Below are 67,566 nucleotides of genomic sequence, written 5' to 3' on the forward strand. Positions count from 1 at the left end.
CAAAAAGTTGTGTTGTGTCCAAACCCGATGCATATTCAGCCGTACAATCTGTATGGCTGAATTCTCATCGCACAGACATCGCATGTGATTTGCAGAGCAGTGCGCTCCGAATCAGATGCAATGTCTGTCATCGCACATATGTGAACCGGCGCTAAGTAGACTGTTTACTACAGGCAGTGGTTACATTAACCACTTAAGGGCTGCCCCCCACTGATTTACTGCAGCAGGCTGGCCCTCCTGCGCAAACCGTCGTAGCTCTACGTCGGTCTCACGCTTGCCTCCGGGGCCAGTGGCTCTTATTGCCGCTGGGCACACGAGATTGTTCCCCGCTGAGAGAAGGATGGGCAGCTGTTGTAAACACAGCTGTCCGTTCTTCTCCCTGGAATGATCACAGAGCGCCGGTGATCCTTCTTTATAGGATCACAGGTCTCTATGATCATTTCAACAGCCCAACCCCCATACAATTAGAATCACTCCCCTAGGCTTACATTTAACCCCTTGATCACCCACTGTGTTAACCCCTTCCCTGCCAGTGTCATTATTGCAGTAACAGTGCGTATTTTTAGCACTGATTACTGTAGTAATGTCACTGGTCCCCCCAAAAATGTCAGTTAGGGGTCCGATCTGTCCGCCGCAATGTCGCAGTCCCTGCTAAAAATCGCAGATCGCCGCCATTACTAGTAAAAAAAAAAGACAAAAATCTTTCCCGTAGTTCAGGGGTGTCAAACTCCCATTTCATCGTGGGCCACATCAGCATTATGGTTGCCGTCAAAGGGCCGGTTATATCTGTAGGATTAGATGTCCAGAGCACCCCATGTCCTGGGGGAGGGCAAAGAGAAGCCTTTCTACAGCTGCACAGAGGAGTGCAGGATCTGGCAAAGGAGTTCATTCCTCTCTGCTGTAGACTACAGAGACAAGGTGGGGGCAGAGACAAGTGGGGTGCCGCAGCTGCAGGAGAGGTGCGAGGACCACATGAAATGACCTGGGGGACCGCATTCGGCCCGCGGGCCTTGTGTTTGACACCTGTGCCGTAGTTAGTAGATGCCATAACTTTTGCGCAAACCAATCAAAATAAGCTTATTGCGATTTTTTTTTTTTTTTTTTAACAAAAATATGTAGCAGAAAACAAATTGGCCTAAAATGTTAAAAAATTTTGATTTTAAATTTTTTTGGGGGGGAATGTTCTAAAACAGAATGTGAAAAAATAGTTTTTTTTTTTTTTTTTCAGAATTGTCGCTATTTTTTTGTTTATAGCACAAAATAAAAATCGCAGAGGTGATCAAATACCACCAAAAGAAAGCCCTGTTTGTGGGGGGGGGGAAACTCTATTTTCTTTAGGTACAGCATCGCAAGACCGTGCAATTGTCCGTTAAAGTAACGTAGTGCCGAATTGCAAAATATGGCCTGGTCATTAAGGGGGCTAATCCTTCCGGTCCAGAAGTGGTTAATAAAATCATGCAGGAAAAATACTAAATATGCAACTGAAATGATGGAGGACACAGCTAAATCATGTGTGAGGAATTTGTAGAACATTTCCAGAAGGAAGCATTATTCAAAATCAGAAACTGTGGTTGAGGAAATGGCAAAAAGGGTTTCTATTGCTAACAGATGAGGAAGGGTTATTGCTGTGGACAGTGGAACGGTGTGCACATGAAGGAGAGGTCATGGTGTAAAAGGTTTGGATAAAGAGTACTGAGGAAAGGGCAGGCCTGCAATGTGATCCTTCTCTGTGTTTACAATGGTGGAGAGGAAGTCAATGCATGCTGAATGTGAGGGAGGGAGGGGGTGTCTGTGTGAGAGCAGACTGGAGAGGAGGGGTTGTATTAGATGAGCATGGCTGACTCTGGGAAAGGAGGGGTTGTATTAGATGAGCATGGCTGACACAGACTGTGTGTATGGCTGTGTGCACTCAACCACTGCTCCTACTCTCAATATTCAGGAGTTGTGGGAGGACATGCCCAGTGAGGTCTGGGAGAATTTATACCTTCCAACAACAACTCTTACATCTGTAACCACCGGAAACCACACTGTCGCCTATTATTTCTTGCCAATACTTTAGACAGAAAACACCATCTTTAATTCTGGCAAACAGTCGGCTATAGGGCAGGTTCACGTCTGCCATCTTGTTTTCAAAGTGAGGCTACGATCAACTTCCTTTCAGTGTAATCCTGACTCAATGTACAGTCTCTCTCTTTGTATTGTGTACAGACACTTTAGTTTTGGGTCACATTTGCACACCTGGGTGCCGCAAAGTCTATACATGGAGTCCGAGTGCGAAAATGAGATCTGCGACCAAGCGCCAGCAGAAAGCGACACGGTCCTGTCTAGCAATGATCCTAAGAGCAGCTGTCATCTGATACAGGTAACAGTGCTACAATGAACTGACTGTACACATGTCATCTTGCTACACCTCCACAGACACTGACTGTATACATCATCTGATACAGGTAACAGTGCTACACCGCCGCAGACACTGACTGTATACATCATCTGATACAGGTAACAGTGCTACACCTCCACAGACACTGACTGTATACATCATCTGATACAGGTAACAGTGCTACACCGCCACAGACACTGACTGTATACATCATCTGATACAGGTAACAGTGCTACACCTCCACAGACACTGACTGTATACATCATCTGATACAGGTAACAGTTCTACACCTCCGCAGACACTGACTGTATACATCATCTGATACAGGTAACAGTGCTACACCTCCGCAGACACTGACTGTATACATCATCTGATACAGGTAACAGTGCTACACCTCCGCAGACACTGACTGTATACATCATCTGATACAGGTAACAGTGCTACACCTCCACAGACACTGACTGTATACATCATCTGATACAGGTAACAGTGCTACACCTCCACAGACACTGACTGTATACATCATCTGATACAGGTAACAGTGCTACACCTCCACAGACACTGACTGTATACATCATCTGATACAGGTAACAGTGCTACACCGCCACAGACACTGACTGTATACATCATCTGATACAGGTAACAGTGCTACACCTCCACAGACACTGACTGTATACATCATCTGATACAGGTAACAGTGCTACACCTCCACAGACACTGACTGTATACATCATCTGATACAGGTAACAGTGCTACACCTCCACAGACACTGACTGTATACATTATCTGATACAGGTAACAGTGCTACACAGACACTGATTGTATACATCATCTGACACAGGTAACAGTGCTACACAGACACTGATTGTATACATCATCTGATACAGGTAACAGTGCTACACCTCCACAGACACTGACTGTACACATGTCATCTGATACAGGTAACAGTGCTACAATGAACTGACTGTACACATGTCATCTTGCTACACCTCCACAGACACTGACTGTATACATCATTTGATACAGGTAACAGTGCTACACCTCCACAGACACTGACTGTATACATCATCTGATACAGGTAACAGTGCTACACCGCCACAGACACTGACTGTATACATCATCTGATACAGGTAACAGTGCTACACCTCCACAGACACTGACTGTATACATCATCTGATACAGGTAACAGTGCTACACCTCCACAGACACTGACTGTATACATTATCTGATACAGGTAACAGTGCTACACAGACACTGATTGTATACATCATCTGACACAGGTAACAGTGCTACACCTCCGCAGACACTGACTGTATACATCATCTGATACAGGTAACAGTGCTACACCTCCACAGACACTGACTGTACACATGTCATCTGATACAGGTAACAGTGCTACAATGAACTGACTGTACACATGTCATCTTGCTACACCTCCACAGACACTGACTGTATACATCATCTGATACAGGTAACAGTGCTACACCTCCACAGACACTGACTGTATACATCATCTGATACAGGTAACAGTGCTACACCGCCACAGACACTGACTGTATACATCATCTGATACAGGTAACAGTGCTACACCTCCACAGACACTGACTGTATACATCATCTGATACAGGTAACAGTGCTACACCACCACGGACACTGACTGTATACATCATCTGATACAGGTAACAGTGCTACAATTATACTGACTGTATACATCATCTGATACAAGTAACAATGCTACACCTCCACTGACATTGAATGTTCACATGTCATCGGTTACAGGTAATGGTGCTACACCTTCAGTGACTTTGACTGTTCACATGTCATCTGTTCAATAGCAATGCTACAGCTCCACTGACACTATCTATCTAACAGTGCTACCCATCCACCGACACTGACTATATGCATGTCATCTGATTCAAGTAACAGTGCTACCCATCCACCGACACTGACTATGCATGTCATCTGATTCCAGTAACAGTGCTACCCATCCACCGACACTGACTATGCATGTCATCTGATTCCAGTAACAGTGCTACCCATCCACTGACACTGACTATATGCATGTCATCTGATTCAAGTAACAGTGCTACCCATCCACCGACACTGACTATGCATGTCATCTGATTCCAGTAACAGTGCTACCCATCCACCAACACTGACTATATGCATGTCATCTGATTCAAGTAACAGTGCTACCCATCCACCGACACTGACTATGCATGTCATCTGATTCCAGTAACAGTGCTACCCATCCACCAACACTGACTATGCATGTCATCTGATTCCAGTAACAGTGCTACCCATCCACCAACACTGACTATGCATGTCATCTGATTCAAGTAACAGTGCTACCCATCCACCAACACTGACTACATGCCTGTCATCTGATTCCAGTAACAGTGCTACCCATCCACCAACACTGACTATGCATGTCATCTGATTCCAGTAACAGTGCTACCCATCCACCGACACTGACTATGCATGTCATCTGATTCAAGTAACGCCCTTTCACATGAAGCAGAGCAGATCTTCTATTGATTGGAGTTGAGTGGGACAAATGTCTGTGCCTGCTCAGTTGTGGCTCAGTCATCTGAGCCCCTGATGATGTCCCATAGGAAGAAACATGCATAGGGTAGAAAATGGAGCTTACTGTTGAGACATGCTGCTGTCCAGTCAGGCAACAGTGGCTTGTAAGTGCTTTTAGCTATTTGATTTGGTTGCTGTTTGTATATACTTTTTAATAAAGCTTTTTAGCTAGCTTTTTCAGGCTATCTTTGAACCGCTCCACCAGCCGTTTTATTACATATTTTTCTTTTTTTTTTATTAGACCTGGATACCAGTCCAAAGGGCTCCATGGACCTTCCAATCAGGTCTGCCAGAAAAACTGACTAGTGGACCTGAGCGGAATGCCTGTGTGAAATAGGCCTAACAGTGCTGCCCATCCACCAACACTGGCTATACACACAATCTGTTTCTAGTAACAGTGGGGGCCATCCACTGGAAACTGACTGATACAGATAACAAGGCTACAACTCCACTGACACTGACTGTCCACGTGTCATGTGATACAGGTAACAGTGCTGTCCATCCTCACTGACTGTCCACATGTCATATAATATAGGTAACAGTGCTGCCCATCCACCAACACTGGCTATACACACAATCTGTTTCTAGTAACAGTGGGGGCCATCCACTGGAAACTGACTGATACAGATAACAAGGCTACAACTCCACTGACACTGACTGTAGACATGTCATATGATACAGGTAACAGTGCTGTCCATCCTCACTGACTGTACGCATGTCACTTCACACACTGAACTTCCATTAAAGTGATTGTAAAGCTACTTTTTGTTTTTTTGTTTTTTTTAATTAACAAACTTGTCATACTTACCCTCTCTATGCAATGGTTTTGCACAGAGCAGCCCTGATCTTCTTTTTCTGGGGTCCCTTGTCAGCACTCCTGGCACCTCCTCTTTGGCCAGTACCCCCAAAGAAAAGGCGCTTTCTATGGGGACACTCATGTAGGCTTGCTCATGAACCACCCTGTCTCTGTCTATAGACACAGACAGTGAGGCTCAGCTCCGCCCCTTGCTTCCTCATCACAGTGAGGAGGGAGAGAGACGCTGCTCTTGTGCACAGCGCTGGATCAAGATCGGGCTCAGGCAAGTATGGGGGGGGGGGGGGGGACTAATGCATTCAGGTAAAAAACCTTAAGGCTTCAGAACCACTTTACAGTAATGCTGAAAGGCCAGGCATCCATTGTAAGAGGGAAGCATGAAGTGCTCTAGAATTTCCTGGTAGAGGGCTGCGCTGATTTTGGACTTGATAAAACACAGTGGACCAACACCAGCAGATGACACGGATCCCCAAATCATCACTGCCTGGGGAAACTTCACACTGGACTTCATGCAACTTGGATTCTGTGCTTCTCCACTCTTCCTCCAGACTCTGGGATCTTCATTTCCAAATGAAATGCAAAATTGTCCACAGTCATTGATGATTTGAGGAGCCATGTCATTTGCTGGTGTTGGTCCACTTTGTTTTATGAAGTCCAAAGTCAGCGCAGCCCTCTACCAGGAAATTCTAGAGCACTTCATGCTTCCCTCTGCTGACCAGCATTATGGAGATGCTGATTTCATTTTCCAGCAGGACTTGGCACCTGCCCACACTGCCAAAAGTACCAATACCTGGTTTAATGATCATGGTATCACTGTGCTTGATTGGCCAGCAAACTTGCCTGACCTAAACCCTGTAGAGAATCTGTGGGGTATTGTCAAGAGGAAGATGAGACACCAGGCCCAACAATGCAGATGAGCTGAAAGCCACTAAGAAACCTGGGCTTCCATAACACCTCAGCAGTGCCACAGGCTGATCCCCTCCATGCCATGCCACATTGATGCAGTAATTCATACAAAAAGAGCCCCGACCAAGTATTGAGTGCAAACTATACTGTATATGGACATACTATTTAGTAAGCCAAGATTTCTGTATTAAAAACCCTTTTTTTTAATTGATCTTATGTAATATTCAAAATTTCTGAGATACCGAATTTTGAGTTTTCACTAGCTGTAAGCCATAATCATCAACATTAAAAGGAAAAAATATTTGAAATGTATCACTCTATATATCTTACAGCTTACCCGCTCTTGGATGTGGTGATTACTTTCATTAGATTTCTTTCGGCTTTTTTCTCTTTACTTTAACCTGGTCAGTAACACGCTTTCTGTCTTATGCCCTGTACACACGTTCCGATAATCGTACGATAAAGCTTGCCTTCGACCTGATCGCACAATAATCTGATCGTTCGTACACAGCTTTCAACAGCCGATCATGACAGTTCATCCAACAAAATCCGAAGGGACAAACAGGAAAACTTCTGTTGTACGACAGCCTCGCGAACGACAATCGTTTCATCAGTACACTATGCGTCTGCTAAAAATCGATCGACAAAGACCGCGCATGATCAAACACTAGAATAGCATGGAAAAAGCCTGGCTGCCATTGTTTTTTGTTTTGCACCATCTGATACGTAGCAACCAGGAAGCTTTTCCCAAATCGTATGACAAAAATCATACGGTTTGTACGCATTGTTGAATTCGATGTTAGTTTCATGCAACAAAATGCGAACGATAAGTCGTCCGATTATCTGAACGTGTGTACGGGGCTTTAAACTGGCCATATGCATAGATTTTTTTTCCTCTGTTCAGTCTGCAGGCTGAATAGAAAACATCTAACAGATTCCTCTATCTTTGCTATTTGACAAATTAACAAATTTCCCCCTGCGGCTATTGTAGTTTTACAGCAGTACCCACCCGCTGTCAAAATACTGAACAGCAGCTGCATCTGATTGGATACAGGCACTGTTCAGCCAATAATTTGCTGCCCGGCTCCTTCAATTTTTTTATTCAAAGGATATTAGGCAGGAGGCGGCCAAGAGGACCACACACTGGGCAAATTTCTGCCAGTTCCTCAGGAACCAGACAAAATTAACCACTTTACGACCGCCCGCTGCAGTTATACTGCGGCAGGCAGCCGCTCCTGCATAAACTGCCGTAGGTATACGTCGGTCTGGCACAGGCAGCTAGGGGCGAGCGTGCGTCGCCGGCGGCGCACTCCCTCCCCTGCTTGTTAGCGGGGAAGCCGATGCATGGGGCAGGCGGCTCCGAATGCTGCCTGACACCCGCGATCGTTCCCCGCTGAGAGAGAAGAACGGCCAGCTGTTTCCTATAAGTAGACGCGATAACTTTTGCGCAAACCAATCAAAATACGCTTATAGCGATTTTCTTTGTTTTTTTTTTACCAAAAATATGTAGCAGAAAATAAATTGGCCTAAAATGTTAAAAAATTTATTTTTATTTATTTATTTTCTGTTGGGAATGTTGTATAGCAGAATTTGAAAAATATTGTTTTTTTTTTTCAGAATTGTCGCACTTTTTTGTGTATAGCGCAAAAAATAAAAATCACACAGGTGATCAAATACCACCAAAAGAAAGCTCTATTTATGGGGAAAAAAAGGACATCCATTTTATTTAGGTACAGCATCGCACGACCGTGCAATTGTCCTATAATTGTGGTGCATATATAATAATATCACAAACACGATATACTACAACGCACTAGCAGCGCTAAATACATAAAAGGGTAAAAGTGCAGTCCACTGGGATAAAGTCCATGTGCTCATATGATCATGCAATGTGCCCAGGATGTATCCAAATCCAAAATCGTGAGTATGTTGTTAAATACACCGGACCCTCCACCGCACCAGTGTGCTCCCCCAAATCAGAAACACTCACCAGAAATCTGGTCAAAAAAACGCCTGTAACATCAGCCTATCACAGCCTAAGAAACGATCTCCACAGGAATTAACCAGGACCGCCAGCACTTGAACCGTCTCAATCGGATCAGTTCTTGTGGTAAACCCACAGGAGGTTCCAATCAAGCAGGGGTGGTACATGTGGAAATAATAACTCACACAGGGCAATATTGCATGGCTAAAACACCGCTTTATTATCCAAAGATATACCCCCAGTAGCTAATGCACTTACAAAGTAACAAAACAAAGCAAGCTTGTCATAAAAGGATGAGGCATAACCTGCGTACAGAGGCCGGTCCCCGTTGTAGCAACTCGCCGCTGGTACCAAGCGATAGCGAGCCTCGGGTTCAGCATCGGACGCCGGTCCTGCCTCGTGACCGCGTGACCACGCACTGACGCGTTTTGTTAGCAAGTAACTTCAACAGAGGGCGTGGTCACGCGTGTACGGTCACCGCTATTTGACTGTACCGAAGGGGCGGTTGCACCAATCAGCCGGATGACGCAGGCTCCTCCAGCCCGTCGTCACTTCCGCCCACACAGGAAGTCATATCATACAACGCTGGCTTCCGCCCTTACAGAGCGTCACTGCCATCTCCGATCAAGGCTGTCCAATCTACACAACACCCCTAGAGACGAACGGAACAAGCACTCGTCAGGTCATGAGCAAATCATATAGCCCATATATACGTTTATAAACATATACAGTACAATAGCGACTTATTGCAAATATAATTATAATAAATACAATAAAAAATGTGATTACTATTCAGTAAACCTAACGATAATCACTCTTTTTAAAAACATATACAATGTTAAAAATGGATAAAATATCCTAAGACAATTCATAAAAAGAATCATTACAAATTTAAAATTAAACCATATTAGACTGCAAAAAACAGGAAAAGATAAAAGGTAAAAGACTAAATCCTAAAGTTCAAAAAGATCACACACAAAAGGGGAAACACGATGTTAATAATCACTTATGAAACAGTTGATATCTAAATCAACGTTTAGCCCTTTGGGGTGCAGAGAGTTGGTCAAAAATATCCAATGCGTTTCACGCTTGGATAACTCTCTTACTCTGTTTGAGCCCCTCCAGACAGGTTTGACATTTTCAATACCCCAAAATTTTAACTCACTAGGATCTTGATTGTGATACTTTTTGAAATGCAGAGAGACATTATGGTCCTTATAACCATTTTGAATATTCGCAATATGTTCTGAAATACGTATTGCGATGGTTCTTTTCGTTCTACCGATGTAAATTAAGCCACAAGGGCATTCTAGGCCGTATACCACATGTGTGGTGTGGCAAGTGATGAGATCCTTGATATCAAAGGTCTCACCATTCGCGGAAGAACTGAAAGAAGAGAACCCCCGCAAGTGGGTCTGCACCTTTCTACATGTCTTGCAGCGACGACAGGCATAAAAACCCGTCCTGTCATCCCAAAACATGGAAGGTTTGGTAGGGGGGTCAAGGACCTTACACACCAGTTGGTCTCCAAAGGTGCGTGCTTTTTTGTATATAAAGGTGGATGTAGGTGGAATGATACTACCCAAGATCCTATCCACACTCAATATACCCCAATGTTTCCTAATAATGTCTTCCACTTCTCTATATTGGGAGTTATATTGCGTAAGGAAACTCCACTCCTGCTTATTATCAGTTGGTCTCACAGTATCTGCAAGACATTCCTGCTGAGAAATGCCCAGAACTTCAGTGATGGTACTATCAAGCTTCCGTCCATCATAACCCTTCTCCAGGAAACGATGTCGGAGAACCTGAGCCTGTGTCAGAAAGTCCGTATCCAAGGAGCAGTTCCTCCTCACACGTACGAACTGCCCCTTGGGGATATTCTGTAACCAACGGGAGTGGTGACCACTATAAATGGGTAAATACCCATTCCGGTCTGTAGGTTTAAAGTACACACGAGTCTCCAGTGTTTGATTTCTTATCATCACCTCTACATCCAAAAAATGGATGGACTCACGACTCCAATTAAACTCTAGTTTAACACCATTATTATTGGAGTTAAGCGAGTCAGCAAAGTCTCGCAACGTACTTTCCGGACCTTCCCATATGAAGAATAGGTCGTCAATGTACCTTCTGTAGATCTTCAGCTCGTTCTTAGCTAGAGCATAGATAAACCGGTCCTCCCATTCCCCCATAAAGAGATTGGCGAGGCTGGGAGCGAATTTGGCTCCCATCGCCACGCCCCTTTTCTGGTTATAGAAGGTTCCATTAAACCAGAAATAGTTATGCGCTAAGCAAAACTCAAGTGCGCATTTTAAAAATCTCTTTTGGGGGTCCGGGAGGTCGGTGCGACTACAGAAGGCCCAATTCAGAGCTAATAATGCGTCCTCGTGCTGGATTATAGTATACAACGAGGACACATCCGCTGTTACTAGAAATACTTCTTTATCTGGGGATATCTGGACGTCCTTCAAGGCAAGGAGGAAGTCTTTGGTGTCCTTGAGGTACGACCTCAGACTCACCACACTGGTCTGTAGAAAGAAGTCCAGGTACTCACCCAGTCTAGCGGTCACTGAATTGATCCCATTGACGATAGGTCTAGCTGGGGGATTTTGTGCATCCTTATGTATTTTAGGAAGAGTATATATCGTTGGTACTCTATTAAAACTCGGCATAAGGTATCTCTGCTCTTTATCAGACAGAACCCGATGATAGTAGCCAAAGTGTATGAGATCTTTCAAGATCCTTCTATATTCAAGGGTTGGATCCCCTCTCAACTCCTCATAGGTTTCTGTGTCTGAAAGCATGTTACTGAGTTGGTTCAGATAGAAATCTTTCCTTAAGATCACTACCCCTTCCCCTTTGTCAGCTGGTCTAATTATGATATTTTTCCTCTCCTCCAAAGCCTCCAAACCCTGTTGGATGTGTCTAGGGTTCACCCCTTTTCTGGGCTGCAGGGCTCTCACATCCTGCAGTACCAGATTTTTAAACACATCAACACAATGGTTGGAGGACTGTGGAGGATTAAAAAGGGAGCGGTTTTTAAGACCACTATCCACCCCCACAATAGTAGCCACACTATTAGACCGGCTATTATTGGTGACCCGGTTAGGGTTAAGAAAATGTCTCTTTAAATTGATCTTCCTAACATACTTGTGCACATCTACGTACACATCAAATTTATTGAGGGGTCTATGCTTAGCACACTTTAAACCAGCATTTAAAATGTTAGTCTCTTTTTGTGTGAGAGAAATGCCTGCCAAGTTATACACACCCGTTAATCCACCAGCCTTCTTTTTTTGTTGGTACTTCCTCCCTGCTCGACATCCTCGCTTGCGTGTTCTGCTCGAAGAGGATATTGGGAGGATGGACCGGCCCTCGGTGGATAACTCGGGGGACCCCATTCCATGGGTCTCCCCCTCCAGGGTCTGCCCCCCCCCGTCTCCCTCCCCTGCCCCGACCGCCCCTCCATAAAAAAGGGCGGGGTGGGGGTACAGGCGTGGATGGCGCATTAGCGTCACCCAATGAATCATACCTGTTAAAGGTTGGGAGGGGTTTAGGGGAGTTAAGACCACCACTATAAGTAAATCCATCCTGCCCACCATTCCTAAAAGGAACGTGTTGCCATTGGTCATGGTTAGATGGATAATTATTACCATTGGATTTAGTCTTTCCTTTTTTCTTTCCCTTTTTAATGGGCATCTGTGGTGCCGAATTGGCATAGTAACTCGCACCCATACCACTAGAAGTGGATGGGAGCGGAGTACTAGGAACAGACTCCATGGACTGTGCAATGGACTGTCCAGACAAATTTTGCCAAACATATACATTGCCAGTCCTGAAGTCCTGTGTGTCCCTCTTATATTTCTTAATTTTCTTTTTATGTGTGTCCTTATCTATTTTATCTAATTTCTTCTTTACATCCGTATTGAACTTAGTAACCTGAGCTAGATCTTTATCTGGCTCTAGGATTAGCTGTAATTCGGCAATCCTCTTTTCAAGCAGAGCCATTTTGCGTTTTTTCCTTTTCAATACTAATTGTTGTAACTCAGTACCTGCTTTGTTGAAAAAATCTAACCATTCCTTAGTTGACACCTCATCATTGAGGGCATCCTGGGGACTGCAATTGTCCTGTTATAGTAACGCAGTCCTGAATCGCAAAATATGGCCTGTCATTAAGGGCGCAAATCCTTCCGGTCGAGAAGTGGTTAAAGCTGCGTAGAGCCAGCTTTAAAGTGGAGTTCCGGCCTCGGGGGTCAATTTGAGCTAAAAATACCCCTGGGACAGTCAGGGCTAGTACATTCCATAATGGATAGCCTTTGAACTGTCCCGGGTCGCACTTACCTGTAAGAAGAAATACTTACCTTGAAAATTTCTTCAGCGCTGCCATATCAGGTGTAGGCAGCTGAAGCCGCAGCGTCCCTCTTCGTGTCCTCTTCCGTGACGTCGGAGTCCCACAATGCACTGCACCGGCCCCGCTCGTCACTTCCGGTGCAGGCGCGGCATTCCTGCACAACTTCTGGGCATGCCCAGAAGCTGTTTAGCAGTGAATGCTGCGCCTGCACCGGAAGTGACGAGCGGGGCCGGTGCAGGCGCATTGACTCCTGGGAGCGATGACGTTCAGCTCCCAGGAATCATCGCAAACTGGAAGTGACGGCGCGGCCGCAGAGGGAGGAAGTGGAAGGAAGGTGAGTATATTTTCTTCTATAATAAGGTAAGTGACCAAAAAAAAAATCGTCACTATCCATTTCTCTTTCAGGTTGCCCTCAGCAAAAATCTATTTTTTCGATTTTGAGGCCGGAACTCCGCTTTAAGGTGGCTAAAATCACTCACTGTGCACTACAAAGGAGCAGCATTGTCAACCTGTGAGGAGATTAGTGTTAGATATAGATTTAGATGAACTTTAAATTAGTTGCTATAAAATGAAATCCTGATTCCAGGTAACCCCATTTTTTTCCCCATTTGAATGAAGAGATTTAAAGCCCATCTCTTGGCAACCTGCAACTTCTGGAGCATAGGAGAGAAAAGTCTGCAGGTTTTACAACCTGGAGGAAGTCTGCAGGAGTGAAGGACTGGGTAAGTAAAACTGCCTTTTCCCATCCCCTAGACCAGTGATGGTGAACCTTGGCACCCCAGATGTTTTGGAACTACATTTCCCATGATGTTCAACTATAGTGCATGAGCATCATGGGAAATGTAGTTCCAAAACATCTGGGGTGCCAAGGTTCGCCATCACTGCCCTAGACCTAAACAAGCATTTAACCCTTGCAGTGTGGAGCCAGCCCCACTGCAAGGGATAATTTTTACTTTCCCTGGAGTTCAGCTTTAACCTATATGAATAAAAGTTGACCACTGAAAGCACCTTGTCAGTGGCCCCTCTCATCCCTCTTAGGCCTTATTCACACTACTCTCATGGGTCAAATCTTGCCAATTCCCACAATTTTCTGTGCAAAAGAAAAAACATGCAGTGACATTCATTGTTTATGGCACCAAGCAAGAATCGCATTCTTGCACACGCAAAAATGAACGGTACTAGAAGCACGGAATAAGCGAAAATCAAAAAAGGTGCATGACCTTCTTTGCCACGTCTGTTGCATGTATGGAAGCCCATTGAAATGAACCTATCTCACGCTGCACTCTCAAGTGCTGCATTGCAGGACAGGTGGCACTACAGGAGGCTGGGGTTGGGTTGGTAATTTTCTTATTCTAAAGAGGTTTGCTTCAAGGTCCCTAATTTTTTTACTTGTATTTTTTATGTCAATATATATTTACAGTGCTTGATTATATACATACATGTTTTCTTCCTTACAATTAGGATACTGAAATCTCCAACATGAGTCCTCTTGATTACATTACGGAACAAGAAGTTGCAGAAGACATGTGCAAGAGAAAGCTGAACCGGAGAAAAAAGGATGGAAAAAGCATTAGGAAAAGAGCACAAAATTATTCTCCTCAGATGTCAAAAGAGGCAGGTATGACCCCGTCTTATATAAAAGTATACATGCACATGGATATTTGCAGGAACAAGGGAGCTTTAGCCTGAAAAAACGTAATTTTTCCACCTCCGAGGAGCTGCGAGTGATGCCTACAAGCACCCATAAAACTGCACAGCTAATTGCGCTTGTACTTGTAAACTTGTGTACTCATGCTTACCTGTGCATGTGAGTATGACGTATTTACCAATCATGGAGATGTTGCGTTCAGGAAATGCATCGTACAGTGAAGAAAATAATTATTTGATCCCCTGCAGATTTTTTAAGTTTGCCCACTCACAAAGACATGAAGGGTCTATAATTTGTTATCATAGGTGTATTTTAAATGATAGAGACAGAATATCAACCAAAAATCCAGAAAAAAACACATAAAACAAATGCCATAAATTAAGTTACAGTTCAGTGAGTAAAATAAGAATTTCATCCCCAAGCAAAACATGACTTGGTACTTGGTGGAGAAACTCTTGTTGGCAAGCACAGAGGTAAGACATTTATTGTAGTTGGTTACCAGGTTTGCACACATCTCAGGAGGGATTTTGGTCCACTCTTCTTTATAGATCTTCTCTAAATCCTTAAGGTTTCTTGGCAACTCGAAGTTTCAGCTCCCTCCATAAATCCTTTATAGGATTAAGGTCTGGAGATTGGCAAGGCCACTCCATGACCTTAATGTCCTTCTTCTTGAGCCACTCCTTTGTTGCCTTGGTTGTATGTTTTTGGTCATTGTCATGCTGGAAAACCCATCCACGACCCACTTTCAGTTTTCTGGCTGAGGGAAGAAGGTTCTCATCCAAGATTTAACAAAACATGACCCCCATCCATTGGCCCCTCAATGCGGCAAGGCTGGCCTGTAACTTTAGCAGAGAAACCGCCCCAAAGCATAATGTTTCCACCTCCATGCTTGACTGTAGGGACGGTGTTCTTACGGTCATAGTCAGCATTTTTCTTCCTCCAAACACAGCGAGTTGAGTTAAGGCCCGTACACACGTAGCGATTGTCGGCCGTAAATATTCGACCGCCAAACGATCGGCCGATTGTCGGCTTGTTAGTATGATGCTTTCGACAACCGATTCCGACTTTTCGGCCGAACAGAATCGGGTGTGCAGGCTATAAAATTTTTGTTGGCCGTCACCAGAACGGCCGATTGTTCGCCAGTCAGTACAGAATTCGGCCGACTAACAGCAGATGAGCAAGACTGGGCATGCTCAGAGAAGAAAAAACACACGGAAAGTTAACCATCACATGGCATCACTTCTGCAGTCGGCTGTTGTTGGCCGACAAAATTCGTGTGCAGTCTTTAGCACTTTTCAACGCGACAGGACAGCAACGGACAAAAGACGGCTGATCGTTCGGCCGACATTCGGTACGTGTGTACGAGACTTTAGTTCCAAAGTAGCTCAATTTTGGTCTCATCTGACCACAGCACTTTCTCCCAATCCTTCTCTGAACCATTTAGATGCTCATTGGCATGACTGTACATGTGCCTTTTTGAAGAGGGGGACTCGCCGTGTTTGTGGGAAGAAAAATGCTTGACCCTAAGAACACCATCCCTACCTCTGTGCTTGCCAACAAGGGTTTCTCCATCAAATATTAAGCCATGTTTTGCTTGGGGATCAAATACTTATTTTATGCACTGAACTGTCTCTCCATTTATAATATTTGTATTGTCTTTTTTTCTGGATTTTTGGTTGAAATTCTGTCTCTATCATATAAAATACACCTAACGTATGATAACATTTTATAGACTCTTAATTTCTTTGTAAGTGGGCAAACTTATAAAATCTGCAGGGGATCAAATAATTATTTTCTCCACTGTATGCATGGATAAAAGCCAATGCAATCGAGAACTGTGCTTACATGAGTACAAGTGCGCACAGCCATGCACTTATATGGCTGGCTGTATGGGTCACCTGTGGCTCCCCCAGGCATTGGAAAACACCAGGAGTTTTACGCATGACCTCCCATGTGCCTACAGACATTTGTGTGTATGTATCCTAAGTTTGAGTCAAAGACACCCTGCTGTCACATTCTGTACATATCCTGCACATCTTTTTTCAGGTACCTCCACAGCTGCAAACTTCACTGACTTCTAGTTAATCTCTGGTCATACACTCAGCAAAAATTATTATTATTATTTTTTAATGGAAATTATTTTTATTGCTTTTAAACAATAGTATATAAGGCAACAGTTACAGCGATAACCACAAAACAAACCAGCTCTACAATGCATCAGCACTAACAGCCAGTACAAAGCAATGGATCTCAAAGTACAGTAAAACCTTGGATTGCGAGTAACTTGGTCTGCAAGTGTTTTACAAGACAAGCAAAATGTTTTAAATAACTTTTAACTTGATTAACGAGCAATGCCTTGCAATACGAGTAGCAACTGAGTATAAAAGAGAATAGGGGCACCTCTAAGTGTAGCAGCATGGTTACATTTAAAGTATAACTAAAGACAAAACTTTTGGTGGAGAGGGAGTAGAATCCCAGTCAGTTTTTATTACTGTCTGTAACCCCATTAAGGAGATTCACCTTCTCTATAATTCCTGTTTACCATCATTATAGAAAGTGAAAGTAAAAGAAAATACCTAATTTTGGGTTGTCCCCAGAAAAGTAATAGAGGAAAGATTTTCCAATAGGAACACTAGTTCTGGTGTGTTGGGGGTCCCCAAGAAATTCCCTTAATTTGCAGGGATTTCCTCTCACTTCCTGTTTGGCTTTGGGACAGGAAGTGAAGGGAAATCTCAGCAATTGGACACAGATGGCAAAAAAAAAAAAAAAAATTCCCCATAGTTCTACTTTAATGAAGGTACAACATTTAGCAACTCGGTTGAAGATTAAAACAGGTACATTTAAGTGTGCAAGCATCCGGGGTAAAGCTATCCACATAGACCGCCCTCCACACCGCCGGCTCTCACCACTGTCAGTCTCTGCAATAGTGACCAGGAAGAGTACCCTGCAGTAGAGCGATCTGAAAGCAAAGCTTGAAGAGCTCGTGGAGCGTACATGGAAGGGATGGGGCTGATGACGGTGGCAGTGCGGAGGACGGTCTATGTGGACAGCTTTACCCCGGATGCCTGTATACTTAGTTGTGCCTCTTTTAATTCTCAACCATGTGAGTTGCTAAATGTTGTACCTTCATTAAATGTAACCATATTGCTACATTTAGAGGCACCTCTCTTTTCTTTTATACTCTGTAGCTCCTGCTAGATTCTGGTTTATGTATTCTCTATTGACACTTTTTTTTTCACCACAGAGGTTATCCTACCTACCTACATTTTCATATAGATAAATGGTTGTGGAACGATTCATCTGAGTTTCCAATATTTTTCATGGGGAAATTCGCTTTGATATACAAGTGCTTTGAATTACAAGCATGTTTCCAGAACGAAATATGCTCACAGTCCCTCCTAGGTAGGTGCTAGGAAAACGCATCTATTTGCTCCTTCTGCTTATCAGGGGAGCCTGATCTGTTAGGTTGGCTGTTGCATGTCTCCAGGTGTGATTCACTGGGTCTGAGGGAGTGTCCCCACTGTATCCAAAGAGGGAGCTTGTTGGACAGTGGAGGAAACCCAGCCAGTGACACATTGGCTTTTGTGGTAGTCCCAGTGGAAGGGCGTTCTTGCAATGCATCCTGAAATTGCTCATAAAAGCCGGGGGGGGGGGGGTGGGGGGTGGAACTTGTGACAGGGTGTCTTTGGCGGGAAGCAGAGTCCCAGGAGGAGGCAGGCAGCAGTCTCTCCTCCTGTAGTGTGTGAGGAAAGTGGTCTTGGGCAGTCGGCCTAGTGAACCAGGTGTGGAGCTGAGCTGCAGAGGATCCAGAGTGCTGACAGTGGAGCTACTGGTGGAGTCTCTCGGGAAAAACAGTGTCTGAGAACTAGGGTCTGGCCCAGGAAGGGGGACCACTCCAGTGAAGTCAGGGGATCAAGGAGCTAGCTCACAAAGAGAGTATGACAGTAAAGGGGGTGCCATGTAAAAAGCCCTGAAGAATAGGAACAAAAGGGGGTGCCAGGAAGGACCCTGAAGTGTGTTCTGCAGTACAGTACAGCTTATCTAAGGCGGTTCATTTATCACTACTTCATCGCTATTGACAAGGTGAAGCAGCAGCCTTGCCACATTCAAGTGCAGTTAGACGTCCCAGCAAATTGTGCATAGGGTATTCAAGTTGGAGTATCCCACTCATTCCCTTCTCCTATCTAAGTTCTAAATAAAACAACAAAAAACCCAAACCCCTAGACTGTTTCTTGACTGAGCCAAGCACTTTAAAGTCACTAAACTATTGTACTGAAAAAACAAATTTGTGAGGATTCATGTGTTGGAAACCCAACCGCACTGAATCTTCACAAGAACAAATGACTGGACTTTCTAAGGCACATCATAGACTGAATCAAACGACTCATATGTTAAAAAATATATATAATTTTATTATTCAGATACAAAAAAAAACTAAAAAATTGAGGGCAAAAGACACATAAATTGTCCTCATTGGAAAATACAAGACATGTAACAATCAACATGAATTCTCTAAAATCGAATAGCCTAAGACAATTTTTACCCAGATAATCCTGCTAGGTAAATGGAAAAATTGTGTAGGTTATTATGCATTCATAATGCTTTCACAATATTTAAGTACATCACATGTATATAGTCATATCTGATCTTTAGTTTGACCTAAAGATCAGATATGACTGAATCCTCACAAATTTGTTTTTTCTTTCTAATTTTGGATGATGGCACAAGTTGGGTAGTTCAATTTCTTTAATGCTAAACTATTGTACTGTTGCTATGGGTAACCCAAGGGAACCCTTCACCAGCAGCTCCCAAGGGAGTAGTGCTACAAGTACAATATGTACACATCAAAGTAACAACCAGTCCCCATAATGGAATAAAATATAAAAAGAAAAGCAGTTGCAAAATATGGCTCCAACACAGGTGAGGTATTTTAAACAGCAAAAAACTTTATTAGAGAAAAATAATTGGATAAAAATCAAGCAACAACATCAACACTATATAAAATAGTATTAGCAATTAACCCACTGACATGGAGATAAAAATATGTATTGGCTTGGAACACCGACCGCTTACACAGACTGGCTGCTTGGCGCCCAAATCCTCCTTGGTGGACGGTAAGCTCCCACACCCTCTGGCGGACACCACGGCTTGCTCCCTCAAGGGATCCACCACGGCCAGACCTGTCTATGGATTGACCCTTAAGCAATTGACAGACAGTGCGCAGCGCAAACCATATGGACTTACGCGACTCATACGGTCAGTAACCGGCTTTGTTCCTGTGGCTATATGTCTGTATACCTGTCAGCCCTGGCGGTACTCACATAACAGACAATATTGCACGAAAGGCTGATCGCATTATCTGAGATATACCACATGTGTCTACCAGTGAGCACAGTCACCTATCCCGGACTGTTATACCCACAGACCAGAGGACATTCCACTCAATAGGTGCTCTGATCGCTCAGACACAGATACTGACTCAATATCAGATTGCATATGCTGAATCACCGCCTCAAGCTGTTTGTCTGCTTGCTTCGCTTGCTTGTCTGTCTGCTTAAAGCCATGTTCGTGCTGCTTTATATGGTGTCTACTGCTGTGTCTCTGTCTATATGATGTTGGAAGACTTTGGAAAGTGCAGCCATATAATTATATGTCCATTTGCCAGAGTGAGCTTGTGGTAGAGCAACTGCCTTTTACACCGACACAGGTGTGAGGACCCTGCATCCAGCGGTCATTTATGGAAATCCCTGCATTACCACGGACTGAGACCTTTACACCACTAAGCTGATCATTATTCCCAGTTGGTCAACTCCACAAACCTGGAAGTGATCCCTGCATATATATACATATATTTACAAACTATAGGGTGGTTAATCTCATGGTAATCCTTTGACCTAATTATTAGGTTGATTTCCTCATGTGCCATCTGGGTGGTGGGTGGAGTCTGATAATAGCGAAGTAGCGGCATTTCACAAGACAGGACCCAATACAGATTTTTATCTCCATGTCAGTGGGTTAATTGCTAATACTATTTTATATAGTGTTGCTTGATTTTTATCCAATTATTTTTCTCTAATAAAGTTTTTTGCAGTTTAAAATACCTCACCTGTGTTGGAGCCATATTTTGCAACTGCTTTTCTTTTTATATTTTTTTTCCTGATTCTAAATAGTTGCTTGGCCCACAGGCTATATGCTGCTGGTTTTGAGGAAATATACTATACACACTATATGTCACACCCTCATACCCCGAAAGGATTCTGAGTGATTTCCTGAGGTTCAGTTCTTCCCCCCCCCTTATCCCTTGGTACACCCATAATGGAATAATTTGAATTGAAAACAGAACAGCAACATCTTCAAAATGATCAATACATCGGCTTCCCTCAAAGAAGCATGGCAGGGGATTTCGGGGCTCAGAAAGGCACAACAACCCCAAGAAATGCTCAGGAGGAGAAGCATAAAAAACACAAATGCTTATTCAGATTCCGTAGACATATTGTTTACTGAGCCCCCCCATACACTTTATCAAATTTAACTGGCACACCTCTACTGGTATACGTGGATTTATATAAAAGGTAAAGTTTTATTAATTACCCCTTCCAGGACAGGATAGTCAGAGCAGCAGGCCTTTTCCATGAGAGAATAATAAGCTTCCTGGGGTAGTAGAACATTAATGAAAGTAGGGTACATATCACCTTCGTGGGAGCTAAGGGGTCTACCAGGCTCATGAGACAAATTTCAACTGAGGGCTGAAAATTTATCGTCGTGACCCACTGGACACATTGCACAACCTCCAGCCAATGTTGCTGGATGGTCGCACAATTCCAAAGAATGTGAAAAAAATCGGCTTGCAAGGAGGTGCTACATCAACATTTAGAAGTCTGAGCTGGGAAAATCTTGGCTAATCTGGCTGGAGTCAAATATATCCTATGTAGGAACCTACTGTATAGTGAATAAAGTGATCCCTTGTTGACACAAGTCTAGTAAAGGGGGCATCCCACATATCATCCCAATTGTCCCCATTCATTTGAGGGAAGTCAACTGACCATGCGTTCCCTTATGGCATAAGGACTTTGCCTGTGTCAATATACAGCTATTTGGATATGGTGGATAATGCCTTGCCACTTACCAAATTTGGAAACCAACAGAAAAGGTCCAACATTTCCAGTTGTGGAGCTTACAACTTAAGGCTCAATTCACAAACCTGTTTTTTTCCTTGTCTAGATGTTGTTTTCTTATACATATTTTCTCATATCTCAGAAGGCCTAATTCATAAGAGGCTTTTTTTTGCCTGCTCTGCAAGTAATGGTGTTTTATCACTAATGCTATTATGACGCTATGGATGCTATTTTAATGGCCGATTTTAAGGATCAATTCACAAAGCTGCAGCAGAAGGTCCTATGTTTTAGCCATGTGACTGTCATTTTCTAATCTCTCTAGGGCTGAAAATAACTCACAATAATCTATATAAGGGTCTTTATGATGGTGTGTTAGTTATCCTTATTAAGCATACTATAATGAAACCAATTTACCAGATTACCGCACAAGTTATCACTCCTAATATTAATGTGAACTGTATTGTGCAGGAAAACTAACTCATTCATCTTCGTAAACTGAGCCTTTGATGTGCCTGTCTTGTTGCCCTCGGCCACAACTGATGAAGACTTGACTGATGGTGCATCCATCTTTCCTTGAATAGCCAATGTATTCGGATGGCCCACCCAAAGCATCATTCTTGGAGTAGCCAATGTATTCTGATGGACCACCCAAAGCATCATTCTTGGAGTAGCCAATGTATTCTGATGGCCCACCCAAAGCATCATTCTTGGAGTAGCCAATGTATTCTGATGGCCCACCCAAAGCATCATTCTTGGAGTAGCCAATGTATTCTGATGGGCCTTGATGATTCCTGCCACTTCTTTATCCATTTTTTCTAAATGAGGTTAGCTGCAGTAATTTGGTATAAATTATTACCATACATAATCCTCCTGGCCAGACCTGTACCTAGTCTTCTGCCCTAGTCATTGGTTGACTTTTTTTTCTTTGCCATCTGTGCTTCATTGGCACATTTCTCTTCACTTCATATCCCCGATCAGGGGTATTGAATTAAAATTCACTGAGTTCCGGTCAGTAAACTTTTCTTCCAGCAGAATATCATGTTGGTACCTGTGGCCCATTTTCAGCATACGGCTTGGTGAAGTGTGATTTTGAAAAAAAAAAAAAGGTCAAAGACTTATTTCTCTGTGTTTATTGCGGGTAGTGCTTTCACAGTAGTGTTTTCACACTTCCTTGACATTAACCCCCCTCCCATCAGTGCTGTCCTCTGCCCCCATTTTCATCAACCCCCCACATTACTGTCCCCAGTCCCCACCCCTCCACATTACAGCCCTCAGCCACCCCACATTACTGTCCTCATTGCCCCCACATTACATTTCTCAGCCTCCCACATCACAGTCCTCAGCCTCCCTATTTTAATGTACTCGACCCCAACATTGCAGTCTTGTCCTCGCCCCCCCCCTCCACATCCCAGTGCCTCCCCCCACTTTAATGTCATCAGCCCCCCACATTACAGTCCTCCAGCTCCTCCCACTTTAAAGTCCCCCCACATGAGAACAAATGTCCCATTTGAAGATTTCCCCTATATTTCTAGTCCAGTGACAACTCAACATTTTTAGTTTACCCTCACCTTAATTCCCCGTGACATTGGTGATGAGGATAATTGGAGAGGTCAAATTTCCCCAAGGCAGCGAATACAGTTATCATTTTTTATTTTTTTTTGGGTTGAACCGAAAAAATGTGTGGATGAGGGAATCTTACTACTGTGCCATGTGCTCTGAAGGTGGGCAGATATCCCTGCCATCAGAATACAATGATCAGTGTAGCTAGTTAGCGGTACTGATCAAGCAGGAAAAACAGGCTGGTTCTACACAAGTCAATTGATTGACTTCTGAACAACCAGGGTGCCCATAAATGGCTCAAAATGTATCCAGTTCAGCAGGGACTCACTAAAATTTATTCTATGTACGGCTGGCTTAACCGGGACATAGACACCTTTGAGTACCTTTACTTCTGATATTTTATTAATAAATCCTTATACTGCACTTAAAGAGGGGGTGTGATCTGGATCAACCATGCTGAGTAGTGTGCCTCCATCCCATAAAGTATACATTATACAAACAGAAACAATTTTGCCCTGGGGACTTTAAAATGAGGCTACACACTCACACACATAGTACCATAAAATTCAAATAATTTATTTTGACAGTGATAGAAATGGTAAATACATAGAATACAAACATGTTTGGACTGATCAGTGGTGTCCATTACAACAACATAGACAATATTATACAATATATGCAATAGCAGTGTGAACCTGCATTCAATGCGTATATGAAACATATGTTGAACATGATAGAATGTAGTAGCCTTGTACTGTACTGACGCGTTTCGCGAAATGTGATTCGCTTTATCAAAGTAGGTTTCTGCCATGTATCTACAAAGTAAAAAATGTTGTCAATAATACAGCTATGTTTGTATGAAATGTTCAATGTGAAAAGGAGCAAGCAGACATCAAGGCTCCATACTCACTATATCAATCTCAACATGAAAGCGCCGGATACGCTGGTCCATAAGAACGTCTAAACCGGGAGCTGAGGGGGAGACCCCAGTGGGCGCGGGGACCACAAGGAAAGCAGGATGAAAGGTGCCATGATATATACCCGTATACCTGTATTTTGGGTTGATCTCTCCAACCTAATACAGGTATACGGGTATATATCATGGCACCTTTCATCCTGCTTTCCTTGTGGTCCCCGCGCCCACTGGGGTCTCCCCCTCAGCTCCCGGTTTAGACGTTCTTATGGACCAGCGTATCCGGCGCTTTCATGTTGAGATTGATATAGTGAGTATGGAGCCTTGATGTCTGCTTGCTCCTTTTCACATTGAACATTTCATACAAACATAGCTGTATTATTGACAACATTTTTTACTTTGTAGATACATGGCAGAAACCTACTTTGATAAAGCGAATCACATTTCGCGAAACGCGTCAGTACAGTACAAGGCTACTACATTCTATCATGTTCAACATATGTTTCATATACGCATTGAATGCAGGTTCACACTGCTATTGCATATATTGTATAATATTGTCTATGTTGTTGTAATGGACACCACTGATCAGTCCAAACATGTTTGTATTCTATGTATTTACCATTTCTATCACTGTCAAAATAAATTATTTGAATTTTATGGTACTATGTGTGTGAGTGTGTAGCCTCATTTTAAAGTCCCCAGGGCAAAATTGTTTCTTATACTGCACTTAGAGTGGCGCCTGTGTTCTCCCTTTAGTTATACTTTAAAAATGATTTTGATAATATTCCTTGCTGTTCTTTTTTCTGCCAGTTTATAAAGGTTTTCTATAAAACCCATTGAGGTGGACTTATCAAAACTCGAGCGGCCAGTATCTGGAGCAGCAGGGCATGGAAACCAATCAACTGCCATCTTTCATTTTGAAAACTTAAGTGAAAAAGTTGAAAACAGATATTGATTGGTTGCCAGGTCCAGCTGCTTGGAATCCATCTGCTCTAGTTTTGCTAAATCCACCCCCCCCCCCCCCCCCCATTGCATTTCAATCATTGAGTGTCAGTGCTGCTGTTTATAATGCATAGTACACACGAGCCGAACGCTGGGAGACATTGGACGGTTTTTATTGAATTTAATTCGGCCCGTGTGTATGTCAGTTGGTCTTACAGAAGTCAGTCGTTTGGTCATCCTCTGTCAAGCCAGCAGCTGATGGTCTCCTGATAACCGCGTTCTGGCGGGGGGCTGTCCCCCTGTCAGAACACAACAGCTCAGTGGGCAGATCGTTGTACTAACATTGGATAATTAGTACAGCGGCTCAGACACTATTAGGATATGTACTTTACAGTGGGCACCACTTTGTGAAGTAAAACCTTTTCCTAGAAATATGTTTAAATACTAATGTTGAAGGTTATTGTTTATTAATGTCATTTTTTTTCTTCCCTCTTCTCTTCCGTCAGTTGAAGTTCAGTCCAGTATTGGAGACTTGGTTTTGGCAGCAGAAATGATGGAGAAAGCAAGTGAAACAACATTCCAAGACCCAGGTGCAGTAAATGAGTACATTATACATGACCATGGAGATTATTGTGTACCGGATGATCCTGAGCTGCTGAAAAAGATGGTGAGAGAGCTAAAGAAGGTATCCCATCAGCAGAGCCAACTTCTCCTCTCACTACAAGAAGCGCTCACCAGCAAAGAGAGTCAATGCCGTACGCTGCAGGTACTGTACAAATACGGGTACCATACTGCCATCATACCATACTGCCATCATACCATACTGCCATCAATCACTGTTGGTCTCATATTAAATCTTCTGTTGTCCCAGAATTGCAAACAAAGCTGCCGGTTGGCTTTAACACACAATATTTAAATGAGTGAATATGATCTATGTTTACCTTTGTTTGTAATCAGTATGATATGATTCAGAACAAAAGGAAAAAAATGTTTTGAAAAACTAAGCAGAGTCCCCCCCCCTTATTTTAGGGTCCCCATCCAAGTCCCCCCCCCCCCTTCAGGGTCCCCATCAGAGTCTCTCCTTACTTCAGGGCCCCAATTATATTCCCCCATTACATCAGGGCCCCCATGAGAGTCCACCCCCTTACATCAGGGTCCCCATCAGAGTCCCCCTTCTTAGATCAGGGTCCCCATCAGAGCCCCCCCTCTACAGCAGGGTCCCAACAGAGTTCCCCCCCCCTTACATCAGGGTCCCCAACAGAGTTCCCCCTCCATTACATCAGGGTCCCCAACAGAGTTCCCCCCTCCTTTACATCAGTGTCCCCAACAGATTCCCCCCCCCCTTACATCAGGGTCCCCTACAGAGTCCCCCCCCCTTACATCAGGGTCCCCAACAGAGGCCCCCCCAAACATCAGGGTTCCCATCAGAGTCCCCCCTTACCTCTTTACCTCTCCATGTCTTTATGAACCTTGCTTTGTGCACTGGTCCAAATCTTTTGGTGGAGGGGGGATTATGGGGTGAGGTTCTTTTTCAGGGGTTGGGCTTGGCCCCTTAGTTCCAGTGAAGGGAACTCTTAAGGTGTCAGCACACCAAGACATTTTGGACAATTTCATGCTTCCAACTTTGCAGTAACAGTTTGGGGATGGCCCCTGCCTGTTCCAACATGACTGCGCACCAGTGCACAAAGCAAGGTCCATAAAAACACGGATAAGCGAGTTTGCGGTGAATGAATTTGACTGGCCTGCACAAAGCCCTGACCTCAACCCGATAGAACACCTTTGGGATGAATTAGAGCAGACTGCGAGCCAGGCCTTCTCGTCCAACATCAGTGCCTGACCTCACAAATGCGCTTCTGGAAGAATGGTAAAACATTCCCATAGACACACTCCTAAACCTTGTGGACAACCTTCCCATAAGAGTTGAAGCTGTTATAGCTGCAAAGGGCGGGCAAACTCAATATTGAACCCTATGAACTAAGACGCCATTAAAGTTCATGTGCATGTAAAGGCAGGTGTCCCAATACTATATATATATATATAGAGTTTTTTTTTTTTTAATTACTGAATGACTTCTACTCATTTCTGAGGTTTACACAGTCAAGCGTGGAAACCTAATTTTAATCTACGGCAGTAAGGTATAATTAAAGTGGAGTTCCACCCAAAAGTGTGTTGCAGAGTGTAATCACTGGGTGCAGCGGAGTCCATTCAGATCAGACATTGTGGAGTAAACAGGAACTGGCTTCTTTATTAGAACATAACACAAGAATCAAACATGTCACCTCATTGTAATAAGAACACAGACAGGAAAAGATAACTAACAAGTACAGTGCAGTGTACAGGAAATACACATCATAGAAAATGCATAGCATATCACTTAGCATTAGCGACATCTACTATCCTATTTGTGAACTGCAGTTTATCGGATAAGCTAAAAGCTGTTGTATCTCCAACAAAGTGGAACTTCCACTTTAAGACCTCCTGACCCATTAAAATGCCAAAAAATGTGGCATGTCATTTTTTTGGGGAGGTGAAGCGGGTACCTAGTTTTGACAGGTTTCCACTCCCGCTCGGACCGCCTAGGCGGCTTGAGTGGAAGTTCTCCAGCTCTTCCAGAAGATTGCCCGGCCATTCAGGACGCGCAGCACAACTCGTGAATGTGCAGTGCGCACCCGGCTGTGAAGCCACAAGCTGTCACAGCCAGGTGCCCAGCCCCACAGTAAGGATTCCGACACCAGGGAGAGGAGAGGGAGAGAACCGAGGCTTCGGGCAGCCGCATTGCTGGATCGTGGGACAGGTGATTGTGTGTTTTATATTAAAAGTCAGCAGCTACACTTTTTGTAGCTGCTGACTTTTAATAAGAACAAAAACAACTGGGGCTCCGCTTTAAATAGGTCTTGTTCCTACTCCCAGCCTGTCAATGGACTGTGAAGAAGGAGCAGCAGAAGGCTAAAGTGCTTATCTCTCTGTCACTCTGCTTCCTCTTCCTGTCAGCCTAAGACAAAATTGAAGGCTTCATTTAACATGTTTTCTACTTCTGTTCCCAATTAAAGGAGCAGTGGGAGAATGAGAAATGGATGTTGATGACTGACATGGGTCAGCAAATTTCCCAGCTGGAATCAGAGATAAGAAATTTGCGGTGTGAGAATGAGATTCTAGAGAAGAAAAACAAAGATTTAGAAGAACAACTCGAGAGAAGTTCCGGGACAGTTCTGTACTTGGGCCAGCAGGTAAAGCAACAGGAGAACAGCAGGAATGACGGTGGATTCTGTATGAACAACATCAAAAGTGATGGCAAGTGGGTACGTTTCTATACAGGCTTTGACAGCTATGAGCATCTCACAGACTTCCTCAGCTTTCTGACTGCAGACCAAAAACTGTGCTCTGGCAAAATCCGAAAAAGGTCAGAGGTTGGACCTCAAAGTGCTCTGGGTTTAGAAGATCAGCTCCTGCTTGTCCTCACAAGGCTGCGTTTGGGGTTGTTGCTTCAGGATTTATCCTTTCGATTCAGAGTATCGGAGTCCACGGTCTCCCGTTACTGGCTGAATTGGACAGATCTTCTACATGCAAGGCTTACTCAGGCAAGTGAAAAGTGACCTTTTTCTTACAGTAGGGTTTATTCACTCTTTCAGACAATTTAATGAATCAGAACAGCTAGCTGCTCTTATTGTCTATAGAGTAGATGGCTGGCTATGGCTTCATGTAAATATTTAGCCCAAAGTACCTACAGTGGGGAAAATAATTATTTGATCCCCTGCAAATTTTGTAAGTTTTCCTACTTACAAAGAAATGAGGGGTCTATATTTTTTTTTTATCATAGGTGTATTTTAAATGATAGAGGCAGAATATCAACCAAAAATCCAGAAAAAAAAAACACATGATACAAATGTTATAAATTGAGTTGCAGTTCAGTGAGTAAAATAAGTATTTGATCCCCTACCAACCAACGATAATTCTGGCTCCCACAGACTGGCTATAGTATGTGCTCATGCGGTACACAGATTAATCCTGTCAATTTAAGAAGGTGCTCTTAACGACAACTCGTTGTGTGTATAAAAGACACTGGTCCACAGAATCTCTTTCTTCCATTCAAACCTTACCATTATGAGCAAGACCAAAGAGCTGTCAAAGGACATCATGAACAAGATTGTAGACCTGCTCCAGGCTGGAATGGGCTACAAGACCATCCGCAAGAAGCTTGGTGAGAAGGAGACAATTGTTGGAGCGATTTTTCGCAAATGGAAGAAATACAAATTAACCAACATTTGTCCTCAGTCTGGAGCTCCATGCAAGATTTTGCCTCATAGGGTAGGGATGATCATGAGAAAAGTGAGGGATCAGCCCAAAACTACACAGGAGGAGCTTGTGAATGATCCCAAGGCAGTTGGGACCAAAGTCACCAAACAAACCATTGTTAACAGAATACGCTGCCATGGACTGAAATCCTGCAGCGCCCGCAAGGTCCCCCTTCTAAAGAAGGCACATGTACAGGCCCATCCAAAATTTGCCAATAAACATCTAAATTATTCAGAGAAGGATTGAATTATTCAGTGGTCAGAGGAGACCAAAATTGAGCTCTTTGGCATTAACTCAACTCGCCGTGTTTGGAGGAAGAAAAACGCTGACTATGGCCCTAAGAACACCATCCTACAGTCAAGCATGGAGGTGGAAACATTATGCTTTGGGGCTGTTTTTATGCTAAAGGTACAGGCCAACTTTGATGCATTGGACTGGACAGGGCCATGTATTGTAAAGTCGTGGATGAGAACCTTGTTCCCTCAGCCAGAACACTGAAGATGGGTCGTGGATGGGTCTTCCAGCATGACAATGACCCAAAACATACCGCCAAGGCAACAAAGGAGTGGCTAAAGAAGTAGCATATTAAGGTTCTCCAGACTTTAATCCTAAAGAAAATTTATGGAGGGAGCTGAAACTTTAAATTGCCAAGAAACCTTAAGGATTTAGAGAAGATCTGTAAAGAAGAGTTAACCAAAATCCCTCCTGAGATGTGTGCAAACCTGGTAACCAACTACAAGAAACGTTTTACCTCTGTGCTTGCCAACAAGGATTTCTCTACCAAGTACTAAGTCATGCTCTGCTTGGGGATCAAAAACGTATTTTACTCACTGAACGGCAACCTAAATGATAGCATTTGTTTTATGTGTTTTTCTGGAATTTTGGTTGATATTCTATTTCTATCATTTAAAATACACCTATGATAAAAATTATACACCCTTCATTTCTTTGTAAGTGGGCAAACTTACAAAATCTGCAGGGGATCAAATAATTATTTTCCCCACTGTAACTTTACTCAACCTTTCTCAACCCGAGTTGGTTGAACGCTAGGGTTTCTCCAGAGGTTGCTGGGGGTTCATTGAGCTGTGAGCAATGGTGAATTGATTATCACCAACATCCAATGTAAGAGGACCCTTTCTACAGCACACAGAGTGTCCCATGCCTCCATCTTCTTTGCCTCATCAGGAGGTCGGCTGGCTCTTCCAGGTCAGAGTGGACACGCACATTTTTTTTCAGGAGGTCAGCAATGGCGGCCCTTTTACTTACCTCTCGATGGGGTCACTTTAATGGTTAAATTTATGCATTACTACTAGCCTTCATCTCCGCATTGTCCATTAAAACTGTTCTTAGGGATCAAGCACCACCTGCAGGCTGAAGTAAGGTACAGTATTAACCAACTTGAATTTACCTTCATAAGAACGCAGGTTCAGAGCAGCTAAATAAGGGTTATAAATATGACCAATGCACTTTACCTCATCCCTTAATGTCACTTGTTCCATGTCTTCCAGTATTTGTATAAAAGGGATCAATAATTGACAGCAGGCGGATCTGCTGCTGTATTTTAAAATATGCTGCAGTCTGCCACCCATTATTTCTTCATATTCACAATCGTCATAAAGTGTATCTAAAGCCATTTTTTCAGTTTTAGATATAATGGTAAGAGAGGTTAGAACCTCTGACATGTTTTTATTGCTGTCTGTCTCCCTCACCTCTCTATTTTTTTTACTGGTTACCATTGTCACAGAGACTAAAAGTGAGACAAAATCCAAAATTTGGAGTTATTAGAAAAAGAATAGGGGGTAATCTTTTAATTAATCTTTTAATGAATTGAATTGTCCTTGTGAAAACTGGAGGGGAGATTTTCTCTTACTTTTGTATGGTGAAACCACCCCAACCTCTAACTGGCCTTTGCAGGAAGGAGCCTATGGAAGGGTGATATATGTCAAAAAACAACAAACAAAAATTGGACACCCAGCAATAGCACAATGATAGTGAAGATATCCAGTGCGTCCCCTCACCAATTACCAACAGTACAGACAAATGGCAACCACCCCAACCTACTGTATTATCTGGTCTTTGCAGTAAGGAACTCATGGAAGGGAGACGCATGCCAAAAAACAACAACAAAAAAAAAGTTTCCAGATCACTTACTAGCCATACTGGAACAAAGCAAATTGACCTTGTCTAACATCTCTCCTTTAAACCATGGGGTTTTTGGTGTGGGGCGCACTGGATTCCTTTGCTGCCATTGTCCTATTGCTGGGTGTTCAGTGCGTCCTTGTGCCTTTTAAAAAGGGGTGGGCTCCCTCTAGGCATACCTGCCCTTAAAGAGAAGCTCAAGTTAATTTTTTTAATTATTTATTTTTTTAATGTCAGCAGCTACAAAAACTGTAGCTGCTGACTTTTAAACACACACTCACCTGTCCCAGGATTCAGCGTGTTCCAGATGACTGCAGGGAGGGAGAGAGGGAGAGGACTAGCACTTCCTGCTAGTACTGAGGGTCTGGCAGAGCTGAAGTAGCTCTGTCCAGCATTTCCCTGATTAGGTAGTTCATTGCTATATTGATCTATTGCTGAATGATTACAGCCAGCAATAGTTCACTATTAGAAGTGATGTGATGCTGCAGGGTTGCATGGGGGGACTGAATCTGGTCTCCACTATCCAGATCCACCATAAAAAGAAGAAAAAGTATAAAAGAAAATAAAAAAAAAGAAAAGAAAATTATTTTTAACCTGCAAAAATCATGATTATTAAAATAAATAAATAAGAAATAAAAAAAAAAAGAACAACTTCTTCCCAACTGTGAGAAGGAGCTGGCACCAGATTAATGCAGTACAGACGAATTCCTGGGATCTGCTGGCTGCTGGGAGACACCTGCTGGTGGACACCAGAGCTGCACCCTTCTGGTCTGTACAGCAAGTGAAACAGGTATGCAGTTTTTTCTATAAGTGTCAACTGCTAGTGCTTGTATTATGGGTTTTTGTTACCTGCTTCTGCACATATTAAATCAGAACTTTAGCCAAAAACAAGTACATATCTCATTAAAAACAAAAGAATAAACCCAGTGTTTGCTGCAATATTTACATTCGGTCCAGAGATTTCCAACACGGTACATTACATTAATTTGCTGCTAGATGTCAGGTCAGCATTTTTCAGGCTACTTCCTCTGAGCCCACGTGGTCCCGGATCCGCCACAAAAAAAAAAAAAAAAGCCTATTACAGAACACAGTAGATCAAGCTGAAATTTACACACAGAAGTTTTATAGCTTAGCCCTTCACAGAAGACCCAAGCAAATGTTAAAAACCTACTATAAATAGAAGTTTTAAAAATCTATAACTGTAAAAAAAATAAATAAATAAAGTGAATAAAATATAACAGACCAAAAAATATTTGAATCTTTTATATCAATACTGAGAAACATAAGCTGCTATTGAGGACCCTCTTCTGAAACTGTCAGTCAGTGAAAGTAGGACACTGCTTATATGTTCAGTATAACAGCCAGGTAAGCAGCATTTTTACGAGAATAGGTGAGCAATGGCAGTCTATGCTGTAAATTGTTCTCACTAAAAGTTACCTTTTATTATGGCAGTGTGTAAAGTTCAGTTGGAATTCTGTTTTCACAAATATGAGAAACTTTAAACTGAATTCTGGTTGCTGAGGTTTTTCAAATGTTAACATTACTGTATGAGGATGCCAATGTTGCTTCATCAAACTTTCTCTTATTGTCTGAATGTGGACTCAAATGTAGAATTGTTCTTGATTTGTATGAGTTGTATACTAAAAAAACTGGACTAGACAGCTGATGATTGGTTTGTTGTATATTTGCAATTCGTTCACAATTTTTGATTCCTCATTTCAGATACCAATCCTATACAGTACCAGATACCTAGAGCTCTTTGAACCCAAGAGAACAGTGCAGTATCAAGGACTCAACTGCACTGTTATGGACTGTACAGATCTCTTCTTTGAAGTGCAGGCCAAGGACCGCACTAAGCCATCCTCTACACATCCCTCCAGGAACCATTATTTAAGGCGAGGTTACGCCATTGCTTCCTCCAATGGATTCATTACCTTTTCATCTAGCTTACCGTTTGGAATAGCTACCAAGGTCATGGATGGACAACCACAGGAAGAAATAGTAGGTGGAATTGGCCCATTATTGCACTTTCCAAATTTCATGCAAAATTCTCCAGTCCAGCTAACCCACCAACAGCAGGAAATGAGCAGACAGGTTCTCAGTCTCCTGAGCCTCATAGACAAAGCATTAAACTTCAGATTTTTAAAGTATGTATATCCACAAAATATGGAAGCACAGGTGGATCGAGCCTGGATAATCTGTTGCTACTTGGCTTGCTTGCTACACGATCCCATGGGATTATCCTAAAATTGACTATGGGATATAAACAGCCTAAGGGACTGTATTTTACTTGGGTCCAGTTTTATAATTTTGCACTAAAGGTTTTTTATTCTAGTTTGTTTGGGGCCATTTTACAGAAAGATGATCTGAATAGATCCCTATTCTTCTCAGTACAGTGGACAATCCTCTTTTTTCCTCTGGTCTGCTAATGACAAAAACCTTCAATTTAAAGGATAGTTTTATCTTTTGTAACATGTTACTGTGCTCCAGTTCTCGCGGCTCCCCGATCCCAGGCGGCTGTGCGGGGCCCTGCACACATGGCCTTCTCCAATCTTTCACAGAGTGCTGTGAATGAATGAACTACAAGTCCTGTCTTCTACCGCGCCAGATTGCTTGCGGTTCTCAGTGAAGATGTTGATTAGCATTGACGTAGTTCATGGGCTCTTCCGGCAAATTATTACCTGTCTGCCTATATGGAAGGTATGGGCAAATATTATTTAGCCCCGGGGGAACGTTGGGGCATGGCCTGGCCAGAGCCCAGGCTGAGGCTGCCAATCATCCTCTCACACAGTTCTGTTTTATGATGTGCAGACATATTTTCTGCCTTGCTGAAGCTTGGAGCTGGGACACCCTACCATCCTGACCAGCACTCACAGCTGTTGGCTTTGGACTGCACCTCTAACCTCAACCGCACTCATATGTTTTACCTTTGGGTCACAAGAGGTACGGGCAGGCAGCTATACGATTTGTTTGCAGGAGCCTGACAGTGCACCTGCGATCCAAGGATTGTGAGTGCAGTGCTTTACTGGCTGCAGTGTAAAAAAAAATAATAATAATAATAATAAATAAATGCACATTTTTTTACCTGCAAAATCATGTGCCTTCCTTTTATTTATTTTTTTACAAAATGGTAACTTATCCTGTGCAATTTAAACTGATGTAAGCAGGATTTGTTTTGTGAAAACTACATGTGAACGTTTTTATTAGATCCAGAAGCATAGGCAGCTGAATATATATATATATATGTTGGATTTCTCTAAAGGGCCGATTCACAGCAAGCAGTGCAGAACAGCATGAGCAGAGCACTAGCACTAGATGTTAGGGCACAAGCTGGAGCTGCCCCACAGGATGATGAAGTCACATGGGGCAGCTTCAAGGCCAGAGACAAGAAGTAGCAACAGAGGATACCCAGGATCAGCTGCTATTCTGTTGCCACTCTAAATAAGGAAGTACAGTAAAATGGCATTTACAATCGCAGTATGCATAATGGAAGGGTTGTGTAGGCTGTCGCTGTGCAGGAGCACACCAGCAGCTTTTTTTTTTTTTTGATAGCTCAGTCATGCTAGGTATTACTTACTATAAGTGGTAATCGTTACGCAAATGGAAAAAGGGGCTCCATTAGGCCCCTTTCACACTTGTGTGATTTGTCCTGCGACTTGGGACTGAAGTCACATGACAAGTCGTACCCCATGATTTCCAAGAAGTACTGTTCAAATCTGTGCGACTTTAAAGTAGTCCCAGCACTACTTTGGTCCAACTTTGATGTGACTTGAAGTCCATAGACCTCAAGATTACACAGGCATTGCTTCAAGTCGCGTGACTTTTAGAGCGCACAAGTGTAAAACGGGCCTTATGGGAGGGAATGGAGGGTCCGATCAGGTCCGCCTGAAAATTGACTGGCAGACCTGATCGGATCACTCGTGTGAAAGGACCCTTCACAATTAACAATTTGTTTTTTAAGCTTCTAATAGCAAACCATGCACACCTGCCTTAACCGCTTGCCGACCGCCTGCTGCATATATACTGCGGCAGGCTAGCTTGTCTGTTGCGAATCACCGTACCTGTATGGCGATCTGTGGGAGCGATCCTAGGTGCACGCATTCGTCAGCAGGGAAGCTAATTCATGGGGGCCGGCGGCCGCAATTGCCACCGGGCACCCGCGATCGCTCCACGTGGAGAGAGAAGGGTGGTCTGCTGTTGTAAACACAGCAGACCGTTGTTCTCTCAGGAATCAGTACAGAGCGCCTGTGATCCTCCTATTTAGGATCACAGGTCTCTGTGTTGATTCCACAAGCCCATCCCCCTCACAGTTAGAAAACACCCCCTAGGCATACATTTAACCCCTGGATCGCCCCTGGGTTAACCCCTTCCCTGCCAGTGTCGTTATTACAATAACCATGCATTTTTTTTTAGCACTTATTACTGTAGTAATGTCACTGGTCCCCCCAAAAATGTCAGTTAGGGGTCCGATCTGTCTGCCACAATGTCGCAGTCCCACTAAAAAAAAAAAAATTGCTGATCGCTGCTATTACTAGTAAAAAAATAAATAAATAAAAATGACAAATCTTTTCCCTAGTTTGTTGACGTGAGAAATTTTGCGTAAACCAATCAAAATACGCTTATTTTTTTTTTTTAACCAAAAATATGTAGCAGAATACAAATTGACCTAAAATTATGAAAATTTTTTGGGGGGGAATTTTATATAGCATAAAGTGAAATATATATATATATTTTTGCAGAACTGTCACTCTTGTCTTTGTTTATAGCGCAAATAATAAAAATTGCACAGGTGATCAAATACCACCAAAAGAAAGCTCTATTTGTGGGAAAAAAAGGACATCAATTTTATTTGGGTACAGTGTCGCACGACCGCGCAATTGTCCGTTAAAATAACGCAGTGTCGAATCACAAAAAAATGGCCTGGTCATTAAGGGGGAAAATCTTCCGGTCCTGAAGTGGTTAACCAGCTTCTAGAAGCTTTGCGACATCATGCTGTATACAGTAAGTTTACTGCCAGGATGAAACCCATGTGTACAATATTAAGTGTTCTTTCACACTGCTCCAGTGTGGCTTCCCCACAGAGCGGGTGCCTTGCAGTGTACCCGCAGTTATTGTGTAGGTTGCCTGTGCTCTCCCATAGACTTTTATTAGATTGGTTGTTTTTGGTGTGTTTTCTGAAAGTGCTCCAAAAGTTCTGCATGCTGCATCTTTGGTGCGTTTTCACCAAATGCACCAAAAACACCCAATTTAATAGAAGTCTATGGAAAAGCATGGGTGACCCGCACTTCGTCTGTGCTGCGGTGAGACTGCACCGGAACAGTGTGAAAGGGGCCTAACATGACAGCTCAGAAATATTTCTGTTCTGCTCAAAGTTAAGATCGGAATTTGAATGGACTTACAGTTTATTGGTAAGTTTAACTCAGGATACATTTTTATAAGTTAAAAAAAAACAAGCTGCAGAAACATATCACTATGCATTTTATAACCTACCTAATCCAAGAACAAAAATGAATTTTTCTCTTACGTCCTCCAACAGTCGCCGCCTCCTCTAAGTCATCACTGTTGGGTATTGACTTCCCATCCGCAGGAATAGCTAGGCATATAGACTTAGTCCAAAGACAAAAGGCATTAGCATATACACACCCATGGGGGCTGTGCCATCTGGTCAATACCCCCCCTGCATCACCACTCCCAACTCAGTTTTAATCTGCCTAGCGTCAGGAATAGTCAGGCTTCCCTTGTGCTGGGGCTTCAGTCTCAGCCTTCCTAATCTTTTATTTGATTTTCTTTGAGAATGTCAGTTTTTTCTTTTACTTTACTAGCTGTTTATTTTGTCAGCTTCTAGTGTTAGTCTTCTCTTCGGATGAAGATGGATCATGCGGTGCTGGGATTCGGACTGGCCGCCCTGGTTCTCCAGAGCAGAAGGGTCAGATGGACCCCCAGCCCGCCATCGAACGTTCAGCTATGGTTCGCCCTGGCATTACGAACGACCCATCCCTGTTCGCTACAGGGATACAGCCGTGAGGTGGCTACCTCACAGGACTCGTCTGCGGTGCTGCAGCATCATGTCCCTGGCTCACGGCACTCCCTGTCAGATGAGGACAGAGGTTTTCCGTGCATGGAGGCTCCCCACGCCATCTGGTACAGGTAAGTACTTTTCTGTGTGGGGCCTCTGTTTGGGGTGGCAGTCTGTGTTGCTGTGTGTTCCCCGTGTCTGTGCCTGTGTGACTCCCTGTGCGATCCCTGCGGGGATCGCTTGTGCAGATCTGTATGTTGCCTGGGGGTCCCTGTCCCTGTGTCACCTAGGTGCATTGTTGGGGGTGCAGACGTTTGTGATTGTGCGGCGACCGCAGCGGTGCATTTTCGCGCGGTCCGCCATCCTTGCTATGGGCACACATGTATAGCTCCTCTGGGGCGATCCTGCATGTCATTTTGGCGCCATCTGCCGCCATTTTGTGGGCAGTGGAACGATCGGTCCGGCCGCATGTCGGCGGCCATTTTGGCGTAGCCTCCAATGCATCCCTATGGGGCAGCCATTTTCCTGTGGTCTGGCATATAGTCCAGCCCTCTCCAGCAGCACTTCCTTTCCATCAGCAGCAAGGACACTGGTAGCAATGCTCTGCAGGTTATCACTCTCATTTTCCCTCTGTATATCGCTTCTGGCTCAGTTTCTTTTCTCCTTTGGGGGTCTTTCATCACTGTAGCGGTGGGCTGCGCACATTGCAGCGTTCTTAAAGGGGACAGTACACCGTTTTTGCACTGTAGTTTGATCTGATAACTTGAGCCATGGATTCTCAGGAAAGCAAGTTTCCTCCAGCTTTAGTGGGGGGCCCCAGTTCTCCTGTGGCTCCGCTGCGACCCGATCTGGCTACTGTGGTAGCGACTTTGGTGGCAAATACGGAAATGCTGATGTCTGAACAGGCTGCGAGAAAGAGGCCCAGGTTGTCTCTCTCTTCTGTTTCAGATGGGGATATGGCTGCTGCTGCTGCGAGCGTGCCCTTTTCAGGGTCCCGCTCATCCTTAGACCTCCCGGGGTCTGAGGGGGAGGCTGAAATGGAGGGTGTTGATACATCCTCCCCAGGGTCGCCCGATGAACGGGCGACCATGGATGAGTTACTTGTTTCTGTTAAAGAAACCTTGCATTTAGAGGATGAGCCCTGTCCTCCGGGCGTTATGTCCTCATTTGGGATGCACAGGACCCGCAAGTCTGCGCAGGTTTTTCCCTGCCCAGCGGAATTCCATTACACTGTTAATGAAATGTGCCGCACGTTGAAACGTCCATTCCTGGTACCTAGTCAGTTCAAATTGCTTTATCCTTTTGCGCCGGCTACGGAATCACGATGGTGTGTGCCTCCACAGGTGGATCACACTGTGGCCGTGTTGAACAAGGCTACCTTGGTTCCTACTGAGGATACCCCGGTTTTCCGGGATCCCACGGACCGGCGGTTGGAGTCTCTAGCCCGCCATTCCTATACGTTCCTATACGTTGCTCAAACCCGTTTTCGCTTCTGTTCTGGTGGCTCAGGCTGTGGCTGATTGGACTAAGATGCTTAGGGGCAATCTCGTGTCTGATGACGTGCCGCCTGCCCGGCTGGAAATGGTGGATCAGATCCACCAAGGAGTCATGTACTTGTGTGATGCAGCCTTAAATGAGGCCCCCTTGGTAGCTCGCCTCTCTAGTGTCGCGGTACTTAACCGGCGACTGATATGGCTGAAGAGCTGGTCGGCCGACCAGTCCTCAAGGAAAACTGTTGCTGATTTTCCCTATGCTGGCTCTCGCCTTTTTGGCGAGGCGTTGGACACCTTGGTGAAAGGCGTCACGGGGGGCAAGAGCACTAGGCTGCCCCAGAACCCGAAGAACAAGTCCTTTCGAGGCAAGTGGGGTTCTGCGCCTAGATCCAATCAGGGGTCCTTTCGGTCTCGCTTCGGCACCAAGGGTGTTTACCAAGGTGTGGGCACCGGTTCTGGGCCTGCTGCGGGCCCAGGGCATTGCGGTCCTGGGGTACCTGGACGATCTGCTTCTGAGATCGCGTGCCAGCCAGGACCTTGTGCGCGATCTGTCCATCACGGTACAGACGCTCCAGGAGTTCGGATGGACCATCAACGTTCAAAAATCGGCGTTGTCTCCATCGCTTCGCCTTCCCTATCTGGGAATGGTTCTGGACTCTGCTCAGGCAAAGGTGTTCTTGCCGGAGGACAAGCTCCGGACTTTGCGGGACAAACTCAGGTCCCTCAGGGACAATCCGTCCTCGTCACTCAGGACCTGTATGCGGGGCCTGGGGCTGATGGTGTCAGCCTTCGAGGCGATTGTCCTTGGATCTGGATGTCTCCTTGAGTCGCCAGACCAGATTGGCTCTTCTATAGTGGATCCAGTCCCCGTCGGTGGTGGAAGGCAAGTCCTTCCGTCCGTTGGTGTGGACAGTGGTTACCACGGACGCCAGCCTGTCGGGCTGGGGTGGAGTCCTGGGCAACCTGTCTGCCCAGGGCACTTGGTCGGAGGAGGAATCCTCCCTCCCGATAAATGTGCTGGAATTACGAGCGATAAAACTGTCTCTTCCAGTGGTCGGACCGTCTCCGGGGCCTGCCTGTTCGCGTACAGACGGACAATGCTACCGCGGTGGCTTACATCAACCGCCAGGGGGGCACAAGGAGTGCTCGAGCGGCCCGGGAGGTGACCGACATTCTGTCTTGGGCCGAGACTCATGTCCCGGCGATCTCAGCAGTTCACATTCCGGGTGTGGAAAATTGGCAGGCCGACTATCTGAGCCGCCAGACCCTGGACCAGGGGGAATGGTCCCTACACCCGGAGGTCTTTCAGATGCTGTGTGCGAGGTGGGGATCCCCAGACGTGGATCTGTTCGCATCCCGGCTAAATTGAAAGGTGGGAAGGTTCGTGGCAAGAACGCGCGATCCGTTGGCGGACGCCTCGGATGCGTTGGTGGCCCCTTGGCATCAGTATCGTCTGATGTACGCCTTTCCTCCGATTCAGTTGCTATCCCGGTTCCTTCGCAGATTGGTCTCAGAACCGCACATGGTGATTCTGGTGGCGCCGGACTGGCCTCGCCGGTCCTGGTACGCCGACGTTGTTCACCTGGCAGTGGCGCCTCCGTGGCGTCTGCCTCTGCGGGAAGATCTCCTGTCTCAAGGTCCGATCTTCCATCCTACTTTACAGTCGCTGGCTTTAACGGCCTGGCTGTTGAGACCCATGTCTTAAAGGACAAGGGTCTATCTCCTGAGGTTATCCCTACCCTAATCAAGGCTAGGAAATCCTCCTCTGGTAAGATCTATTACCGTACCTGGAAAGCCTATTTCGCCTGGTGTGAGTCCAGGGGGTTCTCCCCTCGTTGTCGAGAATCTTGGCTTTCCTCCAGTCTGGAGTGGATCAGCGCCTGGCGCTGGCCACGATAAAGGGCCAGGTGTCTGCACTGGCTGTCCTTTTCCATTGCCCTGTGGCGTCTCATTCCTTGGTGCGCACCTTCATTCAAGGTGTGCGACATTTGGCTCCTCCCAGGAAGGAGCCTTTACCTCCATGGGACTTTAACTTGGTTCTGTCCGTGTTACAGCATGCTCCCTTTGAAAACATCAGGGAGATATCGTTGCCTCTGCTGTTGAAAAAGGTTGCTTTTCTGGTGGCGATCACTTCGGCTCCCCTTACTTGATAATTCACAAGGATAAGGTGGTTTTTGCGACCACCCCCATCCTTCCTTCCCAAGGTGATCTCTGAATTCCACCTTAATGAGGACATTGTCCTGCCTTCGCTTTGTACGAAGCCTAAACATCCAAAGGAGATTGCCTTACATTCCTTGGATGTTGTCAGGGCGATCAGGGTTTACCTGTCGTCTACGGACTCCTTTCGGAAGACGGATTCCCTATTTGTCCTTCCTGAGGGATCTCGGAAGGGCATGGCTGCGTCCGCAGCAACTATTGCCAAATGGATCAGACAGACCATTGAGCAGGCTTACGCCTTGAAGGAACGGGTTCCGCCCTTCCCTGTTAAGGTGCACTCTACCAGGTCTTTGAGTGCATCCTGGGCCTATTGGCATCGGGCCTCGGTGGCCCAGGTGTGCAAGGCGGCGACTTGGTCGTCAGTGCACACCTTTTCCAAATTCTTCAAAGTAGATGTTCTGGCATCAGCTGATGCTTCTTTTGGCCGCAAAGTTCTCAGTGCGGCAGTGCCATGATGGACCCTTGAATTTTTTTCTGGGTCCCTGGCTGTTGGCATTTGCTTTCCTGGGCTGTTGCTCCTGTTGAGCATTGTTTTTTCTGTTGCCCAGTTGGTTCTCCTACGGTGCATGTAAGATTCCTTTCTCTGATGTGGGTACTGCATTTGCCTTTTCTACGGTTGCGTCTCCCACCCCTCATGTCTATACTGCTTTGGGACATCCCAACAGTGATGACTTAGAGGAGGCGGCGACTGTCGGAGGACGTAAGAGAAAACTGAATTTTTGTAAAATCTTACCTGTAAAATTCCTTTCTCTGAGTCCTCCGACAGTCGCCGCCCCCCCCCTCTTTTGGGGTTCTTATTACCTACTGCTATGCTACCCAAACTGAGTTGGGAGTGGTGATGCAGGGGGGGTATTGACCAGATGGGACAGCCCCCATGGGTGTGTATATGCTAATGCCTTTGGTCTTTGGACTAAGTCTATATGCCTAGCTATTCCTGCGGATGGGAAGTCAATACCCAACAGTGATGACTTAGAGGAGGCGGCGACTGTCGGAGGACTCAGAGAAAGGAATTTTACAGGTAAGATTTTACAAAAATTCCGTTATTACAGCCTACCAGTCCTTAGATGTGCCTGCTGCATTAGGGTCCTTTCACACGGGGCGGACCGTTTGGTTTGCTCCGGCTTTTTTTTTTACGGACACGGATGACACTTGTGTCATTCGGTCCGTATGTCCATTTATCATCCCATCCATTTGCGGATGGTAAACAAAGATAATGCATGTCAATGGGATTGCGGATGACACAGCGCCCGTGTGAAAGGACCCTTAGTTTGTCATTTTTACAGCATTTCTTTTGTTTTTTTTTTCCATTTTCCCTTGGTATTCCAGGAAGTAGCACACTTCTTGCCCCTTCGTGTGTGCATTCATTTCTCCATTGTTTCTAAGGATAAAGCCCTGGATGTAACAGACTGATTTTCAAACATAGCTGCCATTGTTCATATTCATTAAATGAAGTTTGATTGGATTAGTACTAGTTTACATGAGTATAATAGTTTTGGCTCCTAGTTTATCTCACAGAAAGTGACAAGGACAAGACATTTCTGGAAAGATCAATCAATGGATATTTTTTTTGTCCATTGAGGGACAATAAATCTTTAAAGCAGATCTCCACTGCATCTGAGTACCACAAACTAAAATTACGATTTAATTCATTCTTAATTTTCAATTTAATTGATTTACTTCTTGGAACCATCTGCCCTTAGTTTAGGCATACATGCAGGAGGGTGTGCTTAGCTGAGAAAACCCCTTCTTCCCTCCTAAAGACACCTGGGGGATGTATGATGACATTTGCCTAGGCAAGAAACCAGAAACTAACAGAAGAAATGTAAAAAATAAATAAAGTTTAAAACCAGTAAATGTAATCTACTTTCCTATCCATTTACTAAGGTTAGCAGCATAAGGATTAAAAATTATCAATAGAGATTGGGAGAATAAAGTTTTACTTTAACCTTTGGGCTATACTGCCACCTATAGGAGAATTAGACACTGGCAAGCAAAAAGCCGTAGGACAGTCCAGGCTAACCACCTACCGGCATGCCTCAGTTTTTTGTTAGCATCCTAGGAGAATAACGGAATTTTTGTAAAATCTTACCGTAAAATTCCTTTCTCTGAGTCCTCTGACAGTCGCCGCCCACTCATACAGTCTTCACCAATGGGTATTGACCTCTTATCCATAGGAGCAAGCTAGGCATAAGACTTGTTAAAGTAGTTTACATAGACACACCTATGGGGGCTGTCCCACTGGTCCAATACCCCCCTGCTATCAGCCATCCCAACTCAGTTTGGTAGCAAGCAGTTAAAGTCCAAAAAACCCCAATAGAGGGGCAGGGGCGGCGACTGTCAGAGGACTCAGAGAAAGGAATTTTATGGTAAGATTTTACAAAAATTCATTTTTCTCTTACGTCCTCTGACAGTCGCTGCCCACTCATACAGTCTTCACCAATGGGATGTCCCAAAGCAGTGTAGACATGAGGGGTGGGAAAACGTAACCGTCAGAAAGGCAACGCAGCACCCAAATCAGAGAAAGGAACCTTACATGATCAGAAAGCTATCCTCTGGGTAACATAAAAGCTCAACTGGAGCAACAACCTAGGAAAGCAAATGAACAAGGGGGAAAAAACAACCCCAACAGCCAGGGCCCTGCAAAACTAGGGTCCCCTTAAGGTACTGCCACACACAGAACTTTGCGGCTAAAAGGCATCTGCTGATGCCAGAACATCAAGTATATAGAACTTTGAAAAGGTGTGCACAGACGACCAAGTCGCAGCCTTGCACACCTGGGCCACCGAAGCCTGATGTCGGAAGGCCCAGGACGCACTCACCGCTCTGGTAGAGCGCGCATTGACAGGTAAGGGTGGGACCCTTTCCTTAATCAAATTGGCCTGTACAATCGTCTGCCTGATCCATTTTGAAATGGTCGCCGCAGACGCAGCCATACCTTTCCGAGGTCCCTCAGGAAGGACAAAGAGAATCCGACTTCCGAAAGGATTCAGTGGACGACAGGTAAACCCTGACCGCCCTGACAACATCCAAGGAATGTAAAGCAAACTCCTTAGGAGGTTTAGGATTTGCACAAAGCGAAGGCAAAACAATGTCCTCATTAAGGTGAAAATCTGAAACCACCTTTGGAAGGAAGGACTGGTTAGGTCGCAAGATCACCTTATCCCTATGAACCACCAAGTAAGGGGAACGGCAAGACAAACCCGCCAACTCCGACACTCTGCGGGCAGAAGCGATCGCCACCAGAAAGGCAACCTTCTTAGACAACAGAGGCAAAGAAATTTCCCTGATGTTTTCAAAGGGAGAACGTTGTAGAACGGACAGAACCAAGTTTAAGTCCAATGGAGGTAGAGGCGCCCTCCGAGGAGGGGCCAAATGATGCACACCCTGAATAAAAGTGCGAATCAAGGAGTTAGACGCAAAGGGGCGCTGAATAAGGACAGCCAGTCCCGACAACTGGCCCTTAATCGTGGTCAACGCCACACCAGTTTGTAGGAAGGCCAACACTCTCGCCACCGAGTAGGAACGAGGAGGGAAGCCCCTGGATTCACACCAGGCAAAATAAGCCTTCCAGGTACAGTAATATATCTTACCAGACGAGGCTTTCCCAGCCTTGAGAAGAGTAGGAATGACCCCTGAGGAGAGACCCCTGTCCCTCAGGACCTGGCTTTCAACAGCAGGATGGAAGATCGGTCCCTGGGACAGTAGATCATCTTGTAATGGCAGCCGCCATGGAGGCTCGACGGCCAGTTGAATGATGTCCGCGTACCAGGACTGGCGCGGCCAGTCCGGTGCCACCAGAATCACCAACTTCGGTTCCGAGACCAACCTGTGAAGGAACCTGGACATCAACTGAATCGGGGGAAAGGCATACATGAGATGATATCGGTGCCAAGGCACCACCAGCACTTTCGAGGCGTCTGCCAGAGGACCGCGCGTTCTTGCCACGAACCTTCCCACCTTGTTGTTTAGCCAGGACGCGAACAGATCCACATCCGGGGATCCCCATCTCGCACACAGCATTTGAAACACCTCCGGGTGCAAGGACCATTCCCCCTGGTCCAGGGTCTGGCGGCTCAGTTAATCGGCCTGCCAATTCTCCACACCTGGAATGTGAACTGCTGAAATCGCCGGGACGTAAGTCTCGGCCCAAGACAGAATACTGGTCACTTCCCGGGCTGCCCGGGCACTCCTGGTGCCCCCTTGGTGGTTGATGTAAGCCACCGCAGTGGCATTGTCCGTCTGCACCTGTACAGGGCGGCCCTGAAGACGATCTGACCAATGGAGTAGGCACAGCCTGATCGCTCGCAATTCCAAGATGTTTATCGGTAGAGAAGATTCCTCCACCGACCAAGTGCCCTGGGCAGACAGGTTGCCCAGGACGCGACCCCAGCCCGACAGGCTGGCATCCGTGGTAATCACTGTCCACACCAACGGCCGGAAGGATTTCCCCTCCGCAATGGCCGGGGACTGGAGCCACCACAGAAGATCCACTCTGGTTTGGCGACTCAGAGACACCCTCAGGTCCAAGGACTGAGGAAGCCTGTCCCATCTGGCCAGTATCTCCGCTTGGAGAGACCGCGTGAGAAACTGTGCAAACGGTATCGCCTTGAAGGCGGACACCATCAACCCCAGGGACCGCATACAGGTCCTGAGTGACGAGGATTCGCTGTCCCTGAGGGACCTGACCTCGCTCTGCAGGGTCCGGAGCTTGTTCTCCGGCAGAAACACCTTCGCTTGGGCGGAGTCCAGGACCATCCCCAAATATGGCAGCCAACCGAAGGAGACAAAGTCGACTTCTGACCGTCGATGGTCCATCCAAACTCCTGGAGCGTCTGAACCGTAGTGCAGGGGTTCCCAAACTTTTCAGACCGCGACCCCCAATATTAGATTGCTGACGACCCGCGACCCCTCCCCCTCCCCCTCGTATGTAAGATTTGCGATTTGGTTACATACTGACAGAGCTAAAACAAAAAGGAACACAATCTCTAAGCCATGCTATTTTATTAACAAATTACAGCCCACCAGCAGTGTCCATACATGCAGCCCACCAGCAGTGTCCATACATGCAGCCCACCAGCAGTGTCCATACATGCAGCCCACCAGCAGTGTCCATACATGCAGCCCACCAGCAGTGTCCATACATGCAGCCCACCAGCAGTGTCCATACATGCAGCCCACCAGCAGTGTCCATACATGCAGCCCACCAGCAGTGTCAATGAATGCAGCCCACCAAGTGTCCATACATGCAGCCCACCAAGTGTCCATATAAGCAGCCCACCAAGTGTCCATATAAGCAGCCCACCAAGTGTCCATATAAGCAGCCCACCAAGTGTCCATATAAGCAGCCCACCAAGTGTCCATATAAGCAGCCCACCAAGTGTCCATATAAGCAGCCCACCAAGTGTCCATATAAGCAGCCCACCAAGTGTCCATACATGCAGCCTAGCAAGCGCAATGTCCAAATATGCAGCATCGCAAGCGCCATTGGAACTAACCTCATTTTGTTTCAAAAAAGACCGGGAAGCAGCGCCGAGAGCAGAAGGGGCGGGCCGGGCCGAGAAGGAAGGACGAGCTGTCATACCGTAAGAGCAGAAGGGGGCGGGCCGAGCCGAGGAGAAGGGAGAACAAGCGAGCGCAGTCATCGGAAGTCCCGTCTCCTCTGCCGAGACGTGTGACGTCTGTCATAGGCGGGACTACCGATGACTGCGCTCGCTCGTTCTCTCTTCTCCTCGGCTCGGCCCGCCCCTTCTGCTCTAATGACAGCTAGTCCTTCCTTCTCCTCGGCCCGGCCCGCCCCTTCTGCTCTCGGCGATGCTTCCTGGCCGTTTTTTTTTTTAATATCGGCGTATAACACGCATGTCGCGACCCCCCGCTCCCCACTCCGCGACCCCCCGGGGGGTCGCGACCCCCACTTTGGGAACCACTGCCGTAGTGGACAGATCGCGCAGCAGGCTCTGACTGGCACTCGATCTTAACAGGAGATTGTCCAGGTAACCCAAGACCGCAATGCCCTGTGCCCGTAACAGGCACAAGACAGGAGCCAGCACTTTGGTAAACACCCTAGGAGCCGAAGCGAGACCGAAAGGCAACGCCACGAACTGATAGTGTTCCTCCGCGATAGCAAATCGGAGTTACCTCTGATGACCCTCGAATATGGGGATGTGTAAATACGCATCCTTCAGGTCGATAGAAGCCAGGAAATCTCCTGGACTCAGGGAGGCCACCCCCGAGCAAAGCGATTCCATGCGAAATTTTTGAACGCGCACAAAGCGGTTCAGAGCTTTTAAGTCAAGAATCGGATGCACCTTGCCCTCCTTTCTGGGCACAGTGAACAGATTCGAGTAAAACCCCCGAAATCTGTCCCGATGTGGCACCGGGACGATTACCCCTTGGGCGAGGAGATCCTGCACCGCCCGATAAAGATCTTGCAACCGATCTGGGGTCAAATGAAGACTTGAGGGAAAGAATCTGTCCACTGGTCGCAAAAGGAATTCGATCTTGTAACCTGATCGAATGATTTCCCGAAATCCACCTGTCCGGAATCCGGAGCAGCCAAGGTTGGAGGAAACCACGCAGACGTCCCCCCACCCCTGAAACGGGTGAGGGCGCCCCGTCAGGCAGTGGCGGACTGGGCTGCCGCACCAGCCTGGGCTGCTTTTGGCTTGCCCGCCCAGGGCTTTCTGTGGCCACCCTGGCCCATGAAAGGTTTCCCCTTGTCCTGCGCCTTGAAGGCACGAAAGGACCCCTGATTCGGTTTAAAGGAGGGGCCCCGCTTACCTCGGAAGAACTTACCCCCTAGGATTCTGGGGCAACAGAGTGCTCTTACCCCCAGTGACACCTTTAACCAATTCATCCAGGGATTCTCCAAAAAGACGAGACCCCGCATAAGGGATGTCAGACACCGTCTTCCTGGAAGTCTGGTCAGCCGACCAGCTTTTCAACCAAATCAAGCGGCGATTAAGTACTGCGACACTAGATAAGCGCGCAGCTAATGGGGCCTCATTCAAGGCCGCATCGCACAAATACATGACCCCTTGATAAATCTGGTCCACCATCTCCAGGCTAGTAGGGGGTAGCATCAGCCACGGGAGTGCGTCTGAGCACCTTGGTCCAATCCGCCACGGCTTGAGCCACCATGACAGAGGCGAAAATAGCAATCAGCATGGAACCCACCACCATGTAGGAATGTCGGGCAAGAGATTCCAGCCTCCTATCCGTAGGATCCCTAAACACCGAAGAATCCTCGGTGGGTACCAGGGTGGCCCTGTTCAATCTGGCCACAGTGTGATCCACTTTTGGAGCCACAGACCAGCGCGAATCCGTAGGAGATGCAAAGGGGTAGAGGAGTTGAAACTTCTTTGGCACCAAAAAGTGTGCTTCAAGTTGCGCCATTGTTCATTCAGTTTCGTGGAACTCAGCGGGGCAAGGAAATACCTGCGCCGCCTTACGGGATCTGCAGGTACCAAAAGAGGGTCGTTTTCCCGGAGGATTGGGCTCAACCTCTAAATGTAGTGTTTCCTTAACGGCAATGATCAGCGCATCCATAGCTATGCGGTTCTCGGCCGTCCCAGGGGGGGAATCATCCACCCCCGCATCCTCCGCCTCCCCTTCAGACTGGGAAGAGCGAGACCCTTCAAGGGGCACACTATCTACGGCAACCATGTCAGATTCAGAATCAGAAGAAAGAGAGAGCCTAGGCCTTTTTCTAGTATCCCGTTCAGTCATCAAAAGATCCACTTTGTACGCTAAAGTCGCAAGTGCGTCAGTCAGAGCAGGCAAAGCAGAAGATTCAGAGGAACCTGAATCATCCACCAAAAGCTGGGGGAAATTTGCTGTCCTGCGACTCCATAAGAAAAAACTTTTTTTTTTTTTTTCAAGGTACTGGTCCTTTAAGCGGACCACGATCCCCCGCAGTACACCACTATGAAGGATTCTGCAAACAGACCCCCAAGCAGGAATAAGCTGACAGCCAGAGGTATTCCCACAAAAAAACAGCAAAGACAGACCCCACGAGTGTTACCACACGCCTGCCGATCTCCTCTGTACAGAAAAAGGAAGTGATGTCACCGCAGGAGGCTGAACTAGGACTTCAGACCAAGGAAAAATGGTTGCCCATAGAAAGTAATGGGAGGCTCCGGAAAAATGGCCGCCGACATGTGCTCACAAGAAGACATTGCCACACACAAGATGGCACGTAAGGCGCCAAAACACACTACATACATCGCTGCAGAAGCACCCACAGTGAAGCCAGCATGCTGCCCACACCTAAAATGGCAGACCGGCGGTTTTTAACCCCGCAGCAGTCGCCGCACGTGTCTGCACCTCCTCACACACCCTAAAGTGTCACATAGGAGAGGGACCCCCCACAAACAACCCCACATAGCGAACTAGATGTGTTAGAGACCCCGCAGGGACCGGGAGCCCCAGAAACGCACAGAAATTAGGGGATACCACAGACACACAGGACTGCCAGCCCCAGACAGAGGCCCCACACAGAATGTACTTACCGTGCCTGATGGCGTGGGTGCCTCACATCAACGGGAAACCTCCCACCCCAGATGGCGGGGGTGCCGTCAGCCAAAAAACGCAGGACGCTAGCAACGCACGGAACCGTGGGCGAGACGTCCAGGCGAGGTGGCCACCTCGCAGGCTTGCATCCCTGAGGACAGGGATGGGTTGTTTGCGAGGCCAGGGCGTACGCATAGCCTGCTAAACGCTCAATGGCGGGCTGGGATTCCATAAGGCCCTCTGTCCTGGGATACCAGGATGACCAGTGCGACTCCCAGCTCCGCGACGCCGTCATCATTTTGAAGAAGTGACTAACTAAATGCTGAGAAATAAACAGCTAGTAGTGTAAAGAAAATACACTTGAGAAAATAAAATCATAAAACAGAAGAAGGCTGAGACTGTAGCCCCAGCACAGGGAGAGCCTGTCTCACTCCTAACTAGGCAGAAGACAAACTGAGTTGGGATGGCTCATAGCAGGGGGGTATTGGACCAGTGGGACAGCCCCCATAGGTGTGTCTATGTAACTTACTTTGTTTTTAACAAGTCTTATGCCTAGCTTGCTCTTATGGATAAGAGGTCAATACCCATTGGTGAAGACTGTATGAGTGGGCGGCGACTGTCAGAGGACGTAAGAGAAAGAAGTCTTTTCTTCAACTTCACTGTTAAAATACTTTTTTTTTTTTTTTTTTAACTTTTGTTAGCACTATTTTTTTTTCTTCAATCAAGACTCTTATCTACATCACTAATACAACTTGTCTTTTCAATTGTAACTATCTGGCTCGATTGTCCTATGTCCAGACCCCACTTAACTGAAAGTTGTGGGGATAGTTTGGAGATGACCTTTGGGCACTGTGCTCCACGTCGGATGCTTTCCACTCTCTGTTCTGGTAAAGTAGCAGAACTCTTTCCTGAACCAGGGTCCCTAGTGCATTGCCTTGTCTCTGAAGACTCCATAAGAAGGCAAGTTGGGCCAAGGATCAGGAGCTACCCTCATTTACATAGCTTGCTTGGTGCTATTACTCCCAGTTACTGACGTTCTTTGCTATAAAAGGGGTTAACACTGGTGCCGAAGTCATCCACTGTATTGAGTGTCACATGTACACTCTCACAAGCCCACATCGTCAAGGAAGCATCTCTGCTGCTGCTTGTAAGCAGCTAAGTGGAACTTTGATCTGTTCCTGCTGCTTGCCTAATGAGACTTTGGTCCCCTTCAGATGTCCAACTCTCCCTAGCCCTACTGCAGTAACATGTCTGATTCTAGACATGAAGGGTACAGTTCTATTGTTAGAGGTGCCCACATTCTAATGGCTTTGGGGTTGCATGCAGCATGCCTACTGCTGGTGCCAACCTCTAAAGCCTAAAGTTGTTACCCTCTGCCCCTGTCCTCAGCTCTGTTCCTGTGTGAAGAGGGGCGTGTCCCTTCACTCAAATCAGCTCTCTTCACTGAGATCTGTAGATTGCAATGTCAGCTCCCCCAGCCCCTGCTTTCTGAAAGCTCAGACAAGCTGTATAAATTATGTTTTTTTGAATGGCTGTAATGAAGACTGCAGATAAACAGGTACAACCTATGTAGGAGGACTTGTTTAATGTCTGTGTATCACCTGGGGCCAATCACTTTACTGGGTATATGCAGGCCCGTCGCGTCAAGGCAGGCAAAACAAGCGATTGCTTGGGGCCCCCGAGCTGGCCTGGGGCCCCAAGACACAGACTGACATTATCCCAAAAACCCAAAACACAAACGCCGCGGCCGCGCGCCGCGCCTCACACACACAGGCTGGCCTCACACACAGGCGGCCTGTGACAGGCCGGCGGGCGGCCGCACAGAGGAGGAGCGGCATGGCGTCACGCGGCGCCGGCTCGCTAGGGGGAAAGTGCGCGGCGGCTCGCATCTGCACAGTGCGCACCAGCCCCGCCCCAGCCTAGGCAGCCTAAAGCGAGCGCGGGAGTGGCGCCTTCCCACCAGGCCCGCGAACTTCGCCAGAGAGAGACAGACCACGAGTCATCACATCACATCCTCCTCACACACGTGGACTGGACCAGGCCAGCGACAGGTATGATCACACTGACAGTCTGTCACTCCATTTTTTCGTGCAAAAATTGGACCAATTGGGAACAATACCTACCTGTTAACAGACAGCTGGATAGTCCCATAGCATAAGAAAAAAGTCCCCCTGGTATCATCTAGGGCACATGGTGGGGGAACGATAATATCTGGCAACTTGTTGTACAAGTTTAATGAAACTTACAGTACAGTGGTGTTTTTTGCAAATGTTCAATTGTTGAAAATGTTCAAATTTCAAATATTTTTTCAAGCAGTATTTGCACTGTACTCATTTTTTATTTATATAAAGTGTGGGTGAACTTAAACTGTATGACTATGCTGTGGTTCCTGTAGGCTTTGCGTGTGTGCGGGGGGGGGGGGGGGGGGGCTCCATGTCCATTTTGCTTGGGGCCCCCAAATTCCTTCAAACGGCCCTGGGTATATGTAAGGGTTCACAACCACTTTCAACACGCACCTAGCACCTCTTACCAATCCCTCTTATAGTCTCTCTCTATAATATATATATATATATATATATATATATATATATATATATATATATATGTGTAGCGGGGTTAAACATGCCTAAAGACACTGTTTGATATGTGGGAAGGAACTAGGCTCCCTCTAGTGGTAGCTGCATGGAATTTCCCGGGCTGTGACTTCCTTTTCACAAGATGAAGAAACTACATCTCCCAGGCTGCTTTGCAAGATCCAGGAACTAGGCTCCCTCTAGTGGTAGCTGCATGGAATTTCCCGGGCTGTGACTTCCTTTTCATAAGATGAAGAAACTACATCTCCCAGGCTGCTTTGCAAGATCCAGGGTGCACGGCTGCACCGCACGGCACTATGGGGGAGGTTATTTAAAGGAAGAGAGAAGCGCGCGAAGGGGGGGGGGCCTTTCTGCGCTGGACTCTGAGGAACCAGCGAGCGAGAGTGAAGGACTGACACTGGATATTGGGCCAGAGCCTTTTAGCCTGGAGGGACGACGTGGAACCGTCCCATCTCAAGCACGAGGCACATTCCTGGAGGTCATACTGCTGTTTGCCGAGACCGGAAGTCATCCGCCAGAAGGACCCCGCGCGGCTGGCATATAGCCAAAGGACTGAGACCGCAGTGGAAGCGCGCGAAGGAGAAACTTCTGTTGGTGAGAGGGCACATGCCCAATAACTGACTTTATCTGCTGAAGAGACAGTTTTATCTACAGATAGCGGTAGCGCAGCAGGAGGTGATAAAACCCCGGGGTTTATCACCATACTCTCTCAGGAGACTCATAGACAAACAATAAGGTCTGTAAAGGAGTCGCCAGAGGCTTATCTCTCTCGCAGAAGTTATTGCTCAGTTACGCAGACACCCTGCGGTGACAACTAACAGCTCGTTGTTTTTTCTTTCTTGATCTTTATTCCTAATCTGGATTACAAATGAGCTCTATTCAATAACCTTGCTAGCGAAGATCAACAAGAAAGAAGAGAACTCTGGGGGAGGGACTCAGATAGGCCCACCTACCTGGTACTGTGTCTAGCCTTAATGCAGGAGGAGTGTGGGGGTATTCTTTTACCTTTTTAAAGCTGTTTTAAATAATCTTTTATGGACTTGTATTGTATTGTATTGTATCTCCCCTATTCAATTTGATACATAGTAAACTAAGTTTGGTTAATTACAATCTTGTGCGTTGTTCCATTGTGTCACCCAGAAGGACTACTATTCAAGAAGGTAACAAGGTATTGTTGCATAGTGAAGTATTGTATTCCAACCTGTGTATCTATTTGATAGTCCAGTCCTATTCTGGGTCAGTTGTGCCTGAGGAGGGATCGAGCCAATTTGATTGGGTTGTTAGGCAGGGTGTAGACCCAATAATATAATCAGCAGCTCCTGCGGGGGTGGTGCTATACGTGGGGGCTCGTCCGGGATTTCTACAGTCCTGCAATACAACCCTCTCAGCCATAGAATCCCCTCCCACGCAGAAATGGATCCTGTCGCTGCTGCTGAGTGGTGCAAGGAAGAGAATGTCATAGTGGAAAATGGCCTGGTGGTTGAAATCAAGGGAGAAGCCTGGACTGAAGAAAAGCTCCTCCCTGTTTTGAGGGCACTATCCACAGACAGGAAATTTTGGGTGATTGACATGAAAACTGACACCATTGTCCCACACACGTATGCACTGTGTGAGTGGAGGAAGGGGGTCCCTGATTATTTCAACGGAAACAGTGTAAAAACTACTGACCAAACAGAACTTTTCCTGATACATCCAGGAGTTCCTATTGCGGGTCCCTCATCCACCACCCCTGGGGTATCCAGCCAAGAAAAAGGTGTCCAAGAAGGGCATCCTGAGTCATCACCTTTGTCGACTTTTAGCTCAGAACTGTGTGCTGTTCTTGGGGAGATTGTGGCAAAATGTAGTAGGGACTCCTCGAGCTATTTGATGACTGGATATAGGAAGCTCCGGACATTCTCTGGGAAACAGCCTGTGCCTTCAGCAGAAGATGGGTTCGAAGAGTGGTTAGATACCGCCACTCAGGCTTTGGAGGAATGGGAGGTACCAGAACAGCACAAGAAGCAGAGAATCACAGAGAGTTTAAGGGGACCTGCATTAGAGGCTGTACGTAATCTAAAGCTTAGCAAAAAGAACTGCACTGCACAGGATTATTTGGACATTCTGCAAGATGTGTTTGGTCGGACGGAGAACGCGGCTGAACTTCTCTACCAGTTGGACCACTGTTATCAAGAAGAGGGGGAGAAGTTGTCCGAATTCATTAAACGTCTGGATAGGATTATCCACCAGATTCTGTTAAAGAAAGGAATAGACCACCGGAAAATAGATGAGACTCGTGCACGACAGGTTCTGAAAGGGGCTCAACCTTTAGATCCCATTGCCATACTGTTACGAACTCGTCGAGATGGCGGCATTCTAGAATACCCCGATCTGATTCGAATGGTCAGAGAGGAAGAGGTTATGTTGGACAACAAGAAGAAAAGTCGGCAGTTTGACTCAACTGCCCGGGTTGGAGTGATAAGTGTGGAAGAGGGTGACTCTCAAGTTGAACTCCTAAAGACCCAAGTGTCTCAGTTGATAGAAATGGTGTCCATCCTGACTGGTCAGGTATCCACTCTACCCAAGGGGAGTATATCGGAGAGGCCAGATGAACCTGTTAGTCTCAGCACAGATCCAGAGCCACGGCCTGCAAGATTGTTAACTTGTTTCAACTGCGGGGGAGTTGGGCATGTTAGAAGGGTATGTCCCAGCTCAGGAAATGCTGCCGCGAAACCTCGCGAGCCAGCGGGAAACTTCAGAGGACACCGGTGAAGGAGTCAACCGGGTGTCCGTCAGTCTTAAGGGACTCCAGAAGTGGTGCAGGATCAGGGAAACTGAGTCAGGGGGTCAGACCCAAATATAATACCCCCAGTTCTAGACTCCGGGTTACTGAGGGAAGGAAAGTCAATGCACACCGGGTTCAGCGGGGGCCCAGATCAAGGAAGAAAAAGGAGAAGAGGGCCAGGGTACAGAGAACTGAATCAGACAACCAGGCTACATCAAGAGAATTCCCAACTAACTTGGTCGGGCCCTCCCCAGTGGTCTCGGTTCAGGTGGAAGGAATTTACACAAGAGCCCTCCTTGACACAGGGGCCCAGGTGACTCTTTTGTATAGAGACTTCTATGATAAATATCTTACCCATCTACCTTTGCAGAAGTTGGAAGATCTGGAGATATGGGGTATTGGGACCCAAAGTTTTCCCTATGACGGGTATCTGCCAATCAAGTTGACCTTTGATCCATCAGTGGCTGGTGAAGCGGAAACCTTCGACACCTTAGCGGTGGTCTGTCCTCGTCCACCAGGGGCCAACAAAAGCTCTCTCATCGTAGGAACAAACACTGACCTGGTAAGGCGCCTTCTGATACAACTGGTCCAGGGACAAGATGCTCAGGCGCCAAGGATCCATCCCATGCTACGGCAGGCCTACCAACGATTAGTGTTGGAGCAAGAGACCCCCGCAGAAGGAGTTGGACGACTCTGGAAGCTGGATAGAGCAGAAAAGGTCTTACAGCCAGGAGAGGTGGCCTGTTTTAAGGCTTCTGTTAAACTCACATGGCAACAGCCGGGTCCCTTCATTATCTTTGAATCAGGTCAAAAGGAGAGACAGAGAGGGATAGAAGTGATCCCTGAGGTGATCCCTTTGAAGGTGTTACAGGAAAACCGTGGAAGGGTTTTAGTGAGTGTCAGAAACACCTCTATTACACCAGTGAAGGTACCGGCCAGAGTGCTCCTGGGCCAAGTCAACCCGGCTACCCCAGTTGCCCCCATTGATTTCAAAGAAAAGGAACAGGGTGAAGCGGTTATAGAGGAGCTTTGCTCTGGAAACGCTGCCCTCCCGCCGGAATGGGTGAAGAGGGCCAAGGCACAACTTGCTCGATGTAGGGAAATATTCTCTAAGGACGAGTTTGACGTGGGATGTGCCAGGAGCGCCACTCATAAGATCCGCCTGAGTGAGGACAAGCCTTTCAGGGAGAGAGTCCGGCGAGTCCCCTTAGGTGACTTAGAAGATCTACGTCAACAGCTGGCAGAGCTCAAAAAGATCGGGATTATCCGAGAATCCAGGAGCCCGTATGCTTCCCCGATAGTGGTAGTCCGGAAGAAAAATGGATCTTTGAGGCTTTGTATCGACTACCGAACGCTGAACAGAAGAACCATCCCAGACCAGTATACCACTCCTCGAATCGAAGATGCCCTACAGAGTCTGTCAGGGGCGAAGTGGTTCAGTGTGATGGACTTAAAGAGTGGGTATTATCAGATCCCCATGCACCCTGAAGATCGGGAGAAAACAGCCTTCATCACCCCTGTGGGGTTCTTTGAGTTCAATCGCATGCCTCAGGGGTTGTCCGGGGCCCCTGCTACCTTCCAAAGGCTGATGGAGAGGACCGTTGGAGATATGAATTTGATAGAGGTACTGGTATACTTGGATGATGTTATCGTGTTTGGCAGAACTTTAGAAGAACATGAGGAGAGGTTGGAAAAGGTCTTGAAGAGGCTACATGAAGAAGGTCTGAAACTTTCTCCTGAGAAGTGCCAATTCTATCAGCCCTCGGTCCATTACCTGGGCCATATCGTGTCTGAAGAAGGGGTGGCCACTGACCCGGACAAGCTGGATGCTGTTGCTTCCTGGCCGAGACCCACAAATGTGACCGAACTCCGGTCATTCTTGGGCTTTTGCTCCTATTACAGGAGGTTTGTGGAGGGGTTCGCCCAGATTGCCCGACCCCTAAATGAGCTCCTGAAGAATGAAGAAGATGATGTCCCTGAGTTGGTAAAGCCGGCGAAGTCCACCATAGGCCCCCGGAAGGCTAAGGAATCCATCCAGGATCAGTGGACCCCGGAATGCGAAGGGGCCTTTGTCCAGCTGAAGGAAACCCTAACCACTGCCCCTGTGTTGGCCTATGCGGACCCCACAAAACCATATGAACTGCATGTTGATGCCAGCCGAGATGGGCTGGGGGGGGTACTTTATCAGGAGCATGAGGGTCATCTGCGACCTGTTGCCTATGTGAGCAGAAGCCTACTGCCTGCTGAAAGGAATTATCCTACTCACAAACTTGAATTCTTGGCCTTGAAGTGGGCAGTGGTTGACAAATTGAAAGACTACCTGTACGGAGCTGAATTCATTGTCAAGACAGATAATAATCCCCTCACCTATCTGTTGACTACGGCCAAGCTGGATGCAACAGGACATCGATGGTTGGCTGCCCTCTCTAGCTTCAATTTTAGCCTGAAGTATCGGCCAGGAATCGGAAATAGGGATGCAGATGCCCTATCCAGAAGGTTGCATGTTCCACAGGAACCTGCGGAAGAATGGACTCATTTGGCTCCAGAAGGGGTGCGTGCCCTATATCAGGGAACTGAATTTCGATCCCGAGGAGGGTCAAGAGCAGAAGAGATTGGGGTTTCGGCTATCGGAGTACCCAAATGCTACTGCCAGGTGACCCAAGTTGAAGGGGAGGGTTTGCCCCGGCTGTCCAAAAGGGACTTGCGGAAGGAGCAGTTGGAAGACCCTTTGGGAAAACTTCTCTTGGAAGCCCTGGAGATCCAGAGCCCTGAGTTGCTTCTAACTGACTCCCCTCAGGGGGCCCGTCTGTTGCATAGAGAGTGGACCCGGTTACAGATCAGAGAAGGAGTGGCCTACCGGAGAGGTCCATCTGAAGATCTGGAGGAGAAGTGGCAACTGTTCTTACCAGCTAAATACAGAGAGGGAGTTCTGGCCGCTCTTCATGATAATCATGGCCATCTGGGGCCCGAAAGAACCTTTCAGCTTGTCAGGGACAGGTTCTACTGGCCTTGTATGAGGGCCGAAGTTGAAGGATACTGTCATTCTTGTGTCCGGTGTATACAGAGGAAGACTCTGCCACGTCAAGCAGCCCCAATGGGCCATCTACAAAGTCAGGGACCCATGGAGCTGGTGTGCATTGATTTCCTTTGCTTAGAGCCTGATCTGAGTGGCCAGGGGAATGTCCTTGTGGTAACAGACCATTTTACCAGATATGCTCAAGCATTCCCAACAAGGGATCAGAAGGCCTCAACGGTAGCCAAAGTTCTTGTAGAGAAGTTCTTTGTACATTATGGGTTACCACAACGCCTCCATTCTGATCAGGGAAGGGACTTTGAAAGCAGACTGATCAAGAGACTGTTAGATATGTTAGGCATTCAAAAGACTAGAACCACTCCCTACCATCCACAGGGGGATGCCCAGCCTGAACGATTTAACAGGACTCTTTTGGATATGTTGGGGACTTTGAGCTCAGAGAAGAAACAGCATTGGGGCAAGCACGTAGCTGCCATTGTGCATGCCTACAACAGCACTGTCAGTGATGCTACTGGATATTCCCCTTATCGGCTGATGTTTGGAAGGGAGGCTCGGTTGCCAGTGGATTTGGCCTTTGGCATTTCGCCTGATCATACCTCTTCAGCATCGCATAGAGGATATGTGGACCGACTGCGGAAGAGTCTGAAAGCGGCCTATGACAAGGCTCAGGCCACATCTGATCAACGTGGACTGCGGAATAAAAAAAATTTCGACCTAAAAGTTCGGATCCATGACCTGCAACCAGGGGACAGGGTTTTGTTGAGAAACTTGGGTGTCCCGGGAAAACACAAGTTGGCAGACCGCTGGAAGTCCCAACCTTATGTTATCTGCAAGCAACTGCCAAACCTTCCTGTGTACCAAATTCGGCCTGAAGGAAGTGTGGGTCCATTGAAGGCTTGGCATCGGAACCATTTGCTGCCTCTCTCTGAAGCGGTTCGTATGCCCCCTGTGGAAGACTTGTCAGAGGCCCCTTCGACTTCTCGCCGGTCCAGACCAGTTACCAGATCTCAGACGACGCTCCCAGATGAGGGAGAGGGAAGTTCTCCATCTGAAGATTTGGAAGATGAAGAGGAGGTACCCGACTGGTTGTGGTCATCTCAGTTGCCAGAACCCACACCTGCCTCCCTGTCTTCATCTGACTTGGCTGATAGAGGAGCCCTTCGGGCAGAAGCCCCTGAATTCATACCCTTTCATATGCTTCCAGAAGAAGCAGCTGAGGATGAAGATTCTGAGGAGGAGGTTGCACCCTTCTCTGAAGAAGAACTGACCTCTCTTGAACCATCAGGTTCCTCTGTGTTGGAACATGAGGAGGGGGACATTGAAGAATCCTCAGAAGTGCCTGATCCTAGCACCTCTGAGAGCATGCCTCCACGGGAACAGAGGGAAAGGAGAGTCATTCACCCACCTAAGAGACTGACCTATGATCAATTGGGTGAATGTTCGGAAGAAGCTGTTTTTACCTCCAAAAGATCTCCTGACCAGCCTAGTTCCTCCACTGTAGATTTGGTGGGGGACAACCCTAGCTCACCCCCAGGCACAACTGTACAAGCCACCCAAGTTTTGGGGGGTCTGTGAGAGATCATGAGAACAAAGTATTGAAGTAGAAAACGTTTGCATTTAAGTTTGTACATAAGGATATTGGGTTTGGCCATCATAATAAGCACAGTTTTTGATGTTCACAATTTGGTTTACTTTGTGAGTTAATGTTTGCGCACATTTTGTTGCTCTGACCTCACTATATGTTTTTTTCTCTTTTTCACTTTTTGATGTTTTTTTTTCAACACAAACTTTAAGATGTAAGTGTTTAAGAAATTGCAAAGGCACATGTGCTTTTTAAAGGAGCACTATATAAAAGCACTAGAAATCAGCACTATATTAACACTGTAGAAATCACTTATTTGTTTATTAATTGCACTTTATCGTTTTACTGTTGCACTGCTATTAGAATACAAAATTGGATGTATTCAGATTGACTTATTTCAGCAAAATGTTAATGTTTTTGTTGTATAATGCCAACCTATGCACTAGGGTACATACTGTTGACCTCTTTGGGGACCAAAGTTTCTCAAGTGGGGGGAGTGTGTAGCGGGGTTAAACATGCCTAAAGACACTGTTTGATATGTGGGAAGGAACTAGGCTCCCTCTAGTGGTAGCTGCATGGAATTTCCCGGGCTGTGACTTCCTTTTCACAAGATGAAGAAACTACATCTCCCAGGCTGCTTTGCAAGATCCAGGAACTAGGCTCCCTCTAGTGGTAGCTGCATGGAATTTCCCGGGCTGTGACTTCCTTTTCATAAGATGAAGAAACTACATCTCCCAGGCTGCTTTGCAAGATCCAGGGTGCACGGCTGCACCGCACGGCACTATGGGGGAGGTTATTTAAAGGAAGAGAGAAGCGCGCGAAGGGGGGGGGGGCCTTTCTGCGCTGGACTCTGAGGAACCAGCGAGCGAGAGTGAAGGACTGACACTGGATATTGGGCCAGAGCCTTTTAGCCTGGAGGGACGACGTGGAACCGTCCCATCTCAAGCACGAGGCACATTCCTGGAGGTCATACTGCTGTTTGCCGAGACCGGAAGTCATCCGCCAGAAGGACCCCGCGCGGCTGGCATATAGCCAAAGGACTGAGACCGCAGTGGAAGCGCGCGAAGGAGAAACTTCTGTTGGTGAGAGGGCACATGCCCAATAACTGACTTTATCTGCTGAAGAGACAGTTTTATCTACAGATAGCGGTAGCGCAGCAGGAGGTGATAAAACCCCGGGGTTTATCACCATACTCTCTCAGGAGACTCATAGACAAACAATAAGGTCTGTAAAGGAGTCGCCAGAGGCTTATCTCTCTCGCAGAAGTTATTGCTCAGTTACGCAGACACCCTGCGGTGACAACTAACAGCTCGTTGTTTTTTCTTTCTTGATCTTTATTCCTAATCTGGATTACAAATGAGCTCTATTCAATAACCTTGCTAGCGAAGATCAACAAGAAAGAAGAGAACTCTGGGGGAGGGACTCAGATAGGCCCACCTACCTGGTACTGTGTCTAGCCTTAATGCAGGAGGAGTGTGGGGGTATTCTTTTACCTTTTTAAAGCTGTTTTAAATAATCTTTTATGGACTTGTATTGTATTGTATTGTATCTCCCCTATTCAATTTGATACATAGTAAACTAAGTTTGGTTAATTACAATCTTGTGCGTTGTTCCATTGTGTCACCCAGAAGGACTACTATTCAAGAAGGTAACAAGGTATTGTTGCATAGTGAAGTATTGTATTCCAACCTGTGTATCTATTTGATAGTCCAGTCCTATTCTGGGTCAGTTGTGCCTGAGGAGGGATCGAGCCAATTTGATTGGGTTGTTAGGCAGGGTGTAGACCCAATAATATAATCAGCAGCTCCTGCGGGGGTGGTGCTATATATATATATATATATATATATATAGTCTGCTCCCTCTTCTAGTCTAACCGGACATTCTGAGAGCAGTGGAAACTATAGGCCCCTGCTGCTGTCAGTCAAATACTGTAAGGAGGGAGGGGGGGTGTGACCAAGTCATGCGGTGTGCATCTATGGACGAACACAGCCTGGCTCTGGAGCACGCCTGCATGGGTGCCCCCTCAGCACATAGTTTGCTCGCAGAGCACTCAGAAGTTGAGAGCACAGGTGGTGGACTTAAGAAGAGGAGGTAAACAAATCCCATTACGCAGAGCAGGCGAGTGTAATATTTTTTTATACACTGCTCAAAAAAACTAAAGGAACACTTTGAAAACAGATCTCAATAGGAAAAATATCATACTGGAGTAATGTGTTAGGAACGAAAGAATGCCACATCATTTGATGGAAATGAAAACAATCAACCTGCAGAGGGCTGAAGTCAAGGACACCCCAAAAAAAAAAAAAAAAGGAAAAAATGATGCAGCACGCTAGTCCATTTTGCTGAAACTTCATTGCAGCAACTCAAAATTGTACTCAGTAATTTGTATAGCCCCCACGTGTTTGTATGCATGCCTGACAACATCAGGGCATGCTCCTAATGAGACGATGGATGGTGTCCTAGAGTATTTCCTCCCAGATCTGGACCAGATCAGCACTAAGCTCCTGAACTGACTGAGGTGCAACCAGGCAGCGTCGGATGGACTGAAACAATGTCCCAGAGGTGTTCTATTAGATTTAGGTCAGGTGAGTGTGGGGGCCATTCACTTGTATCGATTCCTTCATCCTCCAGGAAACTGGCTGCATACTCTCGCCACGTGAGGCCAGGCATCGTCATGCACCAGGAGGAGCCCAGGACCCACTGCACCAGCGTAGGGTCCTACAGTGGGTCCAAGGAATTCATCCCGATACCTAATGGCAGTCAGGGTGCCATTGTCTAGCCTGTAGAGGTCTGCGCATCCTTCATTGGATATGCCTCCCCACACAATCACTGACCCACCACCAAATCAGTCACGCTGAACGATGTTACAGGCAGCATAGCATTCTCCACGGCTTCTCCAGACACTTTCAGGTCTGTCACATGTGCTCAGGGTGAACCTGCTCTCATCTGTGAAAAGCACAGGGCACCAGTGGCAGACCTGCAAATTCTGGTGTTCAATGGCAAATGCCAATCGAACTCCATGGTGCCGAGCAGTGAGCAGAGGGCCCATTAGAGGACATCGGGTCCTCAGGCCATCCTCATGAAGCCTGTTTCTGATTGTTAGAAACATAGAAACATAGAATTTGTCGGCAGATAAGAACCATTTGGCCCATCTAGTCTGCCCAATTGTTTGGTCAGAGACATACACACCAGTGGCCTGCTGGAGGTCATTTTGTAGGGTTTTGGTGATGCTCATCCTTGCACAAAGCAGCAGATACTGGTCCTGCTGATGGGTCAAGGACCTTCTACGGCCCTGTCCAGCTCTCCTAGAATTACTGCCTATCTCCTGGAATCTCCTTCATGCTCTTGAGACTGTGCTGGGAGACACAGCAAACCTTTTGGCAATGGCACCTATTGATATGCCATCCTGGAGGTGCTGGACTGCCTGTGCAACCTCTGCAGGGTCCAGGTATCACCTAATGCTACCAGTAGCCAAATGACAGTTCCTCCGAGCCTAGCAAAATGCAAAACTAGTGAAAAACAGAAAAAGTGAGCAGAGAAAGAAAATATCTAGCCTCCCCTTGTAAAACCATTCACATTTTGTAGGTCGTCTCATTGTTGCCCATCTAATACACCTGTTGTTAATTTCATTAACACCAAAGCAGCTGAAACTGATTAACAACCCCCTTCTGCTACTTAACTGACCAGATCAACATCCCAGCAGTTTAAATGACTTAATGCTACACTAAAAGTGTTCCTTTAATTTTTTTTTTTTTGAGCAGTGTATTAATAAAAAAAATAAAAAAAGCATTTATTATTGCTTTAGGCAGGAAAGACTTTCCCTTTGCACCCGCTTTCGAACTGGAGAGAGACTGGAAGCAGCTTGAGAAGGCGTTTGCTACCCTAAGCATTTATTAGCCTTGTATTTGTTTGGTGAGGATTTTGTGCAAAAGTGATCCATTCCCATTAAGCAAGCAACAGTATCCTGCCTAGGTAAGATACTAACTAGAAGACACACCTATCTTAAAGCAACAAACTATGTTCTTGTTGGTGGGTCAATGTCTGACTGGTAAAATTCCTCAAGAGAGCTTTAACAACTGCTGTGGTTGATCTATTGCTTATTGAATACTCATAGCAGATGGCTGTAGCTTTAGGGCCTGGTTAACCCTGCACTAGTTTTAAAATGCAGAGGCAGGGAAATCACATGGTGCTTTTGCAATTTTCTGGTGGTCCCTGCACCTGCGCTGCATTTTTTTAGATGCATAGAGGGTGCCATTAAGAATGAACAGCAGCCCCACCCTCTTTTTTAAAAGCAGCACGTTTTAGGTGCTGGGACAGGTGCAACTCCCGCACTCACAACCACCGCAAAAGTGAGATCCTAGCCTATAGGTCAGTTGTGAATAAAGGTTTGATCTGTATGGCATTCAAGGATATCTCAAGTTTCTGCCATTTCTATTCTGTTCTAGAGACTGTAGGTTCCTAACTCCAGACTTTAACCACTGCACACCCAAGGCAGTCATATAGCATCCTGGACTTGAGTGGGGATATCAGAATGCATGCAGCTACAGGCATCATTCATATATTATCTTTTTCAGCCAGCGACTCCCTGCACTGTAAGAACAATCATAGCGGCAGTTCAGCCGCTTGATCATTTTTACAGGCAGTGGGAGAGGACACCCTGTTGGAGATGCAACAACTTTAAAGCTTAGCCTATTACAGATTAACTGCAGTTCACAAATAGGACACTAGATGTCGCTAATGCTCAGTGATATGCTATGCATTTCTATGATGTGTTGTAATTTCCTGTACACTGTACTGAACTTGTTGGTTATCTCTTCCTGTCTGTTGTTCTTATTACAATGAGGTGACATCTTTGATTTCTGTGTTATGTTCCAATAAAGAAGCCAGTTCCTGTTTACTCCACAATGTCTGATCTGAATGGACTCCGCTGCACCCAATGATCACACTCTGCAACACACCCGCCCCCTCTGGTGCTTCTACCGGTTCACCTGTGCCTTCAGCGAACCAGAGAAGCAATCTGCCGGTGGCGGAAGTTCCCCATAGAGAATACTGGTGACCAGGTCGTCCCCGGCAGTCTCTATGACCTTCGGAGGCCCGGGCGCGACGTTATGACCTCATGTCTGGCCTGACCGATGTAAACACTGCTGTATACTTGGCTGGAAAGGCCAAGATTTATTTATTTTTCCTCAGTGTTTCCTGCCTAGAGGAGGTCCCCACATTTCTCCATAAAGAGGACCTGCCATTCCCTATTCCTATTACAAGGGATGCTTACATTCCTTGTAAAAGTAATTAAAAAGTAATAAAAAAAAAAAAAAAAAAAAACGCAAAACACAAAGTTTAAAAATTAAAACAATAAACAAAATGTAAAGTGTCCCAGCGTGCTCTCAAAGCAGAATCAAACGCATACGTACATTAAGCCCACATATGTACACGGCGTTCAAACTACACAGGTTTGTTATTGTTGCAAGCCTTTGAGCGACGCAACAATTCTAGCCCAAGACCTTCTCTGTAAAGCCTCTTACACACGCAACGATTGTTGGCCGACCGATCTGCCAACTTTTGTCCAGTTTTGTTGTGTCGGTTGAAATGTGCTCTAGACTGCACACAAATTTTTTCGGCCAACAACAACCAACTTCAGAAGTGATGTCATGTGCTGGTTAACTTTCCGTGTGTTTTTTTTTCTCTGAGCATGCCCAGTCTTACTCATCTGATTTTTGTCTGCCGAAATCTGTACTGACTGACGAACAATGGGCTGTTCTGTTGACGGCCAACAAAAATTTTATAGCATGCACACCAGATTTTGTTCGGCCGAAAAGTCGCAGTCGGTTGTCGGAAGCATCATACTAACAAGCCGACAATCGGCCGATCGGACGTTGGCCGAAAATTTACGGCCAACAATCGGTGCGTGTGTACGAGGCTTTAATCTAAACTAGTAACCTGTAAAATATTTAAAGCATCGCATTTAAAGCATGGAGATTTTTAAGTCCCTAAGTTTGGTGCCATACCATGAGTGTGTGCAATTTTTAAGCGTGACATGTTCGGTATCCATTTACTCTGCGTAACATCTTTCACATTATTCAAAAACAAATTGTGCTAACTTTAGGGTTTTGTTTTTTTTGTTAATTCATGAAAGTTTTTTTTTTTTTTTTAAAAAGACCACGCGACATAAAAAATTGCAGCGACCGCTATTTATTCCCTAGTGTCTCTGCTACAAAAACATATTGTTTGGGGATTGAGTAAGTTTTCTACCAAAAAAAAAAAAGAAAAATTGGATTTTTCTCTTACTGTAAAATCCTTCTCTGATGTTCATTGACTGACACAGCTCCAGAATCTTCTTAACCATTGGGTTATGCTGCCCCCCCTACAGGAGTAGGACACTAGGCAGGAAAACTGGAATTTTAACTTACCATAAAATCCTTTTCTCTTAGGTTCATTGACGGACGCAGTCCTTTGATGCATATCAGTAGGGTTATACCGCCCCCTGCCACTTCCAGAGCCACAAGGACACTCTTGGTGCCCCCTTGGTGATTGACATAAGCCACGGCTGTGGCATTGTCCAACTGAATGCGCACTGGACAACCTTCCAGACGTTCGGTCTAGTGTGCCAGGCAAAGCCGGATCGCTCTCAACTCCAGGACATTGATCAGCAATCAAGATTCCTCTAGGGACCAGACTCCCTAAGCAGAGTCCTGATTGAGAACTCCTCCCCACCCGGACAGACTCGCATCCGTGGTGACAATTGGCCAGTATACAGAGAGAAAGGATTTTCCCAAATGAAGCATCGGAGACCGAAGCCACCATATCGGGGACTCCTTGGTCTTGTGGCTTAGATGAATCCGAAGGTCCAGAGAATTCGGGTGTTTGCTCCTTTGCCGTTGAAGAACCCTTGTGTGGAATTGAGCGAATGGGACCGCCTTGAAGGAGGACACCATCAGTCTCAGCACTCTCATGCAGGTCCGAAGGGACGACCAGTCGGACATCAACAGAACCACTGACTGGAGCTTCCGGAGTTTTTACAGAGGAAGGAACACCCTGGCTGAGGAGTCCAAAGTCAGGCCCAGATAGACCAGTCTCATGGAAGGGGTCAGACGACTTCTGAAGATTTACAATCCACCCGAACTCCTCCAGAGTTCTCATGGTGACTGCCAAGTTTGCTATCAGCAACACAGGGGACTCCTTATTGAGAATCAGATAACCTAGGACCAATATCCCCCGCTGCCGCAACAGTGCCAGGACTGGGGCCAACACCTTTGTGAAGACCCAGGGAGCGGAAGCGAGACCAAAAGGTAACGTAACAAACTGATAGTGATCCTCTCCCACGGCAAAACAGAGAAATGGATGGTGAGCGGCAGAATGGTATGTGAAGGTAGGCATCCTTGATATCTATGGAAGCCAGGAAATCCCCCTGATGTAGGAAGGCCACCACTGTGTGAATAGTTTCCATCTTGAACTTTTGAGCGCGCATGAACACATTCAGCGTCTTCAGGTCCAGGATCGGACGGACCTTGCCCTCCTTCTTGGGAACTGTGAACAGGTTGGAATAAAATCCGTGAAAGAGTTCCGCGTGCAGAACAGACACTATCACTCCTTACTGTAGACGGTCTTGCACAGCCCCATAGAGCGCCCGCAAGCGATCCGGGGATAGGCAGACATTGGAAGGGAAAAACCTGACCGGAGGGACGGATCGAAACTCGATCTTGTATCCAAACCGCACAACCTCCCGG

At 46.2% G+C, this 67,566-nt stretch overlaps 1 protein-coding gene across 1 annotated transcript; it reads left to right on the plus strand.

Annotated features, from left to right (window-relative positions):
* The first annotated feature begins 2,133 nt into the window (after nt 1-2,133).
* Nucleotides 2,134-34,142, plus strand: LOC309567862 (uncharacterized protein). The gene is made up of 5 exons (XM_082273366.1): nt 2,134-2,362; nt 14,486-14,642; nt 25,712-25,971; nt 28,256-28,783; nt 33,360-34,142. The coding sequence occupies exons 1-5, from the start codon at nt 2,177-2,179 to the stop codon at nt 33,882-33,884; spliced, it is 1,656 nt and encodes a 551-aa protein (XP_082129492.1). The 5' UTR covers nt 2,134-2,176; the 3' UTR covers nt 33,885-34,142.
* The last annotated feature ends 33,424 nt before the right edge of the window (nt 34,143-67,566 follow it).

This window comes from Pelophylax lessonae (assembly GCF_965119305.1).
Source record: "Pelophylax lessonae genome assembly, chromosome: 12".
Lineage (NCBI taxonomy): Eukaryota > Metazoa > Chordata > Amphibia > Anura > Ranidae > Pelophylax > Pelophylax lessonae.

What these genes read in the sequence shown, in the direction of transcription:
- LOC309567862 (XM_082273366.1), top strand. Translation starts at nt 2,177, where the DNA reads ATGTACAGTCTCTCTCTTTGTATTGTGTACAGACACTTTAGTTTTGGG. An exon ending in GCAGCTGTCATCTGATACAG is followed by an intron (nt 2,363 to 14,485) that starts GTAACAGTGCTA and finishes CCTTACAATTAG; the next exon opens with GATACTGAAATCTCCAACAT. An exon ending in TACATGCAAGGCTTACTCAG is followed by an intron (nt 28,784 to 33,359) that starts GCAAGTGAAAAG and finishes TCCTCATTTCAG; the next exon opens with ATACCAATCCTATACAGTAC.